Raw genomic sequence first — 72089 nt, forward strand, 5'->3', positions numbered from 1 at the left:
TTTCTTTCGCAAAAAATGGCAGTCAGAGCTATAACTTTCAGTGACTTCACAGCAAACTCAGCTACTCTTTTCAAACAACTTAATATCTCGATATATACAATTACATAAATTACATATCAGTACATTCATGTATGATCTTATAAATAATAACCTGCCACACAGTCTTACAACATACTGTCAGTTGCCTTCTCATTGCTACAGTACTCGTCATAAAATTAATGGTAACCTTTATGTCCCAAGTGTCAACACTTCCTTGGGTAAATTCTCGATATCATATACAGGCTGCATCTATTGGAATACATTACCTAAACAAATTAAAACAAAAACCACTAGAAGTTCGTTCAGACACTCCCTTTCAAGTCTCCTCATACACGGTTAGTGTTTTACATGACGAAGAGTTATATTCAACTTTACAAATATGTATATCATAGATATATAAATATATATATTTCACTATACATTTTGTTTTTTGTTTGTTTTTTTTTTATTTTATTTTACATATTTTCTACTTATTCGTAATGTATTTATGTAGTTGTTCTTATTTACTTAGTTAGTTACTTAGCACTTTCAAGTCTACTTTTACACGATTGTTTTTTTTTTTTAAGTGATGAAGAGTTATATTCAACTTTACATATATGTATATCATATTTAAATATATATGTATTTTATATACGTTTTTTTTCTCTCTTGTCGTTTTCTTTTTTACGCATTTCTACTTACTCGTAATATATCTATTTAGTTATATATTTATTTATGTAGTTGTTCTTTTATTCACTTAGTTACTTTGTTACAATTAGGTTACTTTGCAATCCCACTACTTTCATGTACACTACCCTCGATATACTTCAGTTTTCTTTTTTCTTCTTCGTTTCCTTGCTTTAACATCAAATGGCTTTGGGAACGGACTAGACTAGCATTTGCTATTTTCCGTTTCCATTTACCCTTTATCACAGCACAACTCAGATGTACATTCATCATTGAATTGTAATATTATTATGATTAAGGGTAATAAAGATTATTATTAAGCCTCTGCAGTTTATAAGCATCAAACAGCTAGGGCAGGGTGACATGACAGATTTTTTCAGCGGCACACCGACGCCCACTGACATTCGTGAATGATTATAATCTGTGAACACTCTGTCTGACAATTATGTAATATAGGGATCACTTGTACGCATATCCACTATTACAAATATATATGTGAAAAACACATATATTTACATGAAATGTTTTTGGTTATACGAAACATCAGGTACTGTGAACGATACTCAAGATAAAACAATTTCCGGAGCAGGCATAAATTTGAAGAAAAACCCCAATTCAATTATTTAGGCTATTCTCAGCGATTTATGGTTGACTCCGTGAACTTTGAGTATGTGACATGCGAATTGGAGAAGGAACCATGATATCGCGGCCCTTGCTGTTCAAAGGTCAAACTATGATGGAGGCGCAACCTTTCTGAATGGATTACGCAATATATCGATCTTAAGGTAGTGTGCACTTCGTAAGTGATAGACTGAAACTTTTGCTCAAACTTCCTCAATGAATCTTTCGACCATACTCTTTCAAAATCAAGAATTAAAATCGGGGTTCCCGTGCTAATTTTGGTAGCAGAGAAACAAATTACCCAAAAATTTACCGATATTCTAAATTCAAAATGGCCGCCATCCCTGTGTTAACTCTATGGAGTAAAATATATTTAAGATTTTCGAAAAAATTAGCCTGTGAAAAGTTTTTCCTCACACCAAGAGCTTTAAAATGAGCCCTCACAAGTGGTAGATCAGAAAAGAATTGTGAGTCCCACCCGCTGTCCTCGAAGCGCATTTTACCTTAATAGATTTGAAATTGCTTGGTTCATCCACATTGAACTTAACTCACTGTCTATAAAACTATCTTTAACATGTAATTTACCTCTCGTTAATAACTGCTATGGAATAAGTAAGATGACAGTTTCATAATTCCGTGGAATTATATTAATTTTGCAGAACATTAGTTCCATCTCTAAAGTTGACCTTTGAACGGCAAGTGCGATTATGGTATCAAAGTCCCATCTCCAATTCGCGTGATGCACACATGTTTACGGGGTCAACTAACCACTGAGAATAGCCCAAGTGATTGAAGTCGAGCTTTTCTTCAAATTTGGGCCGTGCTCTGGAAATTTTTATACCTTGATTATCGTTCACAGTATCTAAAATTTCATATAACCCAAAACCATTCATGTAATCACTAAGAATCCGTGATTTTTTTTCACATACATATTTATATTAATAGTGTACATGCGTTCGAGTGATCCCTATATTACATAATAGTGAGACAGTGTTTACAGATTCTCCTCATTCACAAATTTGTCATGTCACCCTGTACTACATGTTTGAAGTTATTAGCAGAGGCTTCATAAAATTATTTGAGTTTGACAACTTGACCACTTACATCAGTGTAGGGACTCTCCTCGGTCAGACTTTAATAACATAACATACACCGTAACAGAGGAAACAAGTGCATGAAGTACGTGTTCAGTGTAAAGTAATATAAATAGTCTTTTTAATGGGCTCAAATGCCCCAAATCTGTGGGCATATAAATATAAAAACAATAGTACATTCAAGGGGAAAAGGTAACTGAAAAGCCAAGCGGCGGTGGCCAGTCTATCTTTTCTTGCACAAAATCTATAGCAACTCCAAGCAACTGTGACCGTAGAAAAGGCCGGGTTAGGTCCTACACTACTATTTATAAAAGAAGAACGTACTAACTTAGTTTGTCGTCGCACCGAACGTACTCCCAATTTGCATATTCTTTTTTTTCCGCACCAGAACATACTCCTCATTTGCATCTTAGTTTTTTTCCGCACCAGAACTGACTCCTCATTTGCATACTACTTTTTTTCCGCACAACGATCGCTGGCAAGCTTACTGTTTTGTCGCACCAGAACAAACTAGTTTTTTCCGCACTGCACATACTCCTCATTTGCATATCGTTTTTTTTTCCACACCAGAACTGACTCCTCATTTGCATACTACTTTTTTTCCGCACAACAATCGCTGAAAAGCTAACTGTTTTGTCGCAACAGAACGAGCTAGTTTGTCGCACCGCATGTATACTCAGTAATTGTTGTTCCGCACCATAACAATGCTCATTGCATATGATATTTTTCCGCATCACCCGTGTTTGCACCAGACTGTGTGCAACCAGAGTAGAGTTTGTCGTAGCTTCAACTTGTAGTTTTTTCCGCAACGTCTGTACGCTGTAAAAGTTTTGTCACACTGCAATGCGAGTATATGAAGTTTCCGTACCGGTTTCTATAGGTTTCGTATTAACAGCGTCTACGTTTGGTACTGAGCAAGTAGAGATTTTGCGGCCTCAAAAGACGATAAGATTTCGCGATGGCAGTTCAGTGCGGAATCGTTATCATAGAGTTTCTGTGTCTGTATGTTGATTATGAGCAGCAAAAGATTTCGCGTCCGCACGAGCTTCTGTTTTTTCAACAATCGCATTTAGGCATTCGCCGCCAACGTTATAATTTGACATCTCACTAAGTGTCTCATAGATTGTTACCGCTGCGGCCAGTGTTCATCCAAGGTCAAGTTACATAGTGTTAGCAATGTTGACGCTGACTGATATTTTGTGGTCGCAACATAATGTGGTTTGAGTTGTTGTTGTCGCATTTGAAGTTGACGGCGCCGCTAAAAGTTATGTTGTAGCCGCGCCGGGTGGTATTTTTTTGTATATTTCGACGGAAAACGTTTTTGTTTTCAACCTATGCATTTTCAATGGGGAAAGAGTTTTCGCCGAGGGGTCCCCAACGGCTTTCCATACTATTTCTAACTGTTGCCAGAGAATTTGCGACTTAACATCCTGTTATTTAGTGAAGGAAAACTGCTCGGAAAAATTGTGATGGTACCATTGAGGCGCTCTGCAAGAGTTTCTTTTCTTCGGCTTGGCAACGTGGTCACACACATTTTGAAACTCTTGGAGTTAATATAAAGGAAACACGATTGAACTAATTTGGGATAATTGGATTTTCGTATTTTTCAAATTTCTCAAAAGTGTTAGGTGCTGTAAAGCTGAATGATGCAATATTGCAAATTACTCATAAAAACAAGTGTGTAATTACGTAAAAAGAAGAGCAGTAGATTAAACCGACATATATTACTTCATCATCCAATTATCCCAAATTAGTTCCAATCGTGTTAGGATCTTTCTGCGTCGCCTTCGTCTTTTGCGAGTGAAAATCTACGTTTCAATATTTTCCAATAGAGCTAAGACAGGGAGATCAGTTATTTTTTATTCCAGTGTAACTCGTTGCAGCTATTTGCTTAAATAATATTATATACTGGGTGAAAAGTTAATATAGAGATGATTTGCTTAAGAAAGGTATTGTTTTAATAATTTCTAACCTATATACAAAATAAAGCTAAAATACGCTTCGTGGCAGATGTACAACTTTTCACAATACATTTTTGGTCTACAACTTATGGGGTCTCATTGGGAACCTCATGGAATAAATAAAATTTCACCGACTTACTTTTGTGAAAATGGAACGTTTTCTGCTCGTAGGGCTGCCACAGAAATGGCGGCAATTTTAAACGACAAGCATAGGTAAATAATAGATAATTTTGTTTTCAAAAGAATTTTTCGTGATGACACCTGATTTTTATTCTTGATTTGGAAAGGGGATGGTTTAAAGTCTCCTTGAGCAAAATTTGAGCAAAACTTTATATGACATTCGTTTTCGAGTCACAAACTGCCTTCAAGGTATGAAAAGCTCCTGGATAATTCTTAGACGCCCCAATTTTATTCAAGAGCATGTGTTCAGCTGTAATAAGCAGTGGTTGCAATAGGTTTTTGAAGCAAGAAAGGTAACGCGTTATGTGAAAACAATACTTGCGTGTTTAAACTTCATAAGAAACTGCTCTACACAGGTGGATTTACGGAAATAAATGATCATTAAAGCCCCACTAGCTGTATCTTTTAGCATTATTTCAAGATTTTAATTTCAAGCTGAAATAAGTTTGTGAGAATGTACTAAGTTAGGTATGTGTATACATATATTATTAGGTACCCTCTTGGACTGTTTGTGAAATTTTGAACAACATGAAGATTACACTGCCATTAAATGTTTGCCCAAACAATAAATCGTCGCCCCATGCAGAAAAGCAAAATCCGGCGTGGAGAGTGTGCGTATCTACACTGAAATCTTCACATAAACTGCACAGAATAGTCCAATGTAATGCACAGGGGTGAATGTTTTCAACTGTGACATTGTATGATCTGTTTCCTTTGTAATATTACCAATATTTGAAAATGGCGGGAAATCAAAATGACCGTTAAAATTTGAATTTACTTGTGAAATGTTTCACAAAGGAATGGTTTCCTAATGCAGTAAAAGCCCACATCCCTTTAGAGGGTAGAATTCAGAGAAAACCAGGAGAGAAGAGAATGATATTTTGAGGTCAACAAATTTCAAGAGTTACAACTAGTGGGGCTTTAATACAGGCCTATCGCGACCCGGGATGTGATGAAATGACTTCTCGGCCACACGTTAAAATCTTCCATGGTACGATTCTTTTCAACCGCCTGCCTTGAACGATATGAATTGGCGAATAAAGGCTGATATTTTGCACAGAGGGGGGAGAGAAGGAAGGGAAACACTTAGCGATGAGAATGGGCGTAGGATGTTTGGTTCATGAAGGCCTTAGTACTACCCTTACTTATTCTTGATCATGTAGACTTTTCAAAAGTTTCATGGCCTGCGTACCAATCATAACATTTCCAGTATTGCTGTATCGACACTGGTCAACGCTGAGGGCAGAAATATTTCAATATCCCAGTTCAGAATGATATGGCAAAATCAACCATAAAAATATCAAAGACAGCGATTTTGATTTTTATCGCACCTGGAGAGGGCAAAGCAAGATGCTCCAACAAAGCCTGAAGACGATGGACTCATACTGGTATAACAGGTAACTCCCTGGTGCACTTGATGAATCTGACAAAGTTCACACTTTTTACGAAAGTCGTGTATTAGCTTAACGAGTTTTCCCAATTAGGATCTCTACATCTCCATGCACTCGATCATGTACTTGTCCGTGATCATACATTTCGCCTGACTGCATTATTGTTTCAGATGTGTATGTCGGTCACACCTCTAATGAAGTGACTCGCATATTATTAGTGGTTACTAGAATTATTGACTCCCACTTCGAGTTCATTAATGCCATCTTCAAAAACAGTGAGCAACAAAATCCGTCCGCTTGAAGCTTTCAAGTTGTCCAGAGGTGTTGATTTTCTTCTACGAAACAGGTTGAAACGCAGTGATCTGTTACTTTTTGACATAGATATGGACTCTTATCCGTCTTAAATTGATTGATGTGTGTGATAATGAGAGATCAGACCCCGGCGACCCGCAATTTTTTATTCTTAATTTTGAAACTGAATTGTTGAAAGATTCCTTGATAAAAGTATAATTCTTTCAATTTCGAGGCACATACAACGTTAATTAATAAAGCTAACATGCCAATTTATTGGTTGTAAGTAAGGTTAAAGAATAAATCTTAAGGTGGAGCTGCATGTTGCCAACACAGTTTTTTTCAAAGCTATATTTCTCATCAAAGATGACAAGGAAACTCTCTCATACTATATATTTTCAAAAAGCAGAGACTCTTGAATTTAGTAGGGCATCAGCAGTTTACTCGAAGGATGAAATGGGAGTACAGTTGAAGTTAAAAACCTCAATTTTGGTATTAATGATCAAAATTAATTCATGTCAAAAACTCGACGCTGTTTCCTGAAATGTAATATTTCACTTGAAAGAAGAATATATGTAGAAAAAAAACGACTTTTTTGTTTTGCATAATCTATCCTCATTCGAAAATTGCATGGGTCGAAAGACTGACTCTCAAAAAAGTGATTAAAATCATGATAAGCAAAATTAAAATGCCTTCTATTCAAAATGTAAGAATTTTAATGCCCCCAAAAAAACGTTGTTCTGTTATTTAAGGTAGCTTTCCACCTTTACCGGGTTCTTTTATGTCGAAAACACAAAAATTTGGGTTTTCCCCCTGAAAAGTATTCAATTAATATTGATCTTCAAATGTGAAGAATATCTTGGTCTGAAAGTTTCTGTTTCTGGCTGAGATTTTGCGATAAAAATTCACAAATACGTAATATAAGCGGCGGCGCTTATGTATTTGTCGCATGCACTTGGACAATATCCGCTGTGAAAATCCCATTAACAGCTGCCATTAAGTGCCTGTGTCAAGACCATCGTGTGATACGTAGCGATCAGGCGCAGAACGGTGGATCGTACGTTTTTCTCATAGGGTGGCCGAATAGGATGTCTCTAAAACTGTGTCTCAGTTTATTAAAATAGGTCTTTAGAGTCGAGTTATCGCTGCTTAATTAGACGGCATTGTGAGACCAATCGATTGATAAACTTTGATACAACATTGTGAAAAAACTAAGACTTTTTTTTAAAAAATCTGAGATACGGTTTTGTAGCAAATAATCTGAAGTGCAATTACTCGTTGACACCTAGACAATAGTCCCCTTACATTCTGACTTAAACTTTTTTACGTCAGTTTACCCAATTTCTGTACACTTTCACCAAAATCTTCACGAAAATTCACCGCCCATTAATTTTCTTGATCAAACAAAAAAAATCATAGAAATAGCTTTAAGGTGATATATAATACTTGGGTAGAAATTCACAACTTGATGGCAAAATTCACATTTGAAAAGAAGTCGCAAAGGTGGAAAGCTACCTTAAAGAACATAATGTGAAAATTTCAGAAAATTTGACCAAGCCAGAGCGGAGCTAAATTCTTTGGAAATCTTGAAATTGGAGAAGAAAGAAGCCAGGAAATCGGGGTGATTTGCATACATTTGCATAAATTAACTTCTTTATCACGCAATTTCTGACTGCTTGACGAGCTAAAAGGTGAATCCGACCAATATTTTAATCTTGGGTTAACAAAGTAATTAAAATTGAATGAATATTTTTCCAAAAAAGTGATTTTTGAGTAAAATGCGCCATGTTGGGTAAACGCCCCCTTAATAGTGATGTCTCCGAAAAGAGACACGTGACTTACCCAATATATGTAGGTATATTCATTGTTTGCCTAATTAGTGTTTTTAATAGAGAAGACGACACTTGGTAAAATATTTCAATCCATTGGTCGACGTTCTGTCAGCGACAGAAGCAGTGTGGAAAGAAGCAGAAACTCTACTGCCTATTCTGTATTAAGGTAAGGTTTGGTATTAAGCTTTTCTAGCTCTTCAAACATGGAGGAACAAAAGCAATTTAAACTTTTCATATTTCTGTCGTTCCTTTCTCTCTTCACACACAGCCGTTGAGATTCGGCGAAAGTCAACCATTTCAAATTCCTCATTCTTGTTTTCCATTTTAATCGGGGTCAGCTATTTTGTTAGTTTTACTCATACAAAGACATAAGATACAATTGGAAAATTGAATTTGTTTAACAAAATTAAACCCTGGCCGGTTTATATGATGCAACAGAGCTGTTGACGTTATTTTTAGTTTTTCCTTTACTTTTGGATGTAGAAATGACGTATCAATAGGCAACAGATAATTTCCTCGTTAGAGGTAGGGGACCTGTCTTAAACTTTTTGCAATTTTTAAAGTAAGAACAATTTTCATCGTCTTATTTTTGGAAAACGAAAATTAAGCTTTTCCTCATAGAGTTAACACAGACCATTTGATTTTCAAATATCGGTAAACGCAAGGTTATTTTTTTTCTCAACTACCAAAATTTTGCACCGTGCCTCTTAATTTTTAAGTTGATTTGGTTGGAGTCTGGTTGAATGTTTCACCGAGGAAAGTTTGAGCAAAGGTTTAAAGGGACAGTCCTAAATCCCCGTTTTTTTGCATCAGTGGTTGTTGAAATTGACTGTTTAAGTGATTTTAGTCCTTTGTTGTGTATATTTAGTCAGTTTGCTAAGAGATAAAAAGCTGAAAAAGAAAGCCCACTTAAGTCGTATATCGTCGAGGCGCATACTACCTTAAAGCCCGGCTCGAAATGAATCAGTGTTTGAGTGGGTGGTTATTGGGCATGGCTGTGCATAAGTAGTGTGTACGTAATGGCTTGAGCGTTGGCGATGTAATCAGTTTGCTCCACTGATCACGGACATTGCCGATAACGGTACAATAAAGAGGTCAATTAGCTGCAGAAAAGGAGTCTATCTAATGTACCGCAGCTAGCAATAGATTTTCTTCTAATACATGTAGCACAGTGAGCGGGACACAAACGGCAGGCGGGCTACTTTTTCATTCCTATTGCTGTGCTAGCGGTGTTTCTGGTTAGCGCGCGCGTCACTTGAACAACAGCGCGTCACCCTTTTTTTCTGTTTGTGGCCGGCGGCCGTGGCTGACACCAATCCAAAATGGCTGAAGAGATAGAGAAAATTCTTTGGGGGGCATGATCAGTGACTGCATGAACAGTATATATGTGACTATATTGATAAAACTATAAAACTGACCCTCCGCCCTCCATTGAGGGAAAAAAATGAAAAAAAAATAAAAATAAAATGCGCGTCGCCGCACCATCATTTTTAAAGAAAGACCTGACCAGAAACATTTCTTTTTTTACGGCCTTATCCCGGCTGACTGAATTTATATATATTTATAGAAAGGGCAGACATAACAACGTTAACATGTATCGAAGGAGAGTCGATCGATGGAGTGACGGAAGAACACCGTTTACCGGCAGTTTGAAGGGTTACCTCAATCGCCCCGCTTCGAGCTCCCGCATATGCAAAGCGAGGCCCGATGTTAATGGATTACATAAACCACGCACGTAGTTCTCATTTTCCCTTACAGTACCAGTCTGACATACAGTAGATGAGATGCGTGTTCAAAAATTGACATGTAAAATATGATGTCCGAATTTTTTTTGTTTTTATTCAACTGATTCTTGGCCTTGTTATATCACCACATCCCCATTTTTGTTTGGAAAGAGCGTGACGTCCGAATATCTTCCCCACACAACTCGAAGAGTATTGCCGTGCTTTCAATATTTTTACCGTTTCACAAAACATCTCGACAACTATATATATGCGCTCTGGCCCGCAGATCTAGCCTTTTTATGTTGGTCAGGTCAACCAGAGACCGTCTAGGTTAGGGTATTACATATGTCAAATTAAGACGGAATGTTGAAGACGGAAATACTTTCATTGATCAACAAAAAGAGAAAGAATAAGTCAGTAATATAAGTTCATTTTATCAATTTGGAACAAAAGCAAAAGTCGGACCATCACAACCAGAAAGAGCATTTCGTTCAACTTTATTTCGGAAAATAAGTCATCGCCGCCGACATCCCCGCTTTCGTTCTCTGTGTGAACGCCGGTTTGCCTCGGCCGTACTGGCTGACACATGGTTCCTTCTTCAACCATTTTTTCACGGTTTTGCAAAATATATCGCCAACTATTCCCTTCAGTGCACTGGGCAGATCTGTCCACGTTTGCATGGAACAAGCGCCACATGGTTTAGGACATGGTATCGGTCAAATTAGGAAGGAATATTGATGATGAAAATGTGCTCGATTCACGCAGAGTCAGTAAATTTCAATTGACAGGGAAGGGAAAGAATTCTGTTGATTTACACGATAAGAAAGAAAGACAGTAGGTTTCCTTTTCGGCAAAAATGTTCATGTGACTCAATGAAAACCAATCTGAAAGCCGTTTACTAACAACCCTTCCGCAGTTCTATCTTTCTGCCTGCTTTTCCGGACCGACCGTGGTTCGACGTAATCGTAAATCGTTCATTTACAAACTGAAGAGGTTTTTTAAAGGCTAGGTTATTTGGTCGAATGAAAGTGATTGAGAAAGTCACAGCTTCCGTCGGTGGTCGAATTTGTACAGCTAAAATAAAATTATGTTTAAAAAAAGTTGACAGACGTTTTGTAACACGGACATGACGGAGCGGTTTGTTTGGGTGGTATTTTCTTAATGACAGGCAAAGATAAGTTCTTTTAGCTGCCGTTCATGTAGAAGCATTGCGGTATATTCACACCTTGGCGTACGCACGATAAGCTCTCCCATCGCGTACACAAGTTACTGTATTTACGCAGTGTAACCGATCCCTTTTTCATTGCAAATATTTCAGCATTTACACCTCTGCGCGTCCCTGAATGATTGACAGCTTTTTGAAACCAGGCTTCTTCATTTCGAAAAATGTGTATTTTTGTATGGATAGCTGGGTGGTCGGCATGTTTACAAAACTAGACGTGCTCGTTTTAAACCTCTTTGGCTTGATTTAGCTGAGCTGTTACCATTTGTCACTCAAATTGCTTATGAATCTCTAATAAGTTAGGCCTTTTATACCTCGTCATAAAAATTATCAGAGGTATCAGTGTACAAAAAATGCAACAAAGTGAAGCCATAAACGCAGCGATCGTGGTGCTGGAAACAGCGCCAACCAACACATACGATATCAAAAAAATAAATAAATAAATAAAAAAAATATATATATATTTAAACGTACATGAAAGCTTAATGTCGAATATTCTGAAACACAACGTATTTTAATTCAACTGAGAAATATATAAACAAATGCAGCATGGGCTCACCTGACATCATATTCTATGAAACGGAGAAAATTATAATTAAATCCACTCTCCGGTCAGAACATGAACTTCTAACATTCAGAACATTTGTCGAGGATTGCAACATCCTGCACCCTATGTTCAAATTAAGATTTGAAAATTCTATCGACAAAATCCATGTCCATATCTGATTTCATAGGTTGGATTCAATTGGCATGAAATTATGTAGGAAAACTGTTATTCTGTCAAAAATGTTGAAAACAAGCCATATTTGCACCCCTCTTTTGAAGTCACAAAGCAGTCTTTTTGGTTAATCTCACTTTTGACACATCTTTGACACTCAAAGAATCTAAAAATGCATTTACAATAGCAGTCACTTACTCTGAATGCAAGCACTGCCTTGTCAAACTATCCTGAAAAACAGCAAATAATGACTTTCCCTTTTCAAACATTTATTAAAAACCAGGGGACCTCTACCATAGTTAATACACTAAGGTATCTCCAACTTCTTATTTGGTCAGTTTTTCAGAAGTTTTCAACAGGCTATAACTCTGCAATGCCTTTGAGCCCAAATGTCTAGTTTTTTTTTATTCCACATCGAATGTTGACTACTTTCATATTTTAATAGTTCTATTGAAGTTTGTAACCGACGCTCTAGCCTTTCCAACCACCTTAAACCTTGACCTAGTGGTCTTCAAAGAGCAGAGATACAATCGAGAGAGAAGAATCGACTTTAAAACCCACACAAAACCACCTGACGATATTTATTGAGAAGTTCCTGCAAGCCAAACAACACCTTCAAAGGCTTCATTAAAGGTGAATTCCTCAGATAAGTTCGCGAACAAACAAAGCGTCAGCTATACCCCATCAACAAAAATGCGAGTCATGACGTAACAACAAAACCTGTCTGTACAACATTCGTCAATTCGTCAAAACTAGCTAAATCAAACAATGTCTGATGGCACAAGATCACTAATTCACTTCCGGGTTCGTTATAGTTCGGAAGAAAAATAGTGCAGACCTTGAAGTTTTGATATCTGCATGGATGCTTGTTTAGTTTGAACTTTAACGTCAAGAATTTTTGTAAAGATATTTTTCTGCCTGAATCAAAATGCAGACTGTTGTGAATAATGGCTGAAGCATTTGGTGGTAATATGAGGAGTTCTAGGGCTAATAGAAAACAAACAATAAGCCTGAAATTTGTCAAAAACACCACTGAGGGCGCTATTTTCATCGCTATCTCAAAATTTCCGTGGACTTGCCCACACGAAAAATTAATCAGTAGTCAAGCTGACATTGACCTAACACCTGTTAAGAGGATTCGTGCCGCTGAATGTTTTAAAATAGGAAATCGAGCTCAACGCTACTGTGGTGGCCTATGGGAAATGAATTAGTGGTCTTGTGCCTGATAAGAAACTGGAAAATAATGGAGGGCGATCAAATACAGGCCACCGTTTTTCAAGAAAACCTATCATACAATAGCGTATAAAAGGAAGAAATATATACAAGGTATCCTCCTTCATCTCCTTCAGGCAAAATTCAAACACGAGGAGAGTACAAACGAACAGTCTGAGCAACAATTCACGCAACAGTCAGATCACAACATAGCGATTTTTCCATTTCTCTTTGATGAACAATGGCTACCATCAAACTAAACATGTGGGAATATAAAACCATTCGAGTGACGTATGAAGGAACCTCACTTTTGCCTGAAGCACCGTAAGGAGCATCACAAACAAAATACGTTTTGGGTGGACCGGGGTCCAAGCACCATGAATTCGCCGGTTTCTCGACATGTTTTCCATGATCATGACACCAGATTGATCTACTCACTATACTCTATCACTATCAAAGGAAGATCTGGTGTGTGAAGTTTCCTTCATTTCCTTTATATCGATTCAATTTTTCAAACAGAAACCATCGTTTTATCAACAATAATCTCATAAGCGTTTTTACTTGTTTTCAGCTTATTGGCTAAGTTTTTAACATTTTAAAGCAATAAAATGGCGACCATTTTGAATTTATGACGACGTCGATCCTGTCCGCTGGTCCAAATCGTTGAAGCAATCGCTAATTTTGATCATTCTACACATATATGTGAGCCTCTGCAGCAAATTTGGCACTTTTGTCATCCGTGTAACGTTATTTTTGCTAAGCCACCTGACTAAATGCGAATTTTGAAGAAGAGAATCTTACAAATGCGGTATTGCAGTTTTACAAGACGCCGAATTTTGGGAAAAAATATCATCCAATTTCACATTTTATGAAAAGCTGAAAGTATGTAAAATATTCGGAGGTAGACACTTTTGAGGATTTTGTTAAAGTAAACGTGTTGTCAATATCTTTGGATAGCAAAGTTTTGGTAAGAGTGAGTAGAAAAGAAATATGATGAGAAAAAGTAGCATTCATGTCTTACCATTTGAGATACATCAAGTTGAGGTACAACATACATTACGGCGAGTTTTTGTAGCCTTATCTATTTTTGACAAATTTCAGCTTCGAGTATTTAGCTGATTATATAAGGTAGTATACGCCTTGAAAGTCAGAGACTGAAACTTTTGCTCAATCCTTTAACCACTCTCTTACAAAATCAAGAAATCACCGTGAAAATTTTGGTATTAGAGAAACAAACTACCCAAGATTTACCGATATTTGAAATTCAAAATGGCCGCTATACCTGTGGCAACCCTATAAAGAAAAATAAAACTTTTCTATTTACGAAAAACTGAGACGGTTACAATTTTTCTCATACCATGAGCTTTTAAATGAGCCTCAACAAGTGGTAGATCAGTAAAGAGTTGTAAAAGTTTGAGAGTCTGAATATCTGTACCTTTGTCGCATCTTACGACCGAAATATTGCTATTACCTTTCAACGTCGAGTTTTAAAACGTTCCTTTACCGTGGATACCTAGACAGAGCAATGAAGATAATCAACGACGTATTTATCATACAGGGCTAAACGACTCTACGGAGGTAGCATGTTTTTCACAAATTCTTAAGTAAACAAAGCAATAACTTTGTCATTTAATCTTGGAATCTAGCACTGTGACATCACTTTATGAATATATTTCTTAAAAATTCTCGCTCTGAGTTCTTTCTGTAAATATTTTGAAAATGGTTATATTGTGTCTCTGCATAAAGAACAATGAAATGAACCGACACGTTACTACCTATGGGTAGTGTCCTACCCCAACAAAGACATTATGGTGCTTTCCTGTTGACGAAATATTCTCTGTGCAGGACAAGGCCTCATGCAGGGGGGGGGGGTTAAATTGTCTGTAACTGTTTTCAAGGAAGTAAAGCAAATAATACGACACAACTCACTGTTTTTTGAAGTTAGAAAATACCGAGTGTCCAAAGACTCAAAGTGGTAAATGAACATTTTGGCCCAAGCGACAAGCTTGGGCCAAAATGTTCTTTTCCTGGTAACCTTATTACCCTACACTGTGTTTTTGCAGTTTAAAAAAAATGAGCCAATTCTCTAAACTGTACAGTATTTTAAGCGTCTCAGCCATAAAAAAGAAGAGAAATTCAAATGACCTACCCACCCTAAAAATCGGAGGCATGTTACCAGGAACACCCAAATAGTTTTTATTTGACCTTACCAACATTCGCTAGGGAAAGATCTTCATTATCTAAATATTTTCCAATTTTTCCGTTTTCAGATCGAAAGTCTAACTCTGGACATGGTTGGCGAACTGACGCTATTTTTACTTGTAGGCAGTTTGCTTCAGAGGGTGACGGGAGACATATGTGTTGAAGCAGGAACTTCCCGTCGAATTGATTCTTGTCTCAACACTTCACCGTATACGCCTCTGTGCAATTCGGTGCCGAATTTGAATGATTTGCCCGAGAATGCCAAAGTCGTGCCGCTCTGGTGGAGCTGTAACTGTGACCCAAAGTGTCTCCACTTCGGAGACTGTTGCTATGACTACAGAGATGTCTGTCAGAGGGGCAACGACACCCATCCTTACAATAACGGCACTTACACAGAAGAGGGCAGCGATGCGAAAGTACACATGTGTACCAGTGTCACAAATAGATCAGGCAAAGGTTTTTGGATGATTCGCAAATGTGCAAATTCATGGAAAGATGACGTCATTCGTGAAAAGTGTGAGACTATTGGTCCATTTGGTACGTTATGCCTGTTTATTACTCTATTATTCTCACTAATACAACGGTAAAAATATAGCCTGTCATTTAGCAAGTCCCATGGCGATTTCACCAAGTCACGTGAATTCATTGAAGTTTGCACGCTGAAATGAAGTTGTACGGAGGATGAAAACATGTGGACAATTGGAACAAATAAGAAGACACAGGTCCACAAGTACTGATGACAACATGAGTTTGGGTCAAACCATTATGATAAAAGGGTTAAACTTCATGTACCAGTAGGGTACTAATTATACTCGAAACCTATAGAACAAATCAAAGTACTTGAAGAGTGTGTGCTGTACACTCACCATTGCTTAAATAGTACAATAATTACTAGAGCGACTACATCATCATTAAAATGATCTTCTCAGTCAGCAAACGTGCAACAACGATTGGAAGTGAATGTTGGTTTGTACAGGTTTCTGTCCTCATAGTGATATATTTGTACAGGCTGCATGGAATTAATTGCATTCTCAGCTGAAATTGTCGAACAAAAAAACTCTGACCTCAGAACCTCTCGGATAGTCACAATCATATAGACAAATGTTTCACATGTCACATTACCCTCTAAGCTTTGCCTGCAAAGATTGCTGATAGCATGTCGTAAAATGGTCACACCTTGAATATAATAATAATAATAATTTATTGTTTAAAGACCACTACACACCTTGTCTCAGTGGTCTGTACATTACAGAAAATTACTGGAAGAACTAAAATGAACGCAGAAAATACAAAATAACTCACAGAGGAAAGAGTGTAAATAAAAACAATCGATAAAATCAAGCAAGCTAAAATCTAGACTAAAGGAACCTACCTAAAAACAGCAAAGAAAGTATTTAAAAAATTTCACTAAAAAGATAAAAAATAAATAAACTATAAACATGCAGGTAAAATTATATCCAAGTCAACAGTAGCATTGACGAAAAATAATGGTTTTAAGAGACTTCTTAAAAAGAGCGAATTTCTTTATCATCCTAACTAAGTTCGGGCGGCAAACTATTCCACAGTTTAGGGGCATACACGCTAAAAGCTCTGTCACCATATGTTCTAGAAAGTTGTTTCCCGTGATCTTTGACAGAAAAGGGATTCAATCTTACACCGACACTCCTTCTGGTATTATGTATTGGGATATCAATTGTTACTAGATCTGATAAGTAATTTGGAACGAATTCATCTTGATGGACAATTTTAAAAACCAAACAAAGAATTTTAAAACGGATTCGTTCTTCTACTGGGAGCCAATGTAACTCCTTGAGTATAGATGTCATATCAATGTGACGTCCCATCTTCCGTCCAGTTACCAAACGAGCAGCAGAGTTCTGAATGTGTTGAAGCTTGCTCAATTTATATGCAGGAAGGCCAAAAAGTAGACTGTTACAATAATCTAACTTCGATGTGACAAAAGCGTGAACCAATTTTTCAGCACTGGGCTGGTCTAACAATTTTCTAATTTTACTTAAACGCCAAAGTGAATGAGATGCCACCCTACAAACATAGCGAATATGCTCGTCCATGAGACCGAACGAGTCAAGCATTACGCCAAGGTCACGTACAACAGTGGATGGCGAAATCGTGGCCTCACCTATTCGTACATTCATAGAACCAAATTGTGAACCAACCGTACAATTTCGGGGTGTAAACCAGACAATTGAATCTCAATAATAGACCTTTACCCTACTTGAAGTGTTAGTTCGTGTACTGCCTTTGTAAAGACTAGATCGATAAAGAGCCTTTCGAAACTATGGCAATATTTTTGTTCGGAGACGCGGCGACAAGAATTTTCAGGTAGAATTTCATGGCCATTACAATCATACTGCAGTGATCAAGAATTTCAGCAGGGAGAGCGATTTCGAAGCTGCATATTTTAATCAAATTATATTATGCTCTTTTTCTTTTTATAGATGTGTCGCTAAGACGTATCCCCGTTACCTGGCCAGCAGGAAGAGACGTGTTTGCTAACATCTATTGTGCAGAATGCAACGGTATCGGGCAGTCAGAAGTATTTATGTGGAATGTTTCTGTGAAGTCTGCTATGAATAATCCAAGCACCGTGATTGAAGAACCCTCCGCAAGCAAGAACCCGATGGCGATGTTTCTGAACCTAACACAAAAGACAGACAGTTTGGCAACTTCCATGGATGACAAAACGTCGTCTTTTCTGCGTCCCTGCGTCTACGACATCATCGATACTTGTCAATCATCCCTGTACGATAACGAGTCAGAATTTCAAAGAATGGAGCAACTGTGTCGAGCCGATTTTTCAATGGTTTCTGAAACTGAACTTTTGACCGGGCTAATTGTTACGTATCGAAATGCGCACTGTGCTGTTTGTAACGGCCAAAATTTGGACCGCATCCCGTTTCGTTGTGGTATAAACTTAGTTGGGTTTGATATAGGTTATAGAGAGCGCTTTACATTAAGTTTTTTGTTCGATATGAATTCAAGTGGTTATATATCGCTCTCAATCAGATCTACAACGCCGGGCGGGCCGGAAACTGATCTTTCTCACGATTTTCGCTGTGAAAATGGTGAAGTTTTCGATCCAAAGATACAAACTTGTTCAATGTTATATAATAGATTGGCATCTTTTGATACTGAATATATAAGAACATCTCGTATAATACATCGTTTAATTCAACAATTGATATGCAAAGCAATGTATTAAACACGCATCCCAATAGATCAAAAGGCGATTTAATGGTAACACTCCCTCGAAATTGTCCTATGTCTGCAAAAGTGTTGTGGTTAAACATGTCCAATTTCCGTACCGATGGAGACTGGCTGATTTTCGAAGTAAGCGGTCACGTGATTCGCAGTCAAATATTTAAAATATTCGCCAACGGATCGTCAGCACATGTGTGCTTATATTCCCCTAGTAACTATATTATATGGATGACCATTTCCTGTTCCTCACTGTCGGCAGTTTGTCTCTTTACTGAAGTGATTTTCAAATGTAGGCGTGCTGCGACGCTGACGTTTCCTGACAAGTTAATGGTTATATGGTGATTTCAATGTTTTGCGCACAGGTAACATTTTTGTCAAGTATGGGTCTAAATGAATTCGCAGGATTGTGTTTCCCATTGGCAGTTTTGTTACACTACTCTTGGTTGGCAAATTTCTTCTGGATGGCTGTTGTCAGTTTTGATTTGTGTCGAACATTTCGATCGATCAACAAAACGCTGTTTATTAGTCAAACCAACAAATGGCTTGTTTCTTACTATATTTTCGGCTGGCTGGTCCCTGCACTGTTGGTGTCTTTGTGTGTTTTTCTTGACCTCAGTGAGGTAATAAGTTTTCGCATAGGTTACGGCGAGGATGGATTATGTTGGATTCGTAGACGCCTAGCACTCATTGTGTTTTTTATCAGCCCCGTTGTCGCTATTGTTGTATTCAATACAATTTGTTTTCTAATCGCTGTGCGCTACATCGGAGTTGGTATGATGAAGAAAAAACAGAACGAATGGAGGCAGTATTTTGGTATTTGCGCTAAAATATTCGTCATTGTAGGTTGCACCTGGATTCTGGCCCTTGCCGAAGTGTTTGTCGAAAATGAAATTCTGAGTATTACATTCAATATTACCAACTCTCTTCAGGGAATGTTTATATTTTTGGCGTTAAACCAAAAGAAGTTTTCCGTAAGTGTCTATCAAAGAAAATTAACAAGCCCTGAAAAAATGAAAGGATTCTTTGACTAATAAGTAGAAAGTTAGACTGGCTTATCGCCTATTACTTAATTACGTTTGACTTATTAGGTCATACGAAATTTATTTATGTATTTATTTCTGACAAAAGTCAAGGGTCATTGGCAGATCTCATCTACATTTAACCACTTCCCTAGTTAAAAGTTACACTAAATATACAAAAACGCAAACCAACAAATAGGCATGCTATACACAGTAAGCAAAGAACATAGTAAAACAAGGCGGAAAGTCTGCCAGTTAATAAAACTAGAAGATGCATACTGCACAGTTTGCGCCCAAAACTGTCGACAAAGTATTGTCAGTGGCGATGGTGATCTGACCATCGAACTAGGGAGCGAGTTCCATTCAAAAAACTGCCCTGCTGAAGAATGAATATTTTAATACATATGTTCTAGCTCTTGGTATTTGTAGACATAGATCGTGATAATGTCTAGTTGTTGTAAAGGGTGAAATGTCAAGAGCTAAAAGTGCATAACCATTACTCCAATCGATCTTACCCCTTCACTTCGCACCATCGAGATATGTTGTGATATATAACATGCATTGCACTTCATTACATCACACTGCAGCATATTGCCCTGTGTAATCTACTGTATTATATTGTATTGTATTGTATTGTATTGTATTGTACTGTACTGTATTGTATTGTATTGTATTGTATTGTATTGTATTGTATTGTATTGTATTGTATTGTGTTGTGTTGTGTTGTGTTGTGTTGCGTTGCATTGCATTGCATTGTATTGTATTGTATTGTATTGTATTGTATTGTATTGTATTGTATTGTATTGTATTGTATTGTATTGTATTGTATTGTATTGTATTGCATTGTTTTGCATTGTATTGTACTGCATTGTTTTGTTTTGTATTGTATTGTAGAGTAGTGTAGTGTAGTTTAGTGTAGTGTAGTGTAGTGTAGTGTAGTTTAGTGTAGTGTAGTGTCTTTTTTTGTCTTGTCTTGTCTTTTATCCGATTTACGGGACTAGGCTTGACAAGTGCATAGCTATATTCCTAGCCCCTTCAAGTCATTGTATTCTGTCGCACTTGATTTGTATGATGTCACTGTAAGTTTTAAAAAATGACAATAAATGATGATGATATTGTATTGTATTGTATTGTATTGTATTGTATTGTATTGTATTGTATTGTATTGTATTGTATTGTATTGTATTGTTGTGTACATGCCTCGCTATGAGTGCAAATCAATGCATTGATTTGAATATGAACATCCGGGGAGCTAGCGGGCGCGTGAATGATGTATGGACCGGTTTCCACAGTTACACATTCCGGTGAAGCCCTTCGACATTTTCGACGTCAAAGTAGATGCATAATTTTAGATGTAAAGTATCCATGGGCGAATTGCTATTTTGACTGTCGTTAAAATCCATATGATGGTGGTCGATTGGGGTAAATTATTTGAGAATACCCTGCATGTAACTAAATGTCATATAGCGTTATCTGTAATGAGGCTTGTAATAAAGATATTATTGCCTGAATAAACGGGTTACATGCCCTTGTAGCAGGAGACAAATTTCTCTCCTGGCGTCGGGTAAATTGTCACCTGCTCTCGGTCACATAAAGCTATGTATTCAGGCAATAACAGTATTATTGCCTTTTTGCCTGAATTACGATACATCACATTAAAAACTGCTCTATGGTCACCCGTTAAGTATTGACCGTTTTTGGTGCTCTTTGTAAGTGTGCAAGTATCGCCTTTATGTTGAAACTACCGTCCTTCACAACAGAGCGGATATCAGCAGCAGTGTACAATCTCTAACTTTACTGTGATCGGGGAACAATATGCCAAAACAATATATTCATGTGTAGTCTTTATCAGTATTTGACGCGTTTAGATATCTGTAAGGAATTATGTTATTTCTTTCACAAACTTTAGTTTCCTCACAAACGGTATAAATGTCTGAAAACTACACCAAAGTGATCAAAAACTTCACATGACTTTAAACAAGATATACATGTTTCTTAGCTTGAGCTATTTGATACAACTCGTTTTTCATAAGTATTACAGAGGAAAATGTCTCTTCAAGAGTAAAGACATGGTATTTATGTATACCGTTTAGCTATGATAACGACAAGATGTGGCAATTTTTACGGTAAAACGCACCTCGCTGACAGATATTTTGACTCCCTAAATTCTACAATTCTTTTCTGGTCCACCACTTGTTGGGGCTTGTTTTCAAGCTCTCGGAGAGAGAAAACTTTCACCGTCTTAGTTTTTCGAACATCAGCGACAATTTTTAATTTCAAAGATCGCAATTATTGGGTAACTAATTTCGCTAGTTCCAAACTTTGCAACGTGACCACTGTTTTTATCGTTGATATGGTAAGAGAGTGGGTGAAAGTTTCATTTTTGAAAGTTTGAGCAAAAGTTTAAAGTTTTTTTTTCACTTTCGAGGCGCATACTTTAATGAAAAAAGTTAGACCTTGTTATCAAATTTGCTTCTTATGTACAAAAATGCTCCCGCTCATTTTTTTTCATAATAATACATCAAAATGGGTAAAAAATTCACTGATCAAAGTTTTAGTAAAATTCACACCCTTTGCAATTTAGAGTCGACAGTGTCCATAATTGACGCAAGCGTTGCCATGGAAACATGAATACTCGAACGGCGTTAATTGAATACTATTCATTGAACAAGCTATTTCTTTAACCGAAGACTGAAAATATGTATATTTCTATTTCTATGTCATACAATATGTGTCAATAAATATACTTGTACCAATGTAATGGTTTTTTTTAATAAGGACAAAAATCTTTAGAAACTTGTACTTCGAATCCAAGCGTGTAAACATAAAGTGCTTGATGCTTATGACACAGAAAATTTACATGAAATGTATGAAATAAAGTAGAGTACAAGGGGAGATATATTTGCCGTTTGGCCTTGTTGATAATTGGCTTGATATGCCAGCTTAATACATTTTTCTTGCAACAACTCATATTTACACGCAATTATAATTGATAATACAATAATTCTGGCTAAATGGTGACATAATGATATGTATATATTTGGATGATTCCACAGTAAATTACCCCTCTATGTGAAAATATCAAAATCATGCAAATGTAGTAGACCAGATGCGACTTACACGAAACAAATCGAGGCAACGTTCAACAAGGGTATTATTTCAAACACGATGTTTTGTTTGACAGCGCAAGACAGTCTTCGTGATAATCATTATACTGTGGCAGGCTTTTAATTAGAAGCCGTCAGCCGGAGAAATCGCACGGCTGGCGACGTCATTTCTCCGTCATTTCTCCTGCTGTCAGATCTCGAAGTAGAAAACAAATAATAAATGGATTAAAGTGAATTCTGAATTTGACTGTGTGTCCACTGAAATCGTTTAGAGAATTGTAACATTTTGCAAATGACACATGAAGGTCGCAGATTAGCCATTCCTGCTTTGATCTTTAACCTCCGGCAAGGTAAGACCAGTTTTTTCACAAAATATTTGATTGTTGAATATTGTGACCCAAACACTAATAATGCAAAAAATGTAATAAAAATACCTTTGTTCAAAGTCATATTACATTTCACATCAGTCCTCCAATATTGCCCTGCGAAATGTCATTGGGATACATGAACAGAGTAGAGGCTGTCAGTCTTCAAAGTTAACATTAGTTTATTCCATACATATAGAAGTTACATGTCGTCAGAGATAGAGGGAGCGGAGCCCTCTCTCCCGTGCCTGTGCTCTTCTTACTGATATTAACAAAATATATTGTCTTTTACAACACATGAAATGCGTGGTTTCGATCATATGATACAGTAGGGACAGACTGCATTAACTTGCATTGTACCTGAAACCCGGGTCCTTGCTGACAAACTCGGGTGTCAAACAAAAGCATTTTAATCCCCCAAGGTGTTAATGACCCATTGTTACGTTTATCGTATCCAGCTGGTGCCATTGTAGGAAAGGCAGGTCTGTGACATTAATCCTCTGATAACCAAGTAGGGACGTGGGGTACTCCTAAGTTAAAGAGGAAAGTCCAGCGCCGTGGGCGCACAATAGACAACGTCGTAGTGACGTTGGTTGTTGGCAAACACTGGGCGGGATGGTTAAACACTTGCTTAGTCGTTGGCTTATCAGAGAAACATAAACTATCTTTTACACCAGAACTACCGATTATCACCTCTGCCTGAATATTACGGAAGTGTGTAGGGTTCACACAATTCGAGACTACATTATAACTAGGGTTTGTGGAGTGGTCGAGGGGCTGTGGTCTGGTCGACAGACCTTCTTTGACTGTGATTTCTTCGCTACTAAGGAGACTGTATGCCGTACGTTGTGAGTTCGAATCCAATCAAAATTTAGTGAATTCAAATCACTGTCGTTTGTGGTTCGATAGACAGCGATGCGATGACCGACGTGGTAAGCGATAGAAATACATGTATAGAAAGTTATGAAAAGAATGGCAGCTCATGTATCGCCGAGTTGGAGACGAACTTCCATCATACAATTTACTCAATAAACAGCAACGATGTATGGCTTTCAATACATCTCTCTACATTCTGCTAACCTTTTTGCGTCTAAGTAGATGTGTGCATATTCCGTTGCGATATCAAACGGGACCCGGTTTTCAACCCCCTGATTTCAACGCCGGCTTTCAACACGGAACGGATACTTTCTCACAACAGCAGCGGGTGATTTGAATGTGAAGGCGCTGTGATTGAAGCCAGTAGTTGAAATGGGCGTAGTATTACTAGCTTCGGAAGGAAGATAGAAAAAGAAGGTCTTGACTCAGTTCAGGAGAGAATTTCCTCGGGCACTGTATTGAGTTCAAATCTAACCCTGAACATCGCGTGCTCGGTACAAGCGCGCCAACTAGACATATAAACAATAAGGGGAAAGTCTAGCAAATAGATTATAGTCTCTAAGGACGGCAGCAGATTGTGATCGTAAGCAATCGTAAGTTAGAACATTCTACTGTTTGTAGCTTTATGGCTTTTTTGGTTGGCAGTGATGTAGATAATAGCCGGTCACTGGTAAAAGACGTCGCGCGGCCGGGTTACACGCAGCTTGCAACGGGAAAAAAATTGTGAATTTGAAAAACAAATCTTCACTCATTCGTAAGCTTATTTTCAGTGTAATTTTGGTATTTCGAACAAATCACAGAAAAGGGTGAAGAAATTTTGAGTAAAACTGATTTAAAACGTTACGATCCCCAGTTTAGAGTTTGGTATGCAACAGCATGACCCGAAGTATAGTAAGCGCAGGTTGCATATCCGGTTACCTCGGATAAGTAACCTCGGAAAACATCGACGACCGTTCGTAATGCAAATGTGACATGTGACTGGGACGTAGTGGAAAAGTTGTCCGTAGTTCCATAGATGAGCCTGCATATTTGAATACTATATACGCTGCTTGCTGTTCACGATATGTAAGCCAGAAACTTCAACAAAAGGAAACTACTAGTAATCCGTGACAATGGTCAGCCAAGTATTTTGAAATACATTGGTAAAGAAAGTAAATGACGCTGATGAGTCCCCCAGGACAGCTGTGCAGGGCCGTGGTCGTCGTCGATTAGTACTCGAGTATGGATGATCGATCGACAACGCAATGTTGACGTAGCCAGTAACAGTGGTAACGATGTAATCGGCACTGAAATTTCAATTCCAGTCAGCTCAGCTCAACTGAATTGAATCAACTGATATAAACAATGACCAAACTTGTCACAATGCCAAAGGTACTTTCTCAAAATGTGAGTGAAAAGATTCAGTTTCGATGCCTGAAGGAAGAAATGAAATTTTGATTGCCTTCAAAACGACGTGTGAAGACTCTCAATGTTCATAACTTTTTACAGGAACACATACAAAACGTTTTTTTCAAGACCACCAATCACTCCAAAAAGAAAATGCCGTTTCATGCGTGTTCATTACATGTGTCTTATCGTGTACGTTGTATGTGGCTGTGTATGCGTATGTTTTAGGTACATAACGGTGATTTTAGTGATAAGTCAGTACGCTTTGTTAGTTGTGCTCCGCAGGGATCAAGATTGCCCAGGCCGCAATTTGAATTTTAGTGATCATGATTGGCAGCATATACTAACATTTAGAACAGAGGTCAAATGGACATTTTGGACCCACGCTTTGTGAAAATATGCATTCTCTGTATTAAATAACAGTGTTTTTCAACGTTTTTTTTTCGACATAAACGCAGTCGCTATACATTTACAGGTGTCATGTATAAGATTGGACGGAAATTAACGCCGTTCACACGTCGAATTTCTGGAAATCTCGGAGCAAATCGAGTGCGTGTTACCCGTAGCGTGGCTTTTTCACATCTGCATAGTCTTACCATAATCCCCCTTTTGTAGGGGACTTTGGCGTTTAATGGAGCTTTCCAATAATGAGATGTGAATTAAAGATAAAACAATACATCCACTCATTAACATCAATACAGCTTTTGGTTTTATGTTTACATGTCAGATATAAGATTTAATATTCCTCGGACAGGGAAATTAAAGTTATCACCGGGCAAATGTTGAAAAATTCGGGAATTGTATTTTCCCCATAGAGATAATAGAGATAAGGTCCTTTTCTGGCCCAGGATTTAGTTCAACATCCCCTGCTAGCTGTAGCAATCGTACAACAAACGGCTTACCAGTGACATAGTTTGCGTTGACCATGGTCGTACGTGTCAATGTCGACGTGGCAAAGTCGCACACCTGTTCAATGTTCGCGCCTTGACCAAAACTGTCAGGAGGGCTACAATACAGTTTTCAAATAGAGAAATACACTCACTTCCATTTCCAACTTGTAGCGACGATAACGTGCCAGTGTCCTCTAGATATTGCCAATAGCAACTTGTTATAGACATCAATAGATGTGAACCGGCAAACATTGATGTACATACCATTAGCAGGCCATTAGTCGATACAAGAGCTCATTTCCATATCCCCACGTTGTTGTCGGGCAGTAGAAATCAACGGAGACATTTCTCCAATTTCTCGGGTGAACGAAACACCCAATTCGACTTCTCCAGTTACTCACATCAATGCCCATTACAAATAAAGACTAGTCAACCATTTTCGGATGAAAATTTTCGAAGTTCTATGTCAGAAACTAACTTTTTTACCAGAGCGATGTCAACGTGTGTCCTGTCACTTCGGCTTCAGTCACGTGACCTGTAATTTGTTAATACGTTATCGGTAAGGAAAAATTGCTACATTATCGTAAAGTTTTACTACGTTTTCGGTTAGAAAAAAAATACTACGTTATCGGTTCGTTATTACATTATCGGTTGATTTGATACGTTATCGGTAAATTTTTACTATGTTAGCGGGTTTGATACGCCATGGCTTAGATACTACGTTATCGATTGTAACAGGTGCCTCTACGTCGTTGGGCCGGATTCTCATATCTGTTTACGTCAATGCGATGGCCGTTCTCTCTTATCTATGCAACAGCATCTCCAGTGTTCTGCTCCGTTTGACGATCGTGGACTTGTGTGTAATTTTTGTGTAAAGCATTGTGTTTGTTGCTGGACTAGATATATGTACAATGTTGATCATTTTAGTGATGTTTTATTGCTGTGGTGTACACAGGTGTGTACAACAAACGTGAATGCATTTGTTCACCGTGACAGTGTGTGGTAGACTCAGCGACAAAATGTGCCGAGTGCATTGTCTCAATGTTCGTAGACTTACATGTGTTTATGAATAGAAATACATCACTAAAGATCTTAAAATTTTACCGTTGCATGATTTGAGTCCTACAGAGGCGTTGTCAAAGTGAGGGACCGCTGACATAGGGGACTGATATTTACAATATATTTTGGTTCCACCACTTTATTGGGTCTCATTGTGAACCTCATGAAGTAAATAAAATTTCACCGACTTACTTTTGTGAAAATGAAACGTTTTCTGCCCGTAGGGCTGCCACAGAAATGGCGGCAATTTTAAACGACAAGCATAGGTAATGTTGTTTTCTGAAGAATTTCTCGTGATGACACCTGATTTTTATTCTTGATTTGGAAAGGGAGTGGTTTGAGGTCTCCTCGAGGAAAATTTGAGCCAAAATTTATAAGACTTCGTTTTCGAGGCACAAACTGTCTTCAAGACATGAAAAGCTCCTGAATAATTCTTAGACGCCCCAGTTTTATTCAAAATCATGTTGAGCTGTAATAAGCAGTGGTTGCAACAGGTTTTCGAAGCCATGAAAGTATCGAGTTATTGATATTGGATGACGTTATTTCAATGTGAGCACGATACATGCGTGTTTAAACTCCATAAGCCCTGGTCACTGTTCCACATAGGGGATTATTGGAAATCAATGAACATCAATACAGGACTATTGATCGGGGCGCTATGAAATGACTTTTGGGCCGCACGCTAAATGAAGTCTTCCTCATATACGATTCTTCTAAACGTCTTGCGTTAAAATTGGCGAATAAAGATTGATATTTTTCATTGACGGGGAGATAAGGTAGAGAAACGCTAAGAAAGGAGAATGGACTCTGACGTTTCAGAACCGAAATGCTTGATTCTAACGCATAAAGCCTTATTACTATCTTTGCTTATTTTTGATTAGATGAAATTTTGAAATTTTTCATGGCCTTCGTACATTCATCCAATTTCTATTGTTACGTGCAGAGAAAACGAACAAAAGGGTGAACTCAGCAGTTTCCGTTTAAACAAAATTTATTACGAAAATAAAACTAATTGCTAAGTTAGGGATAGATACAAGCTTTAAAGTGTACAGACTACTTATCTCAGCTGGGACGGCAAAGCTCCAGTCTCAGAGTTGTAACAGTCAGTCGGATGAATGAACAGTCCTTCGGCTTGCAGGCTTGTAGTTGCACAAAGTCCAAAGTAAAAATCCAGCGTTGGCAGTGAAGGTCTTGGAAAGTCTTGAGAATGACTACTGCTGGAATTTAGTAACACACAAGATCTTAAGAGACATGATCCCAAAAGTCTGACTGGAAGCTGAGCACGTCCCTTTTATAAAGGCATATAAGAACAATCTAGAACTTTTATTGACATGCTAATTACTGTTCTAAAATTATCTCCCTTACACAACTAATCAACTTTCCAGAACATTCCAAACATGACTAATTGAATTCAAGGTTGTGAGGTCATCAAGGGCAGTGACCTTGAGAATGTTCTAGACTAATTGAACTCAGGTCATGATGAGTGTGGGGGAAATGACCTACATAACACACCCCCTCTTCAAAAAAAAGAAAATTTTTCAAAGAAAAATCTTTCTTTTACAAATGTAATCTTGAAAAGGATTTAAGTACTCAAATTTTGTTTTACTCTAAAGTAAAATTTCTTGAAAGTGAACAACAATAAACTCTAAATACGAGAGAGACAGTCTGCAATTAAATTGTCTCTGCCTTTGATATGTCTAATGTCAAGATTAAACTCCTGTAACATTAAACTCCATCTTAGCAATCTCTGATTTTTGCCTTTAAATTTCTGCAGAAAAACAGGAGGGTTGTGATCAATATAAACTACTATTGGCTGATTTGAAGAAGTAACATAAACTTCAAATGCTGTAAAGCTAATATCAAAGATAAACACTCTTTTTCAATTGTAGAGTAGTTCTCTGGGATTTGTTAAATTTGCGTGAAAAATAGCAAACAGGATGATCTACACCATGACTATCCTCTTGCAATAAAACAGCACCAGCAGCCGTATCACTAGCATCCACAGCTAATTTGAATGGCAAAGTGAAATCTGGTGCAGACAACACTGGAGCACTTTGCAGTATGGCTTTAAGTGTATCAAATGCCTGTTGGCATTGCTCTGACCAAACAAACTTTACTTTCTTTTAAGTAAGTTAGTCAAAGGCTCAGTAATTGTGGAGAAATTTGGACAGAATTTTCTGTAGTAACCAGCCATACCGAGAAAGCGCATCAGTTGTCGTTTGCAGTTTGGTATTGGAAAACTTGAAATGGCACTGATTTGGCATCAACAGTTTTACCTCACCCTGTTCTACAGTATGTCCGAGGAAAGTCACCCTCGCCCAGCCAAACTCAGATTTGGCAAGGTTGACAGTCAACATTGCTTTGCTCAGTCTCTCAAAGAACTTCCGCATGAGCTTGATGTGTTCCTCCCAGGGTCACTATACAGGACGACGTCGTCAACGTAAGCTGCACATCCGTCTAGCCCGGATATGACGTCGTTGATCATCCGTTGGAACGTTGCCGGAGAGTTCTTCATTCCGAATGGCATCACCTTACTGGAACAATCGTCTGGTGTAACAAAGGCGGATATTTCACGAGCACGATCCGTCAGAGGGACTTGCCAAAATCCCTTCAGTAGGTCAAATTTCGTCACATACTTGGCTTTTCCCACTCGGTCGATGCAGTCATCAATCCTCGGGATTGGGAAAGTGTCTGTCTTTGTTAAAGTGTTGACCTTCCTAAAGTCCGTGCACATACGATAACTGTGATCTGATTTGGGAACAAGTATGCACGGCGAACTCCAGTTACTTTTACTGGGTTCTATAAAGTCATTGTCCAGCAGGTATTTGACTTCTTCCTGGAGATATTTTGCTTTCGTTGGATTCAGTCTTTATGGATGTTGTTTTACAGGCTTACTGTCCCCGACATCAATATCGTGATAGATGACGTTTGTCCTCTTTGGAACATCTTAAAACAGGTGTTTATATTCGTGGAGCAGTTCTTTCACCTGTTGTTGTTGTTCTGGCTGGAGGTGTGCCAACTTTGTAGACTCCAGCTTCTCCAGGATTTCTGAGTTCTGAAGCTTGACCGAGCCCAGCTTTGAGTTTAGAGTATTTTCACTCAAGTCAGTTTCAGTATCACTATCTTCATAATGGCCAGAACTGACGGTACTGACAGGCTGAGTTATAGTAGGATTATCCCTATCCAAATATGGCTTAAGCATATTTATGTGACATAGCTGTTTTTGTTTTCGCCTGTCAGGTGTTATTATGATGTAATTTAAATCACTCAATTTCTTATCAATTAGGTATGGCCCAAAGTAACGAGCATGGAGTGGTTTGCCAGGAACCGGAAGTAGAACAAGAACTTTTTGACCTGGTTCAAACTTCCGTTTTGAGGTGTTTTTATCGTATTTGGTTTCATTGACTGCTGAGATGACTCAAGATTTTCTCTGGCTAATTCACATGCTTTAGAGAGTTTTGTACGAAAATCTGACACATATTGCAAAATATTCAGACAATCATCATCGTCTGATGGGAATTTCTCTTTAACGAGCTTAAGTGGGCCACGGACTGTATGTCCAAATACAAGCTCAAATGGGCTAAAACCAAGAGTCTCCTGAATTGACTCTCTAACAGCAAAGAGCAGAAAATGAATTCCTTCATCCCACTGCTTCTCTGTGTCAAAACAGTAGGTCCTAATCATGTTTTTCAAAGTTTGATGAAATCGCTCAAGAGCACCCTGACTTTCTGGATGATAGGCGGATGACCTATACTGTTTAATGCCTAGCTGATCCATTACTTGTTGAAAAATACCAGACATAAAGTTGGAGCCTTGATCGGACTGGACACATTTAGGGAGGCCAAATAAAGTGAAAAATTTGACTAAAGCTCTCACTATAGTCTTTGTCTTTATATTTCTCAGTGGTATGGCTTCTGGGAACCGAGTTGATGTACACATAATTGTCAACATGTACTCATTTCCTGATCTTGTTTTGGTAGGGGCCCAACACAGTCTATTAGAATCCTACTAAATGGTCTTGAAATGCAGGAATTGGCTGTAAAGGGGCCTTTGGAATGGTCTGATTCGGCTTTCCTACCATTTGACATGTGTGACAAGTTTTACAGAAATGGTTACATCTTGCCTGAGATTAGGCCAATAAAAGTGACTGAGAATTTTGTGATAAGTTTTCCTGACTCCTAAGTGACCAGCCCAGGGTGTTTCATGGGCCAGGCGCAATATTTCAGCACGATAGGGCTTTGGAACCACAATTTGATGTTTTATAGCCCAATCGTCATCACCAAAACATCTGGAGGTCTCCATTTACGCATGAGAATACCAGATTTTGTATAATAGGAAACAGAGCTATCTGAAGTTTTACCTTCATCATCTACCCTGTCAAACAAAGACAAAATATCGGGGTCTTTGTGTTGTTCTGCAATGAGATTTGATCTAGAAAATGTCTGACTTTGGTCAGCAGAAGTTTTACTGGAAGTTTCAAATCCACGAGGGATAACGGAATGATCCGTGTCAAACACCTGACTGAGAAAGGTGTCATTTAAGTCAACATCTGTGACATTATTTTTGAGAGTATTTTGATTCTCGGAAGTTTTCTTTGACATGGCTCGAGTAATGGCACATGATGGAAATAAATCGGGTATCTCTTGTTCAATTGGCTCTGGATCCTGATCTAAACTAGGATTATCAGTCACAAGTGGATTAGTAATGACCTTGTCCCCAGCAAGGTCGTTTCCAAGAAGAAGGTGAATCCCTTCAAAAGGCAAAAAAGGCCTAATACCTAAAGTCACAGGTCCAGAAACAAAGTCCGAAGACAAATAGACATTATGGAGAGGAACAGGAATGTAGTCATTGCAATCTACCCCTTAATAAGAACTTTAGAACCTGAAAATGACTTTTCAGAAAACGGCAGGGTATCTGCCAACAAAAGAGACTGGGAAGCCCCGGTATCTCTTAAATTTTGACAGGGGTAGCGGAAGAGAAATCACTAGAAAGTGATATAAAACCATCATGAATAAATGGTTCAAAAATACCCATAATGCTATCTTGAGAAGAATTGACCTTGACCTCATTAATTGGGGATGAGAGGGATTTAACCTCAGAAATGTGTTACACACTTATTAGACTCTAATTGAGTTGATGAAGAAATAAAGCCGGTGGGCTTAGATCCACTTTGACCACTTTGACTTCACGTTTTCTTTTCAATTTGAAACACTCTGACATTAAATGGCCGTCTTTCTTGCAATAATTACAAGAAGTGTACCGAACTGTTTGTCAGAAGGAGATTGAGACTTGGGATCTGATGATGTGGGAGTGTTACTTGAACTCTGTGAACTGTTGTCATTTGATTTCCTACTGTCCTTTGAAAAATTCTTGGATGAAAAGGAGGAGTTAAATTTACCTGCATTGTTTCTGTAGGAAAAGGACTGGGATGGTTTGCTGAGAAATGAAGATTTGTGAGTCAATGAATAATCATCGGCCAAACGTGCAGCAACCTCTAATGTATCTGCCTTTTGTTCATTGATAAACGTCTTGATGTCACTCCGAATGCACCTCTTAAATTCTTCAATCAAAACAAGCTGTCGTAATTTGTCATTATTCTGACTGACCTTTTCAGAAGAGCACCAACGGTCAAACAGTTGTTCTTTTGTTCGAGCAAATTCAACATAAGTTTGATCTTTCGCCTTCTCACAATCCCTAAATTTCTGACGGTAAGCTTCAGGCACCAACTCATAGCCCTTGAGAATTAATTCCTTCACAGAATCATAATCTGAAGCCTGCTCTACTGACAACTGAATGTAAATTTCTCTGGCTTTACCCACCAAAGCACTCTGCAAAAGCATAGACCAGGACTCCTTAGGCCAGTTCAGACTCTGAGCAATTTTCTCAAAATGTAGGAAATATTTATCAACATCCTTTTCTTGGAACGGGGGAACCAACCTGAAATGCTTAGTGATGTCAAACTTGTCTGAAGGGAAGAATTTTCCTGACTGTCCAAGCTCTAAACGTTTTATTTCTACCTGCAATCGCTGTTCTTCTAATCGCAATTCTTTTTCTCTCTGTCTTTCTTCCATTTCTAATCTTTCCTGCCTTTCTTTTTCTTTCATTTGTAATTCCATTTTCTTAATTTCCAAATCTGCCTGTATTTCTAGTTTTCTTAGTTCAAAAGTAGACTCGGGCTCATAAATTTTCAAGGTGGATTCCTCAAATTGGCCTAAATCAACTAAATGTTTTGCAATAATGTACTGTATTTCCCTCTTGCGCATGGATCTTTTGACTTCTACTTTAAGGAAATCGGCCAGTGCTATTAGGTCGTCTTTTCTGAGGGAATCAAATGTGTCCTGATCAAGGTCATCCATTTCGTCTGGTTTAAATTCCGCCATGATTAAATTTCGCTGAGTTCACAGTATACAGTAGTTTTGAAAAGGCTGGCAAAATGTTGTCAAACGGCTCAAAATATTCGTATCCCGGACGAGCCCCCAATTTGTTACGTGCAGAGAAAACGAACAAAAGGGTGAACTCAGCAGTTTCCGTTTAAACAAAATTTATTACGAAAATAAATCTAATTGCTAAGTTAGGGATAGAATACAAGCTTTAAAGTGTACAGACTACTTATCTCAGCTGGGACGGCAAAGCTCCAGTCTCAGAGTTGTAACAGTCAGTCGGATGAATGAACAGTCCTTCGGCTTGCAGGCTTGTAGTTGCACAAAGTCCAAAGTAAAAATCCAGCGTTGGCAGTGAAGGTCTTGGAAAGTCTTGAGAATGACTACTGCTGGAATTTAGTAACACACAAAGACATGATCCCAAAGTCTGACTGGAAGCTGAGCACGTCCCTTTTATAAAGGCATATAAGAACAATCTAGAACTTTTATTGACATGCTAATTACTGTTCTAAATTATCTCCCTTACACAACTAATCAACTTTCCAGAACATTCCAAACATGACTAATTGAATTCAAGGTTGTGAGGTCATCAAGGGCAGTGACCTTGAGAATGTTCTAGACTAATTGAACTCAGGTCATGATGAGTGTGGGGGGAATGACCTACATAACACTATCATTACATTTCAAGCATAGCTGTATCGACACTGGTCAATATAGAGGGCTCTAATATTTCAATATCCCAGTTCAGAATGATATGGCAAAAATCAGCCATAAAAATCTGAAAGATTATTGTACGTGGAAAGTGGAAAATGCTACCTTACACAAAGCCAGAGGACGATGAATTCATATAAGGGTGGCATGTAACTCCTTCGTGTCCATGATTAGTCTGACAACGTTCACACCTTAAACGAAGATTGTGCTGATGAGTAACGAGCTGTCCTCATTAGGATCACTACATCTTCACTTCATCATATGCAAAGATTTCGCCAGACTGCATTTTGCTGAAGATGTGCTTTTACGAACGTCAATCACGCCTAATGAAGTAACTCACATGTCATTATTGATTACTGATATTATTGGATCTCTCTTCGTGTTCATTCATGCAAGCTTCTTTACGATCTTCTGAAAGCAATGCGTAACAAGATTCCGTCTGCATGAAGGTTTCAAGTTGTCCAGAAGTGTTGATGTGTTAATTTTCTTCAATCAGACAGGTGGAAAAGCTGTAATCCGTAAATTTTCGACATAGATATTGACTCTTATCAGTCGTAAATTCATTGATATTTGTGATATTGAGAAAGCAGATGTCAATCACAAGTTAGAAGTAGTCTCTCTTTCTCCCTCCCCCGCCTCTCTCTCTCTCTCTCTCTCTCTCTCTCTCTCTCTCTCTCTCTCTCTCTCTCTCTCTCTCTCTCCTTGTGAATAGCAGAAACAACCGAAAGAGCTCGTACAGAACCGCTAAATATGCGTACGTTGCCAGTACATTACAATTTTGATAATGCTCAATGATTATATCATAACAGAGACACCCACGACATGTCTTGTCGTCAATGACATCGACAAAAGGACAGATCGGCTGTTGTTTGCCTTCTGATATTATCCAACATTCCCGTTATGCCGCCATTTTGTAATGAAAGTTTTCATGTCTAAGCCAAACTAATTTAAGTCTCGATAGTTTCCACTGATTTTTCACAGGGTTTACAAGCGAGAAGTATTATGCTGGTTTGATTGTCATTAAAGCAAATATGACCCCTTTACGGCCATATTGTTCGAAAATATGGCTGAAATATTGTGGTGACGTATATCTTTTCATTGTCTTTCAATGCCTGCACAGGTTCATTCCACGGTATTACACACATACATATATAGTGATTTGTCTCACCTACATATTAGCAAGGCTCTCTAAACTGTTACTAACAACAAATTACCAACGGGACTACGTCATCGACTAAAACGCAAAGACTGAGTGCGCCTTGGGAAAACACATTCAGAGTCTGAAACTTTAACATTACAGCTTTGGTCAACCACGTGCGATGGTTCACTTTGAATGTCAGTGCGTCTCTGAAGTTTAAATAGACTTATTTTTCTGAAAATGAAAACAGTAATTTTCCCCTTAGAGTCAACATAGGCATGGCGGAAATTTTGAATTTCAAGTGCCTGTAAATATTGGTTTATTTTTTCTGTAGTCCAGTTTTTGCATTTGGGTTTTATACAATATTTGTACATAGAAAATTTTGATAAAAGTTTAAGACTTTCAGTTTTGAAATGTGAACTCCCTGAAAGAAATAAATCTTGTCCAACATCTAAACTAGGCAACGTAAAAGAGATATGCCATAGATATAAACATACACATAAGCATATACACACCCAAGCCACTCCAACATGCCCAAAACACTGCCGCTAGGATTGTGTCAAAGATAAGGAAATCTAGCTCTATTGGCTTGCCCAGAATTATATATGCGCATAATTAATGAGGTTAACCATGTGTTTTCATAAGGTCTCCCATCCTACTAAATATAAAGGACATAGCACTTGTGGTTACTTATTTATTGACATAAACATGTATTTTAGGTAAAAGGTTATCGAGGTCACATGAAATTTTTTCAAAAATTTCCATCCTATAGTTATCCCTATATACCAAAAATCAGACATCTAGCTCTATTGGCTCGCTCAAATTTAGATATGTGCATAATTATTGAGGTACAATATGTGGCGTCATAAGGTGTCCCATCATACCAAATATGAGGGTGTAGCACTTGTGGTTACTGAGTTATGGACAAATATGTATATTTGAGGTCAAAGGTCATTGAGGTCACGTGACATTTTGTCAGAAAAATTGCAAATTGCTAAGTTATCCCTATATACCAAAAATCAGACATCTAGCTCTATTGGCTCGCTCAAATTTAGATATGTGCATAATTATTGAGGTACAATATGTGGCGTCATAAGGTGTCCCATCATACCAAATATGAAGGTGTAGCACTTGTGTTACTGAGTTATGGACAAATATGTATATTTGAGGTCAAAGGTCATTGAGGTCACGTGACATTTTGTCAGAAAAATTGTAAATTGCTAAGTTATCCCTATATACCAAAAATCAGACCTCCTAGCTCTATTGGCTCGCTCAAAATTAGATATGCACATAATTAATGAGGTACAATATGTGGCGTCATAAGGTGTCCCATCATACCAAATATGAAGAGTGTAGCACTTGTGGTTACTGAGTTATGGACAAATATGTATATTTGAGGTCAAAGGTCATTGAGGTCATGTGACATTTTGTCAAAAAAATTGTATTGCAAAGTTATCCCTTGCAAAGTTATCAGAAAAATTGTAAATTGTTAAGTTATCCCTATATACCAAAAATCAGACCTCTAGCTCTATTGGCTCGCTCAAAATTAGATATGCACATAATTAATGAGGTACAATATGTGGCATCATAAGGTGTCCCATTATACTATATATGAAAGGTTTAGCACTTGTGGTTACTGAGTTATGGACAAATATTTATATTTGAGGTCAAAGGTCACCAAGGTCACGTAACATTTTGTCAAAGTGTCTGAGATATCTGCGTGAACGGATGGACTCACGGATGGACATGACCCAATCTATAAGCCCCCTGAACTTTATCTGTGGGGACTAAAAACTGTGTCACTGCATCCTTTTTGCAATATGAATACGATGAGAAACTAAATTTTATTTTTCTTGGCCGTATACCAGTACATGGGAGTCTATGGAGAACAGCCTTATAGGATACATGGGAGTCTATGGAGGTGTAAACTAAAAAGTCCTCTAACGCGGCCAAATTTGATCGCATCGTGAAACAAATCAACGTGCATCTGTATGAGGTAGGGTACTATCCTTGTACCAAGTTTGAACGAAATCCCTCCAGGCATCTCTGAGATATCTGCGTGAACAGACGGACGGACGCATGCACGCACGGACACACGGACCTGACCAAACCTATAAGTCCCCCCGGACGGTGTCAGTGGGGACTAAAAAGAATTGGCACAGGAATATCTCAGATATCTGCATTCATAAGCCCCTGTGCATGGACACAGCATTAATATTAATTTCATCCTGGGGACCCTGTGGATCATACCTGGGGACCCTGTGGATGGATATCAAATACAGGAAAGAAAACGGCCGTCACACAGCCATTTATGATCAAATCATTACAAAAATCGGCGTGCATATATATGTGATAGAGATTAATATAGGTATCAACTTTTAATGCAATCGCGCCCGGTATCGCTGAGAAATTTACGTGAACGCCCGCACAGTCGTAAAATATAGAAAACAAAATGGCCGCCACGCAGGCATTTTAGACCAGATCAAAACAAAAATCAATGTGCATATGTATAACATATAGAGTAATCTATGTACCAAGTTTGAATGGAATCGCTCGTAGCATCACTGAGAAATGTGCGTGAACATACGCACCAACATCAAGTACAGGAAACAAAATGGCTGCCAGACGGCCATATTGAATCAGATCGTAAAACAGATCGACGTGCATATGTACGGCATAGGTGATAATCCTCGTACTAAGTTTGAATGAAATCGCTTAAGGGGTCTCTGAGATATCTGCGTGAACGGACGGACGGACGGACGCACGGACGCACACACGGACGCACGCACGCACACACGCACGCACGGACATGACCAAATCATAAGTCCCCCCGGACGGTGTCCGTGGGGACTAAATAGCTTCAGGTCATTAGGACCTGCACCAAGCCAAAGCTTCAGGTCCTTACAGAAAACTGCCGGTCCTCAATAATGGCAGTTGCTAACGACCATTAAAGTCAACTTCTCCACCAATACTATGCTTTTGAATGTTGTAATATTTAATTTTTCATGTCCTTTTATCAATAGAGTCAGTAAGTATTCACTCCAAAGGACTATTGTTCACACAGATTGCAGAATAGTGTAAGTGAATGATCATGAAATATTCATCTACATGATCTGGAATCTGAAAAAGATCACAGCCCTTATCTTCCTCACTGTCATGCGCCCACATTTATCAATGTTTTCCACCACGGGGGGACTACGGGACTAACAGGAGAATTTGACATTTTTTCTAGCCATGTCAAATCCCCCACTCTCGGACTATAAAATGATGTCAAACACCCAGGGGCCGGGGAATACAGGCTCATGCACTGGCTACATGTGGCTGATGAAAGCGAGAAATTTTGTCTATCGTAACTTTCCATGGGGAATGGTGTTCTCTACATTGCTGTGTACAATAGCGCTGTTCACGGTTACACGTTTGTTACTAAATATAGCTGTACGCGAGCGACATCGGACACATTGAAATGCGGACAAATTTTATCAATGTTGCATACATGGCCGTTTTTGCAGCTTGTACTCTGAGTCGTGAATATGCCTTTTAGTATTCATTGTTACACTAGCAGTCGCCTACTAAGATTTGTTTTCGTCGATTTTGCATGCGCAATTTCAATTTCTAAAAATGCGGATAAATATTTATTTTTGCATATTAATGAGAACAGTGACGTAAACTGTGAACAGTCCCATTGTACACTACACCAGGGCAAGTGATATTGTGATTTGAAAATGGTTGGCGAGCTGAAAAGCACTTCTGAAATAAGCCAACGCAAGTGGTACAAGAGTGAGTGAACAACTTAGTACCCTGAAAACAGTCATGAGTAAGGGTAGTGTATGAATAATTTTTTATGCAAACATTGATCACTACGACTTTTTTATTGTAATGTAAAACAGGAGGGAAAAAATACTTGGTGTGTATTTTGATATGTAGTATGGATTATTTTCCATTTTTTTCAAAAAAAATATGCTTAAATGTGGCCTCTGTTGCATTCATGAAGAAACAGATGAAGTTATACTTTTAATTAAAACGATAAGTATCGTAACTTTTTCTCGATTATAGAAATTGCAGACAACATGAATGGCACACGTCGCCAGAATGAATGCATATTTTCTGATCGAAAAGTTTGCTGGGTCTCATCGCCCTTTGAAAGCTTAAATTAAAGTTATTAAACTCTGAAAAGTTTGACAGACCTCGATACTGCTGAAAACCATCGATCAGTTAATCAGTTAATCGGTTAATCAGTTAATGATACCGTAAAATCTTAAAAGATGTAATTTTTTTGCGACATTTAGACCTACAGTCCATTATGACGCTGAGTTTTGCCTGCCTGTCGTAAAACGGTATACATCGAAACAATTTGAAGCCCTACTCTCGGCCTCTGGGAGTATAAACGACGGATCGTGCAACTCGACAAAACTGTTAATGATAAGGTCGCTCTGTTTTATAAAATGTACACGTGTTATCACGATATATTGTGGTAAGAGTCGGCCTTGTGAACTTTGGTTAAAGACCAACGAGCAAGCAAGATGTTCTAGCGATCCACAAACAAACGCAGCGAAACTTGAACTTGACTGTCGAATGCAGGTAGTGCAATTGGGCTGTCGTGCAACATCTAGTCCTGTTCAAAACTTGAGGTAAAAAATACCTCCATGTTCAAAACCAAATATATTTAGTGAACAGCACTGTTCTCGTAGTAGGTTTTTGTCTTAAACTCTTCTGTGAACCGTTTATATGTTTTGAACGCTTCAATGGAAAATCAAAGCGAAGAAAACGGAGTCAGTTTGATAAAATGAAGGGCTGTATTATGTACATTTGTGTACATGTAAATTCCGAACACTTAAAGTGTGGAACTACTGAAGAAGTACTGGGCGTTGTTATCATATGACACAGATATGCTAACATTACCAGGGTTACTCTCTCTAGACGAGTATTATTATAATATTGTGTCACATTGTTGCACCAAAATCGATCCATTCCATCATCGCTAGAATCTGCATGCACGGACGTAATTCATACTGATCTGAATGTAATCAGTTGCAACGTGCTATGCGCGTCGATCGGAGGGGTTAGATTTTTCGTAAATGTAAAAAGTCGCAAGACAAAAAATTACTATGTTGCGACATTGTCAACTCCCACCACCCCCGGTCTGGTGCACCATAGAGATCAAATTCCCCACTACCAGGACACGAAGTGCGATCAATATCCCCTGTTGCCCCGCACTCCCACAGTGGAAAACATTGATAGGTGCATGACATTCAAGTCTGAATCGCATAATTCAGAGTCAGTCATCATCTGCATCTGTTACAGGCCTTGACGGAGAAATTTTCATCATTTATTAAAAATTTCAGTCGGTCAGAAGGACCGACATCTTGCTAAAAACTTTCGGCCCGATGAGAAATCTGTCGGTCTCGGACCGTCGGACCGACGTTAATTTTGCACACTGGTAACGATACGTGTCATGCTATGATTTGTTATCTTTTGGTCTTGCTGTTCGGGTACATTACAACTTGAGAATCAACTTCATTTGGCAACACTGTATATAAATCTGGATCATATGACTGACCATGTTTGCAGGTTGGCATTGTAACGTAAATTACTCAAGTTTTAAAAATTAAACTGAATAGGGCTAAATCTGATTTTCAGTAAAAAGTTTGGTATTTTGAAATAATATCCAAATTAACGAAGCAAACTAATAATCAGCAAAGGTAGAGAAATATATGTAATCACATATCTATTGAAAATATTAACAAATTTCAAAGTAGCGGTAACGTAAGTTACATTTGCGAAGAAGCACTCGTTATAAAATCACATTTGATATTTTAAAGCTTGTAAAAGTACTAAATAGTAAACAACAAAATTGTGACTTCCTCAAAATGCTATATTCAAACATACTGTAATTTTCTAATAGATAATATTTAGTTGCAATAACTGTAACGTAGATTACAAGTAATGTGACAACAATGTGTTCTTGTTTTTTTCAACATCGTCATGGGCAATATGTCTACTATTTGCAGAATAGGGAAAGCTAGAGTTGAAATTCATAGAGCCTAAAGCGAATGAAAAGTGACTTAAACTGGGGAGTTTTTTTAGAGAGGAAGGATAGGGACCGTGTCAAGAAGTACGTATACTACAACCCAGTAAAATAGTTAAAGTAAGAGGGCAGCACAGCAAAGACAAAGAAAATTTCAAAGTCAATGCAGTTGTTGTCGGAGAAGACAAAAAGTCTTAAAAGCACTCAGTAATATGTCAGTCACAGAATACGACACGGGAAAAATGCCCAGGTCAAGGCTCTCATTGAAAGATGTATTGTGTTGTATTGAGCAAAAGTAAAAATATAAAAGTGGAAGAGTTCTGCATGTAAGCTCATTAACAGATGAACAAGCACGAGAAGAAGTTTTGCGATGGAAAAGGGTGAGACAGTTCGTTAAAATACCATCTAAGTTTCCTTAAGTCCGATTGAAAACAAGGGTGACTTCTTAATGCTATAAAGCTGCTACAATACTGACATTGTTAAGAGAATGATATTTCTGAATTCTCAGACAATTTACCGCATGTTGCGTTTCGAAATGTGTTCGGTAGCATTTGCCTTTCTTGTAAGTATGATGGATTATAGTCCTTTACTCTGTATCTATATAAAAATGACGATTAAACTTTGTATTTCTACATTTATTTCCCCAAGCGAAGTCGGTGACTTTTCAACTTTACATTTCTATGAGGCAATCGGAATTAATATGTAATTTACGTTATTATCATTCAAGATTGACTTTTTCGTGAATATCAATGTGGCAGATGGCTGATCACTGCTGCAGAGGACTACAAAGATGTTAAATCATCCAATATTTATGATTTTTTGATGTCATTTGAAACGCAAAGTGTTTTACAGAAATGTTGGAATTTCGATGGATGAAATGTTCCATTTGATGGATAAAACATTCCATAATCCCTCCTAAGAGAGATTAGATAACAACGTAGTTTTGAATCAAAGTGACTTAGTTGTTAACAGAAAGATTGTTATTGATAAAGTGAATTTGTTCTTTTGATATTAATTATGAAAAAACGAAATGTTTAAAAGATGACAAGAGCCATGTAACTTGTAATAGTTTCTTTAATTTACGTTACCACCGACAATATTGACGTAATCTACGTTACAACTTTTCAGGACCATATAATGTTTTAATTTACAACGTACCGCAGTTGTTAATCTCAGTGTTCCTATTTCGCACTAAACACACAGTAAACAAACAAACAATTTAAAGCGAAACTATAGTCACTTTTATATGTCATAAAAGATGATATCAGAGTTCATGAAAATTTTGTTAAGATTGATGGTATCACGAACTTGGCAGTATTTTTTGTCTATCAACATTGTGTTGTAAGCGTTAATTACCTATATAATGAAGGCTATGGGTAACTTGCTCTTAAATGAAAACATTACTTTCCGAAATATATGTCGCTACTTTAATGGGTATAACTATTTCAAAAACATTCCTTGGTAAATTACTCTTGAATTGGTATACTTATAATTAAATAGCACGAAAAATAAAAACTTAGTTGATTTATGTGTGGAAAATTTGCACATTAGCGCAAAGTCATGTCCCTAATACTCAGGATAAAAAAACTATACTGAGTAGCCGACATCAGTTCAGAATGATATGGCAAAATCAACCATAAAAATATCAAAGACAGCGATTTTGATTTTTATCGTGCCTGGAGACGGCAACGCAAGATCCTTCAACAAAGCCTGAAGACGACGGACTCATACTGGGATAACAGGTAACTCCCTGGTGCACTTGATGAATCTGACAAAGTTCACACCTTTTACGAAGGCCGTGTATTAGCTTAACGAGTTTTTCCAATTAGGATCTCTACATCTCCATGCACTCGATCATGTACTTGTCCGTGATCATACATTTCGCCTGACTGCATTATTGTTTCAGATGTGTATGTCAGTCACACCTCTAATGAAGTGACTCGCATACTATTAGTGGTTACTAGAATTATTGATCCCGCTTCGTGTTCATTAATGCCATCTTCAAAAACAGTGAGCAACAAAATTCCGTCCGCTTGAAGCTTTCAAGTTGTCCAGAGGTGTTGATTTTCTTCAATGAAACAGGTGGAAACGATGTGTTCCGTTACTTTTTGACATAGATATGGACTCTTATCCGTCTTAAATTGATTGATGTGTGTGATAATGAGAGATCAGACCCCGGCGACCCGCAATTTTTTATTCTTAATTTTGAAACTGAATTGTTGAAAGATTCCTTGATAAAAGTATAATTCTTTCAATTTCGAGGCACATACAACGTTAATTAATAAAGCTAACACGCCAATTTATTGGTTGTAAGCAAGGTTAAAGAATAAATCTTAAGGTGGAGCTGCATGTTGCCAACACAGTTTTTTTTTCAAAGCTATATTTCTCATCAAAGATGACAAGGAAACTCTCTCATACTATATACTTTCAAAAAGCAGAGACTCTTAAATTTAGTATGGCATCAGCAGTTTACTCGAAGGATGAAATGGGCGTACAGTTGAAGTTAAAAACCTCAATTTTGGTATTAATGATCAAAATTAATTTATGTCAAAAACTCGACGCTGTTTCCTGAAATGTAATATTTCACTTGAAAGAAGAGTATATGTAGAAAAAAACGACTTTTTTGTTTTGCATAATCTATCCTCATTCGAAAATTGCATGGGTCGAAAGACTGACTCTCAAAAAAGTGATTAAAATCATGATAAGCAAAATTAAAATGCCTTCTATTCAAAATGTAAGAATTTTAATGCCCCCAAAATAGTTGTTCTGTTATTTAAGGTAGCTTTCCACCTTTACCGGGTTCTTTTATGTCGAAAACACAAAAATTTGGGTTTTCCCCCTGAAAAGTATTCAATTAATATTGATCTTCAAATGTGAAGAATATCTTGGTCTGAAAGTTTCTGTTTCTGGCTGAGATTTGCGATAAAATTCACAAATACGTAATATAAGCGGCGGCGCTAATGTATTTGTCGCATGCACTTGGACAATATCCCATTAACAGCTGCCATTAAGTGCCTGTGTCAAGACCATCGTGTGATGCGTAGCGATCAGGCGCAGAACGGTGGATCGTACGTTTTTCTCATAGGGTGGCCGAATAGGATGTCTCTAAAACTGTGTCTCAGTTTATTAAAATAGGTCTTTAGAGTCGAGTTATCGCTGCTTAATTAGACGGCATTGTGAGACCAATCGATTGATAAACTTTGATACAACATTGTGAAAAAACTAAGACTTTTTTTTTTTTAAAATCTGAGATACGGTTTTGTAGCAAATATTCTGAAGTGCAATTACTCGTTGACACCTAGACAATAGCCCCCTTACATTCTGACTTAAACTTTTTTACGTCAGTTTACCCAATTTCTGTACACTTTCACCAAAATCTTCACGAAAATTCACCGCCCATTAATTTTCTTGATCAAACAAAAAAAATCATAGAAATAGCTTTAAGGTGATATATAATACTTGGGTAGAAATTCACAACTTGATGGCAAAATTCACATTTGAAAAGAAGTCGCAAAGGTGGAAAGCTACCTTAAAGAACATAATGTGAAAATTTCAGAAAATGTGACCAAGCCAGAGCGGAGCTAAATTCTTTGGAAATCTTGAAATTGAGAGAAGAAAGAAGCCAGGAAATCGGGTGATTTGCATACATTTGCATAAATTAACTTCTTTATCACGCAATTTCTGACTGCTTGACAAGCTAAAAGGTGAATCCGACCAATATTTTAATCTTGGGTTAACAAATTAATTAAAATTGAATGAATATTTTTCCAAAAAAGTGATTTTTGAGTAAAATACGCCATGTTGGGTAAACGCCCCCTTAATAGTGATGTCTCCGAAAAGAGACACGTGACTTACCCAATATATGCAGGTATATTCATTGTTTGCCTAATTCGTGTTTTCAATAGAGAAGACGACACTTGGTAAAATATTTCAATCCATTGGTCGACGTTCTGTCAGCGACAGAAGCAGTGTGGAAAGAAGCAGACACTCTACTGCCTATTCTGTATTAAGGTAAGGTTTGGTATTAAGCTTTTCTAGCTCTTCAAACATGGAGGAACAAAAGCAGTTTATATCTTTTCATATTTCTGTCATTCCTTTCTCTCTTCACACACAGCCGTTGAGATTCGGCAAAAGTCAATCATTTCAAATTCCTCATTCTTGTTTTCCATTTTAATCGGGGTCATACAAAGACATAAGATACAATTGGAAAATTGAATTTTTTTAACAAAATTAAACCCTGGCCGGTTTATATGATGCAACAGGGATGCTGACGTTATTTTTAGTTTTTTCTTTACTTTGGGATGTAGAAATGACGTATCAATAGGAACAGATAATTTCCTCGTTAGAGGTAGGGGACCTGTCTTAAACTTTTGCAATTTTTAAAGTAAGAACAATTTTCATCGTCTTAGTTTTGGAAAACGAAAATTAAGTTTTTCCTCATAGAGTTAACACAGGCCTTTTGAATTTCAAATCTCGGTAAACGCCAGCTTATTTTTTTCTCTCAACTACCAAACTTTTGCACTGTGCCTCTTAATTTTTAAGTTGATTTGGTCTGAGTCTGGTTGAATGTTTCACCGAGGAAAGTTTGAGCAAAGGTTTAAAGGGACAGTCCTAAATCCCCGTTTTTTGCATCAGTGGTTGTTGAAATTGACTGTTTAAGTGATTTTAGTCCTTTGTTGTGTATATTTAGTCAGTTTGCTAAGAGATAAAAGCTGAAAAGAAAGCCCACTTAAGTCGTATATTATCAAGACGCATACTACCTTAAAGCCCGGCTCGAAATGAATCAGTGTTTGAGTGGGTGGGTTATTGGGCATGGCTGTGCATAAGTAGTGTGTACGTAATGGCTTGAGCGTTGGCGATGTGATCAGTTTGCTCCACTGATAGCCGATAACGGTACGATAAAGAGGTCAATTAGCTGCAGAAAAGGAGTCTATCTAATGTACCGCAGCTAGCAATAGATTTGCTTCCTATACATGTATAGCACAGTGAGCGGGACACAAACGGCAGGCGGGCTACTTTTTCATTCCTAGTTGCTGTGCTAGCCATAAGTATCCGCTGACCTCCCTCCGAGCTCAGACATTATCTCCGTTCTGTGACGGAGCAGGTCGTATAATTTGCATAGTTCATTGCGCATGCTAAGTAGACATTGCCAATATAATCTACAAGATTTTTTCGCTTTACCTTGTAAAAGAACCTTGTTTTACTGGGTACCAGTCAATCGCAGTTTTCCAACCCGCCCGGAACCAACTCGCCCGATTCCAACTCGCCCGATACCAACTCGCCCGATGCCAACTCTCCCGATACCAACTCGCCCGATACTATTTTGCAATTTTATGAGTACCTGGTACGCTAGCTCTGCATGGCAGGGCTGTGTGTAAACACACAGCCCTGCCATGCAGAGCTACTGGTACGCTTGCTGCGAATCCGTAGCCTTTGTCACTCGGGTAGCTTGGTCATTTGAGTGGAAGAACATGTCAAGGAGTGGCAGGGCTCGTTTTCGCAGCAACTGGTACGCATAAAACGTTTTATTTCTAACAACAAATATTTCTAACATAGAGAACCACAGGTGCGGCTTGAAATATGCGCAAACACGGAAAACTTTTTATTTGCGAATTTCACGTTTTGCAAATCTCTTGAAAGAATAAATTTCGTTCGGCTTCTTTACGTATAGGGATAGTTACTGCGCGCTGGCTCACTTCTTTAGGAACAGCAGGACCGTCTTTCAACGAGTTACTGGCCTGGCATGACATGAAAATAGCTGGCCTCGGGCTATTGGGTTAGCGTACATGGAATCTACAACACCCTATCTCAAAACAACGGACGAGTTGGTATCGGGCGAGTTGGAATCGGGCGAGTTGGTTCTGGGCAGGTTGAAAAAAGTGCGAGTTGACTGTAATTCTATTTTACTTTACCAACCTTTTAGGAAGCTGAGGAAAAACCTTATCGCCAAATAGAAAACTTTCCCCTGAAAGGAATTTATTTATTTTCCTACAACCAAATACCTAATCAGTGATATTTTAAAAGTTGTACGTTACGGTCAAAAGGCAGAGAGGAAATTCTTCCGTACTGATTTCCTGTATTATGACTATTATTATTATTATTATTATTATTATTATTATTATTTTGTGGTTTCCAAAGCTTACATAAAACGAAAAAGACTAACATTTTGACAGGACAGGAAACGCCAGCTGAAAGCCATATTAGAGGTGTTGCTGAACACATATTTTCCGCTGTAAAAAGTTTTAATATTTTATTAAAGCTTGGCAGACAGACACATTATGAAGTTCACAAGCTTAATTTTCAATTTTGATAAGAGGGTCAAAAATTATCTCCATGGCAATTTAAGCGAATATTTACAACGAAAACATCACGAGATTTCTAAAAGTTACAGTATTTGCGAATAGAGGTCACTTTCGCAATTTCCGAAGTTATTTTGTGAACACTTGTCAAGGAAGTGTTCGAAGATTAAAGAAAACTCCTCCACGGCTTTGATTTCATTCTCTCCATTGTACAACATACATTGTGACGCAAATAGATACCAACTTTCCGATGCTGCTCGTCGAATTATGAGACAAAAAAGTTGACACAAGAATACCCTTCATGAATTGAAAAGATTACAGTAGCGTGTAGTTGTGACACGAAAATAGTTTGCAGCAATCTGTACTATCTGACCGCACCAGCTATGCGTGTAACAGAATTATTTAATTGTCTCAGAACTGAGTAACCTGCACTAAAGCGTTAAACTCCTATTTTGTTAAGAAACGACGAAATCATCTCAATTCCAAGCATTCTTCAATATGCTCACGGCTATCTATTGTCTTCAGTTTCACTTTGCTGCAATCTGCAATATCCGACAATCTATGACTCGGCTCCGAGTAACCTTCACTAACGTTAAAACTCCGTCTAGGCTAAAAAAATTACCAATCCGTCTCAGTCTGCAGCATCCTCCAATACACTCAGGACTCTATGAAAGTCCACACATAAGAAAAGTCAATCACTTTGTATGTTAAGTGTAGGTACAAAAATTATTAAAGTCTCAGCTCGGAGCAAACTGCACTGACGTTAAACTCCGTCACAGGCCGTAGCATTCTCCAATACACTTAGGACTCTATCAAAGTCCACAGATATGAAAAGTCAATCACTTTGCAGCAATCTGTAATATATGTGTAGTACAAAAATTATCAAATGTCTCAGCTCGGAGCAAACTGCACTGACACTAAAATTCCGTTAAGGCTGAGAAATTACTATGTATCTCAGTCCGTAGCATTCTCCAATAAACTCAGGACTCTGTCAAAGTCCACGGATACGAAAAGTCATTCACTTTGCAGCCAACTGCAATACCCAACACGCAAAGTGTAGGTACGAAAGTCTCAGCTCGGAGCAAACTGCACTGGCATTAAAACTCCGTCCGGGCAAGGACATGACTAATCTATCTCATTTCGTAGCATTCTCCAATACACTCAGGACTCTATCAAAGTCCACAGATATGAAAAGTCAATCACTTTGCAGCCATCTGCAATATCCGACACACTATGTATAGTACAAAATTATCAATTGTCTCAGCTCGGAGCAAACTGCACTAAGGTAAAAACTCTGACAATGTTAACAAATTTCAAATCTATTTCAGTCCTTTGCATACACAATAAACTCAAAACTCTATCTTCAGTCCATGGATACGTAAAGTCAATAGGTTTGCAGCAGTCTGTAATATGCAATACTCAATGTGTACGAGGAAACGGTCAGAATGTCTCAGCACGGAGCAAATTGCAGACAACGAAATTACCATTCTATCTCAGTCTGCAGCATCCTCCAATACACTCAGGACTCTATCAAAATCCTAAGATACGAAAAGTCATTCACTTTGCAGCCATCTGCAATATCCGACACACTATGTGTAGGTACAAAATTATCAAAGTCTCAGCTCGGAGCAAACTGCGCTAACATTAAAACTCTGTCCGGGTTAGGAAATTACTAATCTATCCCAGTCCGTAGCATTCTCTAATAAACTCAGGACTCTAATTTATGTCCACCGTTACGAAAAATCTTTCACTTTTCAGCAATCTGCAATATCCGACACACTATGTATAGGTACAAAAATTATTAAAGTCTCAGCTCGGAGCAAAATGCACTTACGTTAAAACTCTGTCCAGGCTAAGAAATGACCAGTCTATCTCCGTCCGTTGCATCTACAATAAATTCAGGACTCTATCGAATGTCCACGGATACGAAAAGTCAATTGCTTGCAGCAATCTGCAACATGCAATACGCAGTGTGTATGAGGAACGGTCAAAATGTCTCAGCTCGGAGCAAAATTGCAGTAACGTTAAAACTTCGTACAGGCTACGAAGTTACCATTCTATTTCGGTCTGCAGCATCATTTAATAAACTCCGGACTCTATGAAATTCCACGGATACGACAAGTCATTCACTTTGCAGCAATCTGCAATATCCGACACGCTATAAATAGTACAAAAACAATAAATTCAGGACTATCTTAAGTCCACGGATACGAAAAGTCAATTATTTGCAGTTATCTGCAACATGCAATACGCTATGCATTTACGAAACGGTCAAATGTCTCATCTCGGAACCAACTGCACTAACGTTAAAACTCCATCCATGTTAAGAAATTACTAATCTATCTCTCCGAGTCAGTAAGTAGCACCATCCAATATGCTCGCTCGGCACCCTATCTATAGTCAACATTTAAGAAAAATGCTAAGTTTCCAACAAACTGCAAAATCTAATACACTGTATAGGCCTAGGACGAGTTAAATGTCTCAGCGCCGAGTCGGAGAAACTGCAGATAAAACTACGTCCAGGCTTCGAAATTTAAAATCTATCTCAGTCTATCTCAGTCTAACTCTCTCTAAAGGCCAGTGATACGAAAAGTCAACCATTATTGCAGCAATGTGCAAGATCCAATACGCTGTGTATATGACGAAACGGTTATAATGTCTCAGCTCGGAGCATACTGCACTAACGTTAAAACTGTTAAAACTCCGTCCAGGCCAAAACAATTGACAAATCACCAAATGCACGTTCGGTTGCATCCACAATAGTCTCAAATTTACAGAGCAACTCACAATCTAACCCCTGATTATGTAGCCAGTATGTTCAATAATTATATCCCTTCCAGATCACTTCGTTCTTCCAATCAGAACCTCCTTAAAGTTCCCAAAGCACGTACACTTCTTTATCAAAACACCTTGTCTGTTGCGGGTGTGGATGAATATAACAATGTCCCCAAATCAATCATAGCTTTAAGAAATCTTGTAACAACTTTCTGTATTCTATTTACTTGTCTGATGCTTCTTCGTAGTTTTTTTGATATTTATACTTCTGTGTTTTTCGTGTTTTCAAGTTGGTGCTGTAATATGATTTTCTTTTGTCTATTCGACCTCCATGAAAAGAGGTGTTTCATCTATGGAGTTATCCAGTTTAAATAAAGATTAATAATATTGGCTGTAAGCAAGGTTAAAGAATAAATCGTAAGGTGGAGCTGCATGTTGCCAACACAGTTATTTTCAAAGCTATATTTCTCATCAAAGATGACAAGGAAACCCTCTCATACTATATATTTTCAAAAAGCAGAGACTCTTAAATTTAGTATGGCATCAGCAGTTTACTCGAAGGATGAAATGGGAGTACAGTTGAAGTTAAAAACCTCAATTTTGGTATTAATGATCAAAATTAATTCATGTCAAAAACTCGACGCTGTTTCCTGAAATGTAATATTTCACTTGGAAGAAGAGTATATGTAGAAAAAAACTGCTTTTTGTTTTGCATAATCTATCCTCATTCGAAAATGGCATGGGTCGAAAGACTGACTCTCAAAAAAAGTGATTAAAATCATGATAAGCAACATTAAAATGCCTTCTATTCAAAATGTAAGAAATTTCATGCCCCCAAAATAGTCGTTCTGTTATTTAAGGTAGCTTTCCCCCTTTACTGGCTTATTTTTTGTCGAAAACACAAAAATTTGGTTTTTTCCCCTGAAAAGTATTCAATTAATATTGATCTTCAAGTGTGAAGAATATCTTGGTCTGAAAGTTTCTGGCTGAAATTTTGCGATAAAAATTTACAAATTTACACGTTTTTGCGTTTTGAGACTACCGCTAAGTCTTGATTGGTAAGGGATTAATATAAGCGGCAGCGCTAATGTATTTGTCGCATGCACTTGGACAACATCCACTGTGAAAATCCCATTGACACCTACCGTAACTGCGTGTGTCAAGACCATCGTCACTGATCGTGTGTATGTGTAGCGGTCAGGCGCAGAACGGTGGATCGTACGTTTTTCTCATAGGGGTGGCCGAATAGGATGTCTCTAAAACTGTGTCTCAGTTTATTAAAATAGGTCTTTAGAGTCGAGTTATCGCTGCTTATTTAGACGGCATTGTGAGACTAATCGGTTGATAAACTTTGATACAACATTGTGAAAAAACTAAGACTTTTTTTTAAAATCTGAGATACGGTTTTGTAGCAAATATTCTGAAGTGCAATTACTCGTTGACACCTAGGCAATAGCCCCCTTACATTCTGACTTAAACTTTTTTACGTCAGTTTACCCAATTTCTGTACACTTTCACCAAAATCTTCACGAAAATTCACCGCCCATTAATTTTCTTGATCAAACAAAAAAAAATCATAGAAATAGCTTTAAGGTGATATATAATACTTGGGTAGAAATTCACAACTTGATGGCAAAATTCACATTTGAAAAGAAGTCGCAAAGGTGGAAAGCTACCTTAAAGAACATAATGTGAAAATTTCAGAAAATTTGACCAAGCCAGAGCGGAGCTAAATTCTTTGGAAATCTTGAAATTGGGAGAAGAAAGAAGCCAGGAAATTGGGTGATTTGCATACATTTGCATAAATTAACTTCTTTATCACGCAATTTCTGACTGCTTGACAAGCTAAAAGGTGAATCCGACCAATATTTTAATCTTGGGTTGACAAATTAATTAAATTGAATGAATATTTTTCCAAAAAAGTGATTTTTGAGTAAAATACGCCATGTTGGGTAAACGCCCCCTTAATAGTGATGTCTCCGAAAAGAGACACGTGACTTACCCAATATATGCAGGTATATCATTGTTTGCCTAATTCGTGTTTTCAATAGAGAAGACGACACTTGGTAAAATATTTCAATCCATTGGTCGACGTTCTGTCAGCGACAGAAGCAGTGTGGAAAGAAGCAGACACTCTACTGCCTATTCTGTATTAAGGTAAGGTTTGGTATTAAGCTTTTCTAGCTCTTCAAACATGGAGGAACAAAAGCAATTTATATCTTTTCATATTTCTGTCATTCCTTTCTCTCTTCACACACAGCCGTTGAGATTCGGCGAAAGTCAACCATTTCAAATTCCTCATTCTTGTTTTCCATTTTAATCGGGGTCAGCTATTTTGTTAGTTTTACTCATACAAAGACATAAGATACAATTGGAAAATTGAATTTGTTTAACAAAAATAAACCCTGGCCGGTTTATATGATGCAACAGGGATGCTGACGTTATTTTTAGTTTTTTCTTTACTTTGGGATGTAGAAATGACGTATCAATAGGCAACAGATAATTTCCTCGTTAGAGGTAGGGGACCTGTCTTAAACTTTTACAATTTTTAAAGTAAGAACAATTTTCATCGTCTTAGTTTTGGAAAACGAAAATTAAGTTTTTCCTCATAGAGTTAACACAGGCCATTTGATTTTCAAATATCGGTAACGCCAGGTTATTTTTTTCTCAACTACCAAAATTTTGCACCGTGCCTCTTAATTTTTAAGTTGATTTGGTTGGAGTCTGGTTGAATGTTTCACCGAGGAAAGTTTGAGCCAAGGTTTAAAGGGACAGTCCTAAATCCCCGTTTTTTGGTTGTTGAAATTGACTGTTTAAGTGATTTTAGTCCTTTGTTGTGTATATTTAGAGATAGAGATAGAGATAGAGAAAAAGTTTTGAAGGGCATGATCAGTGACTGCATGAACAGTATATATGTGACTATATTGATAAAACTATAAAACTGACCCTCCGCCCTTCCTTGAGGGGAAAAAATGAAATAAAATAAAATAAAATGCGCGTCGCCGCACCATTTTTCAAAGAAACACCTGACCAGAAACATTTTTTTTTTGGCCTTATCCCGGCTGACTGAATTTATATATATTTATAGAAAGGGCAGGCATAACAACGTTAACATGTATCGAAGGAGAGTCGATCGATGGAGTGACGGAAGAACACCGTTTACCGGCAGTTTGAAGGGTTACCTCAATCGCCGTGAACTTCGAGCTCCCGCATGCGATGCAAAGCGAGGCCCGATGTTAATGGATTACATAAACCACGCATGTAGTTCTCATTTTCCCTTACAGTACCAGCCTGACATACAGTAGATGAGATGCGTGTTCAAAAATTGACATGTAAAATATGATGTCGGAAATTTTTTGTTTTTAGTCAACTGATTCTTGGCTTTGTTATCACCACATCCCCATTTTTGTTTGGACAGATCGTGACGTCCGAATATCTCCCCCACACAACTCGAACAGTATTGCCGTGCTTTCAATATTTTTAACGTTTCACAAAACATCTCGACAACTAAATATGCCCTTTGGCCCACAGACGTAGCTTTTTTATGTTGGTCAGGTCAACCAGAGACAGTCTAGGTTAGGGTATTACACTAGGTAAAATTAAGACGGAATGTTGAAGACGAAAATACTTTCACCGATCAACAAAAAGAGGAAGAATAACTCAGTAATATCAGTTCATTGACTGGAGAATCGAGATTTTCTATCATTGTATCAATTTGGAACAAAAACATAAGTCGGACTAGCACAACCAGAAAGAGCATTTCGTTTAAATTTATTTTGGAAAATAAGTCACCGCCTGCTGACATCCCCGCTTTCGCTCTCTGTCCCCAGTCTGTGTGAACGCCGGTTTGCCTCGGCCGTACTGACTGACACATGGTTCCTTCTTCGACCATTTTTTCACAGTTTTGTAAAATATATCGCCAACTATTCCTTTCAGTGCACTGGGCAGATCTGTCCACGTTTGCATGGAACAAGCGCCACATGGTTTAGGACATGGTATCGGTCAAATTAGGAAGGAATATTGATGATGAAAATGTGCTCGATTCACGCAGAGTCAGTAAATTTCAATTGACAGGGAAGGGAAAGAATTGTGTTGATTTACACGATAAGAAAGAAAGACGGTAGGTTTCCTTTTCGGCAAAAATGTTCATGTGACTCAATGAAAACCAATTTGAAAGCCGTTTACTAACAACCCTTCCGCGGTTATACCTTTCTGCCTGCTTTTCCGGAACAACCGTGGTTCGACGTAATCGTAACGCTGTTTTCCGCGCCTTAAAATATCGTTCATTTACCAACTGAAGAGGTTTTTTAAAGGCAAGGTTATTTGGTCGAATGGAAGTGATTGAGATCGTGGTGCTGGAAACAGCGCCAACCAACACATACGATATTAAAAAAATAAATAGATAAAAAAATAAAAAATTTATACCTAAAACGTACATGAAAGCTTAATGTCGAATATTCTGAAACACAACGTATTTTAATTCAACTGAGAAATATATAAAGAAATGCAGCATGGGCTCACCTGACATCATATTCTATGAAACGGAGAAAATTATAATTAAATCCACTCTCCGGTCAGAACATGAACTTCTAACATTCAGAACATTTGTCGAGGATTGCAACATCCTGCACCCTATGTTCAAATTAAGATTTGAAAATTATATCGACAAAATCCATGTCCATATCTCATTTCATAGGTTGGATTCAATTGGCATGAAATTATGTAGGAAAACTGTTATTCTGTCAAAAATGTTGAAAACAAGCCATATTTGCACCCCTCTTTTGAAGTCACACAGCAGTCTTTTTGGTTAATCTCACTTTTGACACCTCTTACAATAGCAGTCACTCACTCTGAATGCAAGCACTGCCTTGTCAAACTTTCCTGAAAAACAGCAAATAATGACTTTCCCTTTTCAAACATTTATTAAAAACTAGGGGACCTCTACCATAGTTAATACACTAAAGACTCCCCAACTTCTTATTTGGTCAGTTTTTCAGAAGTTTCAAAAGGCTAAAACTCTGCAATATGCCTTTGAGCCCAAATGTCTAGTTTTTTTTATTCCACATCGAATGTTGACTACTTTGATATTTTAATAGTTTTATTGAAGTTTATAACTGACGCTCTAGCCTTTCCAACCACCTTAAACCTTGACCTAATGGTCTTTAAAGAGCAGAGATGCAATCGAGAGAGAAGAATCGACTTTAAAACCAACACAAAACCACCTGACGATATTTATTGAGACGTTCCTGCCAGCCAAACAACACCTTCAAAGGCTTCATTAAAGGTGAATTCCTTAGATAAGTTCGCAAACAAACAAACGTAAGCTATACCCCATCAACAAAAATAAGAGTCATGACGTAACAACTGACATCTGTCAAAACTAGCTAAATCAAACACCGTCTGATAAGAAACTGGAAAATAATGGAGGGCGATCAAACACAGGCCACCGTTTTTCAAGAAAACCTATCATACAATAGCGTATAAAGAGAAGAAAAATATAACTCCTTCAAGCAAAAGTCAACACGAGGAGAGTACAAACGAACAGTCTGAGCAACAATTCACGCAACAGTCAGATCACAACATAGCGATTTTACCATTTCTCTTTGATGAACAATGGCTACCATCAAACTAAACATGTGGGAATATAAAACCATTCGAGTGACGTATGAAGGAACCCCACTTTTGCCTGAAGCATTGTAAGGAGCATCACAAACAAAATACGTTTTGGTTGGACCAGGGTCACGTGACCAGGGTCCAAGTACCATCAATTCACCGGCTTCTCGACATGTTTTCCATTATCATGAAACAAGATTGATCTACTCACTATACTCTATCACTATCAAAGGAAGAACTGGTGTGTGAAGTTTCCTTCATTCCCTTTATATCGATTCAATTTTTCAAACGGAAACCATTGTTTTATCACAATAATCTCATAAGCGTTTTTACTTGTTTTCAGCTTATTTGCTAAGTTTTAACATTTTTAAAGCAATAAAACGGTGACCATTTTGAAATTATGACGACGTTGATCCTGTCCGCTGGCAAAAATCGTTGAAGCAATCGCTAATTTTGATCACTCTACACATATATGTGAGCCTCTGCAGCAAATTTGTCATCCGTGTAACGTTATTTTTGCTAAGCCACCTGACTAAATGCGAATTTTGAAGAAGAGAATCTTACAATTGCGGTATTGCAGTTTTACAAGACGCCGAATTTGGGAAAAAATATCATCCAATTTCACATTTTATGAAAAGCTGAAAGTATGTAAAATATTCGGAGGTACACACTTTTGAGGATTTTGCTAAAGTAAACGTGTTGTCATATCTTTGGATAGCAAAGTTTTGGTAAGAGTGAGTAAAAAAAATATGATGAGAAAAAGTAGCATTCATGTCTTACCTTTTGAGATACATTAAGTTGAGGTACAACATACATTGCGGCGAGTTTTTGTAGCCTTATCTGTTTTTGACAAATTTCAGCTTCGAGTGTTTAGCTGATTAAGGTAGTATACGCCTTGAAAGTCAGAGACTGAAACTTTTGCTCACAGAAGTCACCGTGAAAATTTTGGTATTAGAGAAACAAACTACCCAAGATTTACCGATATTTGAAATTCAAAATGGCCGCTATACCTGTGGTAACACTATAAAGAAAAATAAAACTTTTCGATTCCCGAAAAACTGAGACGGTTACAATTTTTCTCATACCATGAGCTTTAAAATGAGCCTCAACAAGTGGTAGATCAGTAAAGAGTTGTAAAAGTTTGAGAGTCTGAAAATCTGTACCTTAGTCGCATCTTAAGACCGAAATATTGCTATTACCTTTGAACGTCGAGTTTTAAAACGTTCCTTTACCGTGGATACCTAGACAGACCAATGAAGATAATCAACGACGTATTTATCATACAGGGCTAAACGACTCTACGGAGGTAGCATGTTTTTCACAAATTCTTAAGTAAACAAAGCAATAACTTTGTCATTTAATCTTGGAATATAGCACTGTGACACCACTTTATGAATGTATTTCTTTAAAACTTCTCGCTCTGAGTTCTTTCTGTAAATATTTTGAAATGGTTATATTATGTCTCTGCATAAAGAACAATGGAATGAACCGACACGTTACTACCTATGGGTAGTGTCCTACCCCAAAAAAGACATTATGGTGCTTTCCTGTTGACGAAACATTCTCTGTGCAGGACAAGGCCTCATGCAGGGGGGAAGGGTTAAATTGTCTGTAACTGTTTTCAAGGAAGTAAAGCAAATAATACGACACAACTCACTGTTTTTCGGAAGTTAGAAAATACCGAGTGTCCAAAGACTCAAAGAGGTAAATGAACATTTTGGCCCAAGCGACAAGCTTGGGCCAAAATGTGCTTTTCCTGGTAACCTTATTACCCTACACTGTGTTTTTGCAGTTTAAAAAAATTGAGCCAATTCTCTAAACTGTACAGTATCTTAAGGGTCTCAGCCATAAAAAAGAAGAGAAATTCAAATGACCTACCCACCCTAAAAATCGGAGGCATGTTACCAGGAACACCCAAATAGTTTTTATTTGACCTTAACAACATTCGCTAGGGAAATATCTTCATTATCTAAATATTTTCCAATTTTTCCGTTTTCAGATCGAAAGTCTTACTCTGGCCATGGTTGGCGAACTGACGCTATTTTTACTAGTAGGCAGTTTGCTTCAGAGGGTGACGGGAGACATATGTGTTGAAGCAGGAACTTCCGGTCGAATTGATTCTTGTCTCAACACTTCACCGTATACGCCTCTGTGCAATTCGGTGCCGAATTTGAATGATTTGCCCGAGAATGCCATAGTGCCGCTCTGGTGGAGCTGTAACTGTGACCCAAAGTGTCTCCACTTCGGAGACTGTTGTTACGACTACAGAGATGTCTGTCAGAGGGGCAACGACACCCATCCTTACAATAACGGCACTTACACTGAAGAGGGCAGCGATGCAAAAGTACACATGTGTACCAGTGTCACAAATAGATCAGGCAAAGGTTTTTGGATGATTCGCAAATGTGCAAATTCATGGAAAGATGACGTCATTCGTGAAAAGTGTGAGACTATTGGTCCATTTGGTACGTTATGTCTGTTTATTACTCTATTATTCTCACTAATACAACGGTAAAAATATAGCCTGTCATTTAGCAAGTCCCATGGCGATTTCACCAAGACACGTGAATTCATTGAAGTTTGCACGCTGAAATGAAGTTGTACGGAGGATGAAAACATGTGGACAATTGGAACGAATAAGACGACACAGGTCCACAAGTACTGATGACAACATGAGTTTGGGTCAAACCATTATGACAAAAGGGTTAAACTTCATGTACCAGTAGGGTACTAATTATACTCGAAACCTATAGAACAGATCAAAGTACTTGAACAGTGTGTGCTGTACACTCACCATTGTTTAAATAGTACAATAATTACTAGAGCGACTACATCATCATTAAAATGACCTTCTCAGTCAGCAAACGTGCAACAACGATTGGAAGTGAATCTTGGTTTGTACAGGTTTCTGTCCTCATACTGATATATTTGTACAGGCTGCATGAAATTAATTGCATTCTCAGCTGAAATTGTCGAACAAAAAAACTCTGACCTCAGAACCTATCGGATAGTCACAATCATATAGACAAATGTCTCACATGTCACATTACCCTAATATAAGCTTTGCCTGCAAAGATTGCTGATAGCATGTCGTAAAATGGTCACATCTTGATTCTTAATAATAGAGCTTTACCCTTCTTAAGGTGTTTCGCTCGTGTACTGCCTTTGTAAAGACTAGATCGATAAAGAGCCTTTCGAAACTATGGCAACATTTTTGTTCGGAGACGTGGCGACAAGATTTTTCAGATATAATTTCATGGCCATTACAATCATACTGCAGTGATCACGAATTTCAGCAGGAAGAGCGATTTCGAAGCTGCATATTTTAATCTATTGATATTATGCTCTTTTTCTTTTGTAGATGTATCGCTAAGAAGTGTCCCTGTTACCTGGCCAGCAGGAAGAGACGTGTTTGCTAACATCTATTGTGCAGAATGCAACGGTATCGGGCAGTCAGAAGTAGTTATGTGGAATGTTTCTGTGAAGGCTGTTATGAATAATCCAAGCACCGTGATTGAAGAACTCTCCGCAAGCAAGAACCCGATTGCGATGTTTCTGAACCTAACGCAAAGACAGACAAATTGACAACTTTTATGGATGACAAAACGTCGTCTTTTCTGCGTCCCTGCGTCTATGACATCATCGATACATGTCAATCATCCCTGTACGATAACGAGTCAGAATTTCAAAGAATGGAGCAACTGTGTCGAGCCGATTTTTCAATGGTTTCTGAAACTAAATTTCCGACCGGGCTAATTGTTACGTATCGAAATGCGCACTGTGCTGTTTGCAACGGCCAAAATTTGAACCGCATCGCGTTTCGTTGTGGTATAAACTTATTTTGGCTTGGTTCAGGTTATAGAGAGCCCTTTTCATTAAGTTTTTTGTTCGATATGAATTCAAGTGGTTATACATCGCTCTCAATCAGATCTACAACGCCGGACGGACTGGAAACTAATATCTCTCAAGATTTTCGCTGTGAAAATGATGAAGTGTTCGATCCAAAGGTACAAACTTGTTCAATGTTATATAATGGATTGGCATCTTTTGATACTGAATATCTAAGAAACATCTCGTATAATACATCGTTCAATTCAACAATTGATATGCAAAGCAATGTATTAAACATGCATCCCAATAGATCAAAAGGCGATCTAACGGTAACACTCCCTCGAAATTGTCCTATGTCTGCAAAAGTGTTGTGGTTAAACATGTCCAATTTCCGTACCGATGAAGACTGGCTGATTTTCGAAGTAAACGGTCACGTGATTCGCAGTCAAATATTTAAAATATTCGCCAATGGATCGTCAGCACTTGTGTGCTTATTTTCCCGTAGTAACTATATTATATGGATAACCATTTCCTGTTCCTCAGTGTCGGCAGTTTGTCTCTTCACTGAAGTGATTTTCAAATGTAGGCGTGCTGCGACGATGATTTTTCCTGACAAGTTAATGATTAATATGGTGATTTCAATGTTTTGCGCACAGGTAACATTTTTGTCAAGTATGGGTCTAAACGAATTCGCAGGATTGTGTTTCCCATTGGCCGTTTTGTTACACTACTCTTGGTTGGCAAATTTCTTCTGGATGGCCGTTGTTAGTTTTGATTTGTGTCGAACATTTCGATCGATCAACAAAACGCTGTTTATTAGTCAAAACAACAAATGGCTTGTTTCTTACTATATTTTCGGTTGGCTGGTCCCTGCACTGTTTGTGTCATTGTGTGTTTTTCTTGACCTCAGTGAGGTAACAAGTTTTCGCATAGGTTACGGCGAGGATGGGTTATGTTGGATTCGTAGACGCCTAGCACTCATTGTTTTTTTTATCAGCCCCGTTGTCGCTATTGTTGTATTCAATACAATTTGTTTTCTAATCGCTGTGCGCTACATCGGAGTTGGTATGATGAAGAAAAAACAGAACGAATGGAGGCAGTATTTTGGTATTTGTGCTAAAATATTCGTCATTGTAGGTTGCACCTGGATTCTGGCCCTTGCCGAAGTGTTTGTCGAAAATGAAATTCTTAGTATTACATTCAATATTACCAACTCTCTTCAGGGAATGTTTATATTTTTGGCGTTAAACCAAAAGAAAGTTTTCAGTAAGTGTCTATCAAAGAAAATTAACAAGCCCTGAAAAGATGAAAGGATTCTTTGACTAATAAGTAGAAAGTTAGACTGGCTTATCGCCTATTACTTAATTACGTTTGACTTATTAGGTCATACGAAATTTATTTATGTATTTATTTCTGACAAAAGTCAAGGGTCATTGGCAGATCTCATCTACATTTAACCACTTCCCTAGTTAAAAGTTACACTAAATATACAATATGCAAACCAACAAATAGGCATGCTATACACAGTAAGCAAAGAACATAGTAAAACAAGGCGGAAAGTCTGCCAGTTTATAAAACTAGAAGATGCATACTGCACAGTTTGCGCCCAAAACTGTCGACAAAGTATTGTCAGTAGCGTTGGTGATCTGACCATCGAACTAGGGAGCGAGTTCCATTCAAAAAACTGCCCTGCTGAAGAATGAATATTTTAATAGATATGTTCTAGCTCTTGGTATTTGTAGACATAGATCGTGATAAAGTCTAGTTGTTGTAAAGGGTGAAATGTCAAGAGCTAAAAGTGCATAACCATTACTCCAATCGATCTTACCCCTTCACTTTGCACCATCTGATATGTTGTGATATATTACATGCATTGCACTTCATTACATCACACTGCAGCATATTGCCCTGTGTAATCTACTGTATTGTATTGTATTGTATTGTATTGTATTGTATTGTATTGTATTGTATTGTATTGTATTGTATTGTATTGTATTGTATTGTATTGTATTGTATTGTATTGTATTGTATTGTATTGTATTGTATTGTATTGCATTGTTTTGCATTGTATTGTACTGCATTGTTTTGTTTTGTATTGTATTGTAGAGTAGTGTAGTGTAGTTTAGTTTAGTGTAGTGTAGTGTAGTGTAGTTTAGTGTAGTGTAGTGTCTTTTTTTGTCTTGTCTTGTCTTTTATCCGATTTAGGGACTAGGCTTGACAAGTGCATAGCTATATTCCTAGCCCCTTCAAGTCATTGTATTCTGTCGCACTTGATTTGTATGATGTCACTGTAGGTTTTAAAAAATGACAATAAATGATGATGATATTGTATTGTATTGTATTGTATTGTATTGTATTGTATTGTATTGTATTGTATTGTATTGTATTGTATTGTATTGTATTGTATTGTATTGTATTGTATTGCATTGTTGTGTACATTCCTCGCTATGAGTGCAAATCAATGCATTGATTTGAATATGAACATCCAGGGAGCTAGCGGGCGCGTGAATGATGTATGGACCGGTTTCCATAGTTACACATTCCGGTGAAGCCCTTCGACATTTTCGACGTCAAAGTAGATGCATAATTTTAGATGTAAAGTATCCATGGGCGAATTGCTATTTTGACTGTCGTTAAAATCCATATGATGGTGGTCGATTGGGGTAAATTATTTGAGAATACCCTGCATGTAACTAAATGTCATATAGCGTTATCTGTAATGAGGCATGTAATAACGATATTATTGCCTGAATAAACGGGTTTACATGCCCTTGTAGCAGGAGACAAATTTCTCTCCTGGCGTCGGGTAAATTGTCACCTGCTCTCGGTCACATAAAGCTATGTATTCAGGCAATAACAGTATTATTGCCTTTTTGCCTGAATTACGATACATCACATTAAAAACTGCTCTATGGTCACCCGTTAAGTATTGACCGTTTTTGGTGCTCTTTGTAAGTGTGCAAGTATCGCCTTTATGTTGAAACTACCGTCCTTCACAACAGAGCGGATATCAGCAGCAGTGTACAATCTCTAACTTTACTGTGATCGGGGAACAATATGCCAAAACAATATATTCATTTGTAGTCTTTATCAGTATTTGACGCGTTTAGATATCTGTAAGGAAATTATGTTATTTCTTTCACAAACTTTAGTTTCCTCACAAACGGTATAAATGTCTGAAAACTACACCAAAGTGATCAAAAACTTCACATGACTTTAAACAAGATATACATGTTTCTTAGCTTGAGCTATTTGATACAACTCGTTTTTCATAAGTATTACAGAGGAAAATGTCTCTTCAAGAGTAAAGACATGGTATTTATGTATACCGTTTAGCTATGATAACGACAAGATGTGGCAATTTTTACGGTAAAACGCACCTCGCTGACAGATATTTTGACTCCCTAAATTCTACAATTCTTTTCTCGTCCACCACTTGTTGGGGCTTGTTTTCAAGCTCTCGGAGAGAGAAAACTTTCACCGTCTTAGTTTTTCGAACATCAGCGACAATTTTTAATTTCAAAGATCGCAATTATTGGGTAATTAATTTCGCTAGTTCCAAACTTTGCAACGTGACCACTGTTTTTTATCGTTGATATGGTAAGAGAGTGGGTGAAAGTTTCATTTTTGAAAGTTTGAGCAAAAGTTTAAAGTTTTTTTTTCACTTTCGAGGCGCATACTTTAATGAAAAAAGTTAGACCTTGTTATCAAATTTGCTTCTTATGTACAAAAATGCTCCCGCTCATTTTTTTTCATAATAATACATCAAAATGGGTAAAAAATTCACTGATCAAAGTTTTAGTAAAATTCACACCCTTTGCAATTTAGAGTCGACAGTGTCCATAATTGACGCAAGCGTTGCCATGGAAACATGAATACTCGAACGGCGTTAATTGAATATTATTCATTGAACAAACTATTTCTTTAACCGAAGACTGAAAATATGTATATTTCTATTTCTATGTCATACAATATGTGTCAATAAATATACTTGTAACATGTAATGGTTTTTTCAATAAGGACAAAAATCTTAGAAACTTGTACTTGGAATCCAAGCGTGTAAACATAAAGTGCTTGATGCTTATGACACAGAAAATTTACATGAAATGTATGAAATAAAGTAGAGTACAAGGGGAGATATATTTGCCGTTTGGCCTTGTTGATAATTGGCTTGATATGCCAGCTTAATACACTTTTCTTGCAACAACTCATATTTACACGCAATTATAATTGATAATACAATAATTCTGGCTAAATGGTGACATAATGATATGTATATATTTGGATGATTTCACAGTAAATTACCCCTCTATGTGAAAATATCAAAATCATGCAAATGTAGTAGACCAGATGCGACTTACACGAAACAAATCGAGGCAACGTTCAACAAGGGTAGTATTTCAAACACGATGTTTTGTTTGACAGCGCAAGACAGTCTTCGTGATAATCATTATACTGTGGCAGGCTTTTAATTAGAAGCCGTCAGCCGGAGAAATCGCACGGCTGGCGACGTCATTTCTCCGTCATTTCTCCTGCTGTCAGATCTCGAAGTAGAAAACAAATAATAAATGGATTAAAGTGAATTCTGAATTTGACTGTGTGTCCACTGAAATCGTTTAGAGAATTGTAACATTTTGCAAATGACACATGAAGGTCGCAGATTAGCCATTCCTGCTTTGATCTTTAACCTCCGGCAAGGTAAGACCAGTTTTTTCACAAATATTTGATTGTTGAATATTGTGACCCAAACACTAATAATGCAAAAAATGTAATAAAAATACCTTTGTTCAAAGTCATATTACATTTCACATCAGTCCTCCAATATTGCCCTGCGAAATGTCATTGGGATACATGAACAGAGTAGAGGCTGTCAGTCTTCAAAGTTAACATTAGTTTATTCCATACATATAGAAGTTACATGTCGTCAGAGATAGAGGGAGCGGAGCCCTCTCTCCCGTGCCTGTGCTCTTCTTACTGATATTAACAAAATATATTGTCTTTTACAACACATGAAATGCGTAGTTTCGATCATATGATACAGTAGGGACAGACTGCATTAACTTGCATTGTACCTGAAACCCGGGCCCTTGCTGACAAACTCGGGTGTCAAACAAAAGCATTTTAATCCCCCAAGGTGTTAATGACCCATTGTTACGTTTATCGTATCCAGCTGGTGCCATTGTAGGAAAGGCAGGTCTGTGACATTAATCCTCTGATAACCAAGTAGGGACGTGCGGTACTCCTAAGTTAAAGAGGAAAGTCCAGCGCCGTGGGCGCACAATAGGCAACGTCGTAGTGACGTTGGTTTTTGGCAAACACTGGGCGGGATGGTTAAACACTTGCTTAGTCGTTGGCTTATCAGAGAAACATAAACTATCTTTTACACCAGAAACTACCGATTATCACCTCTGCCTGAATATTACGGAAGTGTGTAGGGTTCACACAATTCGAGACTACATTATAACTAGGTTTGTGGAGTGGTCGAGGGGCTGTGGTCTGGTCGACAGACCTTCTTTGACTGTGATTTCTTCGCTACTAAGGAGACTGTATGCCGTACGTTGTGAGTTCGAATCAATCAAAATTTAGTGAATTCAAATCACAGTCGTTTTGTGGTTCGATCGCGATGCGATGACCGACGTGGTAAGCGATAGAAATACATGTATAGAAAGTTATGAAAAAGAATGGCAGCTCATGTATCGCCGAGTGGGAGACGAACTTCCATCATACAATTTACTCAATAAACAGCAACGATGTATGGCTTTCAATACATCTCTCTACATTTCTGCTAACCTTTTTGCGTCTAAGTAGATGTGTGCATATTCCGTTGCGATATCAAACGGGACCCGGTTTTCAACCCCCTGATTTCAACGCCGGCTTTCAACACGGAACGGATACTTTCTCACAACAGCAGCGGGTGATTTGAATGTGAAGGCGCTGTGATTGAAGCCAGTAGTTGAAATGGGCGTAGTATTACTAGCTTCGGAAGGAAGATAGAAAAAGAAGGTCTTGACTCAGTTCAGGAGAGAATTTCCTCGGGCACTGTATTGAGTTCAAATCTAACCCTGAACATCGCGTGCTCGGTACAAGCGCGCCAACTAGACATATAAACAATAAGGGGAAAGTCTAGCAAATAGATTATAGTCTCTAAGGACGGCAGCAGATTGTGATCGTAAGCAATCGTAAGTTAGAACATTCTACTGTTTGTAGCTTTATGGCTTTTTTGGTTGGCAGTGATGTAAATAATAGCTGGTCACTGGTAAAAGACGTCGCGCGGCCGGGTTACACACAGCTTGCAACGGATAAAAACTTGTGATTTGAAAAACAAAACTTCACTCATTCGTAAGCTTAGTTTCAGTGTAATTTTGGTATTTCGAACAAATCACAGAAAAGGGTGAAGAAATTTTGAGTAAAACTGATTTAAAACGTTACGATCCCCAGTTTAGAGTTTGGTATGCAACAGCATGACCCGAAGTATAGTAAGCGCAGGTTGCATATCCGGTTACCTCGGATAAGTAACCTCGGAAAACATCGACGACCGTTCGTAATGCAAATGTGACATGTGACTGGGACGTAGTGGAAAAGTTGTCCGTAGTTCCATAGATGAGCCTGCATATTTGAATACTATATACGCTGCTTGCTGTTCATGATACGTAACTTCAACAAAAGGAAACTACTAGTAATCCGTGACAATGGTCAGCCAAGTATTTTGAAATACATTGGTAAAGAAAGTAAATGACGCTGATGAGTCCCCCAGGACAGCTGTGCAGGGCCGTGGTCGTCGTCGATTAGTACTCGAGTATGGATGATCGATCGACAACGCAATGTTGACGTAGCCAGTAACAGTGGTAACGATGTAATCGGCACTGAAATTTCAATTCCAGTCAGCTCAGCTCAACTGAATTGAATCAACTGATATAAACAATGACCAAACTTGTCACAATGCCAAAGGTACTTTCTCAAAATGTGAGTGAAAAGATTCAGTTTCGATGCCTGAAGGAAGAAATGAAATTTTGATTGCCTTCAAAACGACGTGTGAAGACTCTCAATGTTCATAACTTTTTACAGGATAAATTTTTACTATGTTAGCGGGTTTGATACGCCATATGGCTTAGATACTACGTTATCGATTGTAACAGGTGCCTCTACGTCGTTGGGCCGGATTCTCATATCTGTTTACGTCAATGCGATGGCCGTTCTCTCTTATCGATGCAACAGCATCTCCAGTGTTCTGCTCCGGTTTGACGATCGTGGACTTGTGTGTAATTTTTGTGTAAAGCATTGTGTTTGTTGCTGGACTAGATATATGTACAATGTTGATCATTTTAGTGATGTTTAATTGCTGTGGTGTACACAGGTGTGTACAACAAACGTGAATGCATTTGTTCACCGTGACAGTGTGTGGTAGACTCAGCGACAAATGTGCCGAGTGCATTGTCTCAATGTTGGTAGACTTACATGTGTTTATGAATAGAAATACATCACTAAAGATCTTAAAATTTTACCGTTGCATGATTTGAGTCCTACAGAGGCGTTGTCAAAGTGAGGGACCGCTGACATAGGGGACTGATATTTACAATATATTTTGGTTCCACCACTTTATTGGGTCTCATTGTGAACCTCATGAAGTAAATAAAATTTCACCGACTTACTTTTGTGAAAATGAAACGTTTTCTGCCCGTAGGGCTGCCACAGAAATGGCGGCAATTTTAAACGACAAGCATAGGTAATGTTGTTTTCTGAAGAATTTCTCGTGATGACACCTGATTTTTATTCTTGATTTGGAAAGGGAGTGGTTTGAGGTCTCCTCGAGGAAAATTTGAGCCAAAATTTATAAGACTTCGTTTTCGAGGCACAAACTGTCTTCAAGACATGAAAAGCTCCTGAATAATTCTTAGACGCCCCAGTTTTATTCAAAATCATGTTGAGCTGTAATAAGCAGTGGTTGCAACAGGTTTTCGAAGCCATGAAAGTATCGAGTTATTGATATTGGATGACGTTATTTCAATGTGAGAACGATACTTGCATGTTTAAACTCCGTAAGTCCTGGTCACTGTTCTACATAGGGAGATTATTGGAAATCAATGAACATCAATACAGGACTATTGATCCGGGGCGCTATGAAATGACTTTTGGGCCGCACGCTAAATGAAGTCTTCCTCATATACGATTCTTCTAAACGTCTTGCGTTAAAAATGGCGAATAAAGATTGATATTTTTCATTGCCGGGGAGATAGGAAACGCTAAGTAAGGAGAATGGACTTCGACGTTTCAGAACCGAAATGCTTGATTCTAACACATAAAGACTTATTACTATCTTTGCTTATTTTTGATCAGATGAAATTTTGAAATTTTTCATGGCCTTCGTACATTCATCCGATTTCTATCATTACATTTCAAGCATAGCTGTATCGACACTGGTCAATATAGAGGGCTTTAATATTTCAATATCCCAGTTCAGAATGATATGGCAAAAATCAGCCATAAAAATCTGAAAGATTATTGTGCATGGAAAGGGGAAAGCGCTGCCTTACACAAAGCCAGAGGACGATAAACTCATAAGGGGGTAGCAAGTAACTCCGTGTCCATGATTAGTCTGACAACGTTCACGCCTTAAAAGAAGATTGTGCGAAGGAGTAACGAGCTGTCCTCATTAGGATCACTACATCTTCTCTTCATCATATGCAAAGATTTCGCCAGACTGCATTTTGTTGAAGATGTGCTTTTACGAACGTCAATCATGCCTAATAAAGTAACTCAAACGTCATTATTGATTACTGATATTATTGGATCTCTCTTCGTGTTCATTCATGCAAGCTTCTTTACGATCTTCTGAGAGCAATGCGTAACAAGATTCCGTCTGCATGAAGGTTTCAAGTTGTCCAGAAGTGTTGATGTGTTGATTTTCTTCAATCAGACAGGTGGAAAAGCTGTGATCCGTAAATTTTCGACATAGATATGGACTCTTATCAGTCGTAAATTTATTGATATTTGTGACATTGAGAAAACAGATGTCAATCACAAGTTAGAAGTAGTCTCTCTTTCTCCCTCCCCCGCCTCTCTCTCTCTCTCTCTCTCTCTCTCTCTCTCTCTCTCTCTCTCTCTCTCTCTCTCTCTCTCTCTCTCTCTCTCTCTCCTTGTGAATAGCAGAAACAACCGAAAGAGCTCGTACAGAACCGCTAAATATGCGTACGTTGCCAGTACATTACAATTTTGATAATGCTCAATGATTATATCATAACAGAGACACCCACGACATGTCTTGTCGTCAATGACATCGACAAAAGGACAGATCGGCTGTTGTTTGCCTTCTGATATTATCCAACATTGCCGCTATGCCGCCATTTTGTAATGAAAGTTTTCATGTCTAAGCCAAACTAATTTAAGTCTCCATAGTTTCCACTGATTTTTCACAGGGTTTATAAGCGAGAAGTATAATGCTGATTTGATTGTCATTAAAGCAAATATGACCCCTTTACGGCCATATTGTTCGAAAATATGACTGAAATATTGTAGTGACGTATATCTTTTCATTGTCTTTCAATGCCTGCACAGGTTCATTCCACGGTATTACACACATACATATATAGTGATTTGTCTCGCATACATATTAACAAGGCTCTCTAAACTGTTACTAACAACAAATTACCAACGGGACTATGTCATCGACGAAAACTTAAAGATAAAGTGCGCCTTGGGAACAGACATTCAGAGTCTGAAACTTTAACATTACAGCTTTGGTCAACCACATGCGGTGCTTCACTTTGAATGTCAGTGCGTCTCTGAAGTTTAAATATACTTATTTTTGTGAAAATTAAAACAGTAATTTTTCCCCTTAGAGTCAACATAGGCATGGCGGAAATTTTGAATTTCAAGTGTCTGTAAATATTGGTTTATTTTTTCTGTAGTCCAGTTTTTGCATTTGGGTTTTATACAATATTTGTACATAGAAAGTTTTGATAAAAGTATAAGACTTTCAGTTTCGAAACGTGAACTCGCTGAAAGAAATTGTTCTTGTCCAACATCTAAACTAGGCAACGTAAAAGAGATATGCCATAGATATACACATACACATAAGCTTATACACTCTCAAGCCACTCCAACATGCCCAAAACACTGCCGCTAGGATCGTGTCAAGGATAAGGAAATCTGACCACATCACCTCTACATTTAAGGAACTTCATTGGTTACTGGTACAATACAGGATCCAATACACAATTCTTTTGAATACATAAAAGGCATTAAATGACAGTGCTCCTGTGTACCTATCAGATCTACTTCACATCAAACCTTCACCTCGCTTACTTCGATCGAATTAAAAGTCTTCTCCATCTGCCACGGTGTAACCTGCAAACGTATGGCAAACTCTTCTTCTCAAGATGTCCTCCCGCTTTGTATAACAGTCGCTTACGTTTATCACCTTTAAAAAGGGATTGAAATCGCATCTCTTTGAGAGAGCTTTTTGATCTTTGTGTATTTGTTCAGCGCCTTAGAACATTACCTCGCAATGGATTTTGGTGCTATATAAATACCTTTGATTGATTAATTGATTGATTGATTGACTGATATACACTGAACAAAATCCTAAGATCATAGAGAATTTTCTTCAAATAGACTTCTAAGGCTCTTATCGACAGGCTGACAAACTGGAATAAATCTCCGATTTGTTACCACCGTACTTTACGAACTATGAAATGTGGTACCTATACGGAATACTAATGCCCTTAAAGCCGCACTTTTCAATCCCTGGTTCTCGCATTAGTGGAGTTCTCCTCCCCGTCAAACACATGGCAAGTACGATGTTTGATTTCTATAACATTAATTACACAAACTGATTTCAATCTTTTGTCACCTTTTGCTAATCCTGCAAACAGAGCTTATATAACCGTTTGATTGACGGTCGGTTCAAATTGCCAACGGTCATTTCTTCCCCAGCACCACACTTGAATTTCCTTAAAAAACGCCTTCCAGTCACGTTAGAATATGAATATAACCACAGGGTTCGATCGGCAGCAGCTTCGTGATGACCGCTTGGCAGTCTGTCTGCGTTTTTGAGGTCGGAAAAAACTAAAAAGTGGCATTTTCTGGAGCGTGTGCCCTCATGTTACCTGCTTGGTGTCCACTTACACAATGAACGCCGCCATAAGTTGGCGCCCTTTTAAAGGGAGGCTCCGCCTTTAAGGTAGAATACAATTCGGGGACAGGTATTTGGACATTTAGACTTTTACAATTCTTTTCTGGTGTACCACTTGCAGGGATCATTTTAAAGCTCTTGGTGCAAGAAAATTTTTACCGTCTTAGTGTTTCGGAAATCGAAAATTATATTTTCTCTATAGAGTTAACAGAGGGATGGCGGCCATCTTCAATTACAGATACGGGTAACCACTTGGTAATTTGTTTCTCCAGTACCAAAATTTGCCCGCTGACCCCAAGTTTTTATTCTCCATTTTGAAAGAGAATGGTTGAAAGCTTGAGAAAAGTTTGACAAAAGTTTAATTCTTTCATTTTCAAGGCTCACATGACCTAAATAAAAAAGCTGGCACACCACGTTATCTAAGCAAGGTTAAAGAATAAATTATAATAGTAATGTTAGACACGTGACTTACCAGATATATGCAGGTATATTCATCGTTCGACTAGTTCATGTTTTCAGTAGAGAAGGCGACACTTGGTAAAATATTTCAATCCGATGGTCGACGTTCTGTCAGCGACAGAAGCAGTGTGGAAAGAAGCAAACACGCTACTGCTTATTCTATATTAAGGTAAGGTTTGATTTTCAATATTCCTAGCTCTACAAACATGGAGAGGCAAGATGCAATTAACTATTATTTCAAATTTCTATCACTCCTTTATCACTTAGATAAACAGTCGTTAAGATTATGGCAATCGCTGCAGATTCAATCATTCCAAATTTTTATCCCTACTTTCGTACTTCTACAAACGTTCGTATAGATTCGGCAATTATTGTTTCAGAGCTTCCGTTGGGATTTTCAAACCTGCGTAAGGCTGTAGGCAAATGGATTTTTCATTTGCGTAAAATGTATAAAAATGCGTACAACTACATGCTAAGTACCTATAAAATAGCTGTATAGGCGATATCGAAAACTAGTTGAAAAGTCAATGAATAAAGTGTTCAATAAACATCAGCATTGACAATGTTTTTTCTTTGATGATTTGGAAAATGTTTAATATTGTTGTGTTCTATTTTCTGTCGGCGGAATCGTTACTTTTTCTGTCTACTAC

At 37.9% G+C, this 72089-nt stretch overlaps 1 protein-coding gene across 1 annotated transcript; it reads left to right on the forward strand.

Annotated features, from left to right (window-relative positions):
• Nucleotides 1-8136: 8136 nt before the first annotated feature.
• LOC139123778 (uncharacterized) lies at nt 8137-18741 on the forward strand. The gene is made up of 4 exons (XM_070689931.1): nt 8137-8241; nt 15222-15690; nt 17613-18276; nt 18738-18741. The coding sequence occupies exons 2-4, from the start codon at nt 15243-15245 to the stop codon at nt 18739-18741; spliced, it is 1116 nt and encodes a 371-aa protein (XP_070546032.1). The 5' UTR covers nt 8137-8241; nt 15222-15242.
• The last annotated feature ends 53348 nt before the right edge of the window (nt 18742-72089 follow it).

The sequence above is a fragment of the Ptychodera flava genome (genome assembly GCF_041260155.1).
Source record: "Ptychodera flava strain L36383 chromosome 23 unlocalized genomic scaffold, AS_Pfla_20210202 Scaffold_23__1_contigs__length_28996876_pilon, whole genome shotgun sequence".
NCBI lineage: Eukaryota > Metazoa > Hemichordata > Enteropneusta > Ptychoderidae > Ptychodera > Ptychodera flava.

What these genes read in the sequence shown, in the direction of transcription:
- LOC139123778 (XM_070689931.1), top strand. Translation starts at nt 15,243, where the DNA reads ATGGTTGGCGAACTGACGCTATTTTTACTTGTAGGCAGTTTGCTTCAG. An exon ending in TGAGACTATTGGTCCATTTG is followed by an intron (nt 15,691 to 17,612) that starts GTACGTTATGCC and finishes TTCTTTTTATAG; the next exon opens with ATGTGTCGCTAAGACGTATC.